The following is a 72089-nucleotide window of genomic DNA, read 5'->3' on the forward strand; positions in this document are numbered from 1 at the left end:
GCCAGTTTGGTGAATATTAGCTAATATAACATCATGATAATTGACAAAAACCTAGTGATACTTGATATTAACACTGTGCTTTTTGGCCTTGCTGAAGCATCTTAGGACACGGTTTACTGTGACTTTTGAGAAGCGTGATAGAAGTTGTGAACAATTAATTACAACCTCTATTATCTTATGCAACACAGAGAAATCAAACATTGAACATTCTCCCACTGCCGGCATCTATTATTGAAGATAGGCAACTGGGGGAGGGGAGGGGGAGAAAGACTAATGTACAGGGATATTACAAATGATTGAAGCGATTTCATAAATTCACTGTAGCTCCATTCATTGACATATGGTCACGACACACTACAGATACGTAGAAAAACTCATAAAGTTTTGATCGGCTGAAGCCGCACTTCAGGTTTCTGCCGCCAGAGCGCTCGAGAGCGCAGTGAGACAAAATAGCGACATGAGCCGAGAAAGCGTATGTCGTGCTTGAAATGCACTCACATCAGTCAGTCATAACAGTGCAACGACACTTCAGGACGAAGTTCAACAAAGATCCACCAACTGCTAACTCCATTCGGCGATGGTATGCGCAGTTTAAAGCTCCTGGATGCCTCTGTAAGGGGAAATCAACGGGTCGGCCTGCAGTGAGCGAAGAAACGGTTGAACGCGTGCGGGCAAGTTTCACGCGTAGCCCGCGGAAGTCGACGAATAAAGCGAGCAGGGAGCTAAACGTACCACAGCCGACGGTTTGGAAATTTTACGGAAAAGGCTAAAGCAGAAGCCTTACCGTTTAGAATTGCTACAAGCCCTGACACCCGATGACAAAGTCAAACGCTTTGAATTTTCGGCGCGGTTGCAACAGCTCATGGAAGAGGATGCGTTCAGTGCGAAACTTGTTTTCAGTGATGAAGCAACATTTTTTCTTAATGGTGAAGTGAACAGACACAATGTGCGAATCTGGGCGGTAGAGAATCCTCACGCATTTGCGCAGAAAATTCGCAATTCACCAAAAGTTAACGTGTTTTGTGCAATCTCACGGTTTAAAGTTTACGGCCCCTTTTTCTTCTGCGAAAAAAACGTTACAGGACACGTGTATCTGGACATGCTGGAAATTGGCTCATGCCACAACTGGAGACCGACAGCGCCGACTTCATCTTTCAACAGGATGGTGCTCCACCCCACTTCCGTCACGATGTTCGGCATTTCTTAAACAGGAGACTGGAAAACCGATGGATCGGTCGTGGTGGAGATCATGATCAGCAATTCATGTCATGGCCTCCACGCTCTCCCGACTTAACCCCATGCGATTTCTTTCTGTGGGGTTATGTGAAAGATTCAGTGTTTAAACCTCCTCTACCAAGAAACGATGCTTTCGAACTCATTGATGGGGACACGCTGCGCCGAGTGTGGGAGGAACTTGATTATCGGCTTGATGCCGAATCACTAAAGGGGCACATATCGAGCATTTGTGAATGCCTAAAAAAACTTTTTGAGTTTTTGTATGTGTGTGCAAAGCATTGTGAAAATATCTCAAATAATAAAGTTATTGTAGAGCTGTGAAATCGCTTCAATCATTTGTAATAACCCTGTACATTTGATTTAGTTCCACGTTTCTGAAGTTTTTCCAAAATATTTAAACTAATCTATGTTCTACAACTACGTGTTACTAATTTATTAATTACACTGTATAAGTAACCGCCAGTTTCAGTTCTTATGGAGAGTGTGTCTTATGCTCATTCTATTATTCCATAGCAAATGGCATACTGCCTCAAAAGAAATTGACAGATGTGAGTGGGCAGCCAGTCCATTAAACCATTTTTTGTAGCCAGTAATAAAAACAAACATGGTCCAGTCCAGTCCCACTAATGTGATCACTGCCTATTTTCAACGTCATCGTGCAATAACCTCTCAAAGTGGGCATGGGCCAACAATAGCAGTAGAGGGCATAAAAAGTGTGTCGGATGCAGGAAAGAGCGCACTCATCGTCATAATGAAGAAATGGAGCGATTTATCTGAAATCCAAAATGCCATGATCATTGGCTTTCAGACCAATGGTGGAAGCACTGCTGAAATGGCTAAGTCTGTAAACTGTTTATGTGCCCCATCATGGTTAAAGTATACTGTGCATGGAAAAATAGCGCTATCCAAAACTGGCGCCAAAGCGACTGTGATGTACCAAGGGCTATAGATGACAGGGGTGCACGATAGTTTCGATGGTGTATACAGGTGATTAGAGGTGCAATTCTTCGGCAACTGACTGCCTAGAGAACCAAGGGGCTGCCGAAAGTGTCTTCTCGACAACCGTTCAGGGAACATTGCGTTTATGACCCACACCAACAGACGCCTGGTTCATGCACCCATGCTGACTGTTGTTCACCGGTGATGGTGGCTGGAATTTGCACGCCGTTATGCAGCTGGACGTGTGGCAACGGGCGGACTTTTCAGATGAATCAAGTTTTATGCTCCATCGGACTGATAGCTTTAGGCGTGTACGGTGTGAAAAGTCTGAAAGTAAACACTCTGCAATAATGGTCGGAAGAGCCCAGGCTGGAGGAGGGAGCATTCTGTTCTCGTGAATGTTTTCATGGCATTTCCTTGGTGATACTGCTGTTCTGGAAGGCACAATGTATCAACAAAGGTATTTACCCATCGTCGGGGACCACGTCCACCCACTCATGCAGTTTGTATTTCCTTGGCACGGTAGCATCTACCAGCGGGACAATGCAATGTGAATGTTTTCATGGCATTTCCTTGGTGATAATGCTGTTCTGGAAGGCACAATGTATCAACAAAGGTATGTATCCATCGTCGGGGACCACGTCCACCCACACATGCAGTTTGTATTTCCTTGGCACGGTAGCATCTACCAGCGGGACAATGCAATGTGCCACATAGCTAGCAGTGTACGTGCATGATTCGAAAAACACCAGGATGAGTTTACTGTACTCCTGGGGTGGCCACTAAACTCTCCCGATTAAAACCCAGTCGAGAATCTGTGGGACCATTTCGACTGGGCTATTCGCACCACGAATCGTCAACAGAAATACCTAGCACAGTTCTGGAGTTGCTTTGGTTCCACATCCCTGTCGGTGCTTCTAAGAACCTCAGTCTCTTTCTGTACCTGACTGTACATCTCGTGCTCCAAAAGGTGGTTATTCAAACTTTTGACAGGTGATCACATTAACGCGACTGGACAGTGTAGCTGACGATATTTTTGGCGTCATTTCACACAATTCTGGCGGGCTTACATATTTTAGATGCGGAAATACAGCAAATGTAAGTTTTTAGCAAATAAATCCCATATTTTTTAGCGCATTCAAGATGGATGTTTACTGTAGCGGGCCCTTTTATTTTAATGGCGACTGAAATACCTGGCTTCGATTGGGGGAGTGGGGAGGCAAGTGTTGCATTATGCTGTACATGTGAGTTTGAGTAATTTTACGTAAATACTGCGACTTGGTGCCATTTTTATCCTTCGTTTCAATATAACACAGATTAAATACAGAGGTACGAAGATGTCTTTCAGACATAAAGTAACTTCACGCCATTTCTTCGCCATAGGTATATATCTCTAGGAAACAATGTAACTTGACACGATTTCTACGTCATATATAAATATGCAAATGTAAACAGTGTAACTTACGGCCATTTTTACACCAGAGATAAGGCGTGAACAAAAATGATATAAACTGACTATTTTTGCATATCCTTTTAATATTACACCAAAGGTACTTATGTGTATGCGAATATCCATCTGAAACAATGCATCCTGGCACCTTTTAGGTAAAATTTAAATGCTATGTCAGAGGTATGTTAATATCTTTGAGTTTCGTGTTAATAGTGTATATCTTTGACTTTCAAGGTGAGGTTACGTAATTTTTTACCTCACATCTAGAGCCACTTTTACACCTCATTTTAATATTTCACTGTGGTTGGTTAGAAAGGGGAGGAGGGGATTTAAAATTTCTCCTCAACACAAATGGACGATTTCCACCATCCTGGAATTTTGATTGATTGGAGATAGGAGAGAGCGGAGTGGCGTCATTTTTATGCCTCATTTTCATACTTTGCCGTGACTGGTTTGAAAGAGGAGGGGGAGGAAGGCTTTAAATTTCCCACTAGCACAATTACAATATTTCCATCATCTTGGATTTTTGAATTTTCCACCAATTCCATCTTTGATTTTTTAAAGTTTTTTGACATTTTTTAAACTTCCCACCTTCCACCAACTATGATTTTTAAATTTCCTGCTAATTTTTGAATGTCCCACCATCCGCTATCTTGGATTTTCGAATATCCTGTAACTGCAGCACTATGATGTGGTGCCAACTAATGGCAGAAATTGGAACTGTAGGCTGGATAGTTGGAATCTGCACTACTGAGGATAGTATAGCAAAGGCTGGCATGGTTTTCATGATAGACGGTTGGACATTCCAAGAGGTGTTGGTACGTAATAGTGCGTAGCAGCGCAAGCGTGGGTCCTAATTTATGTAACAATTCTTGATTAGGGGTCGCCATTTACGTAAGTAGCTGCATTAAAAATAACCATGAGTTACCATAGCATAGTAAAGCAGTCTCATGGCAAATTCAATTAATTAATCACCATATGGACAATGTAGTATGTATTGGTTGACGACTAAATATGTTGGAACAGTGAGTCCGTTCCTTTGCTTACAAGTTTTGCACATGTTAAGAATTCGGTGCTCAGCACAAGCCTCCGCCTGCCTGTAGCTTTGCAACAAAGTCTAAGTCTGTCATAGTGATATGAGATATCAAGCCATTGTCAAGGGCCTAATACAGTCTAAGCCCATAGTGTAGGTGGTCACCTAGAAGGTAACCAGTGCATATGTTGTGGGGACGTAAACTGAATACAGTTCTCACTTTTTGTCAGTTTGCCAGCAGCTTTATATCTCTAACGAGACCTTGTCATCACGTTTTTTGACGTGACATGATGGAGCAGGGGGTGTTTCTAGCCTGTTGTGTTGCTCCCACTGCCTGCTGTACGTATGTCACGATACTGTTGGGTTTCTAAACAACAGGTCAGCATCTCACTGTTCTTAAATCCTTTCAAATCTGAATTTTTTTACTCATAAAAAATATTGGACATCAGTTTTACATTCAGGAGAGTCTCCTGACAACATTTAGCCTAAGGGAAATTTTCATGTGAGCTCTGCTAGCCTAGATATTTAATACACAAAATTGCGTGCATCAGATCTCTAACATCGTATCAATTACTTAAGGAAGTTAGCAATAAGGATCAAGTTCACCAATATTTCTGACACTTTAAACAGAAGAAATTCTAAAAATCATTACAAATTAAGGCCATTAATTAAATAAGTTTGATGAACATATTGAACTTAAGGTGTAGCATGAAACTCCAATAAACAATTTCTGTCCATTTGTAGACACAAATATAGTTTTCCTTTTCTGCATTTAATCCTAGAATACCCTGTACATTTTGGAAATTTGCAGCGACTTGGACGTCATGCACAGATAAATGGTCAATGGAATCAAACTGTATTTCTTCAACTGGGCATAGTTCTCTTTTTCTAGCTATGACTTTCAAGTATGGACCAGATCATTCATCAGAAGGATGCCGCCTCTTTCTTTCAGAAACTTTTTTCTGGTACAGCATCAACTCATCTGCTCCCCCAGTATAAAAGGGAAGAAGATTCAGTGGCTTTTCTTTAGGGATAGACAAGTTTTCTGAATATCATCTATATTCCAACCAACATTGCACCATGGCAAAGTCAACAGAATCAAAAATTATCCTGCAAAGGCCATTTCCGAGATCTGATTTAACTCTCCAGTATCTCATAAGCTGATCAAACAGAGCCACATTACCGTATGCATGGTTTTATCTTTTAACTACTCCAGGTCTTTAACTTTCACATATTTATGGCCTTTTTTATTCCAAAGCTCAACTTCATTTGCTGGGCCTTCAACAACAAAATTTGATAACTGGTCTATTGTGTACCCACTTATACATAGTAATGGCATCACAACTAGTGATTTCGTGTCAGAAACCTCTGGTTTGTTTCATTGTTGTTTTATCATCTGAAGATGGCAAAATATTTCCTGATCTGTTTTGCCAGGTTGTACTTGATGCAGTGATACCTCCAGATTTCAGATGTTGCAGCAGATGATAAGAAGACAAGAAGTTGTCAAATACCATTATGGCCTTTATCTTTGGAGAGTGGAGCAGAAAATTCTAAGAATCTGCAGGATCTAATCCATAACCTTTATAGCATGCAGCGTTTAATTCAGTTGTAGCACCTTTATGCAAAAGAAGATCATGCACTGTTCCACTCTTTCTTCACAGCATGGAGACCTTGATTTCCCATGGACTTGGTTTGCCCTTGATGTACTACTTTGTGGATAAATTTCCAGTGAAAGGAGTAATTCCTTTGTCCACACAAACGTTTTCTTCTGTACGCAGTTCACAGGAGTATTTTCGAATGGCTTTGTAAATTGGCTGACTTTATAAAATCTGTCCTTATTTTCAGATAGTTTATCCAGATGGTACACCAAGTGTAAGCTTGTTCGTAACAAAAAAATCTCTCAATGCGTTATATTTTCCCAAAATACGTATACCTTCAAGGTAGTATCCAAATATATGTTTGTGTTGGGAAAGTTTGATGTGCCAGTCAATATATGCAGACCAAACAGCACCTCCTGTTCTTCAGGAGTTATCTGTTTGAATGAGGATTTTCCTTGTTGTAAGGCATAAATATTAGTATAAGCTGACATGCTACTGAACAAATCATCAGGCACATATCATTTCAAGTATTATATTGGTAAACACATGTCACATTTTTCAAAGTTTGGAGCTTTGTAAATTTCTGCAATGATACTTACAGGCTTGTGTTTCCATTTTATGGTTTCTTTAGGTGTCATCATCATGTTGTCACACAGATTGTCTCTTTTTTGGTTGTTTCCATAGCATAAAATTTTCATTTCAGCATTTACCACTTCTTCTTCATCTTCAGATATGGTGTCTGTAAAATATCAGTCTTACCCACTTTATCTGCTCCTGTTCATTTTGCTTTTTGTGGAACTTGTCTTGGGATAAGTGCTACTTCGGCGCCCTCCTGATCTCCAATCAAACCAATGTTACCATTTTCAGTTATGGCTAGTATCAAGTCCCAATCTTTCACCACAGAAAGATATTTCTTATCCATATTTATAACTCAAACAGCACAATGTAAAAAATAAAATCATTTCTATAAGCCAATTATTCTCCTGCTTGCTGCTGATCCCGAAATTAAATAAAAAAAAGAACATATAGCTAACACAGTCATACAAACATAGCTGATTCACATTATAGAATACGATTTCTATTTTGCACCATTAGGGATGGGTTGTACACAAACCTGTGCAGTATACTTACGCGATAAATAACACAAATACGAACTGAATGCAACTGCTGAAAATCGCACTGAACGGCGTATAAGTATTTATAAAAGAAGGAAGCCGTATAAAACATTCATAACCGCAATAAAATCAAGCAGTAATGGCTTCCAACGGAGACACAGCATCAAAGAGTACAGTTCACTACGTAGTTCATAGACTACTCACAAGAGTACATCAGTTGCTTGAACATAGCTTAGATAAATGTATACAAATGTGTGCAGTAGGTTGGATACATATGACGTTTCTTGTAAGAGAAATATTAGTGAACGAGCTTTATGTACACAATTGTGATCACCAGGTCCGAAAGGGTTAAGACATCTGAAAAAAGTGAGAATAATTTGGGCCCACGTCCGACATTAATCGGAAAATTTTTTGTGTCGTTTTCCATGTGGATGTGCAGTAGTTCCATCAGGTACGTTCTCAGACAGAGCGCAAGAACAGGATTTAGGAAACTGCTTGTTCACCGCGACTGTGTTGATCGAATAACTTGACACTTGTCTCTGCGTAAGGGCATAGTTCCAGGTCGAGCAACAGTTACATACAAATACACCACTGCAAATATTTCTCAAATAATGCGTGTAGTTCGATTCAGTTACACATCATACCTATATGCTGCAATACATGGTTAGTTCCAGCCACAACCATTTTAATTAGCAATTAGTTAGCACCACATTAGTAAGGAAGAGTTATCATTTCGATTTCTAACACGAAATATCACCTCTACTGAAATTCTGTGGTTTACTCATTTCATCTATAACAGTAGAAACGTGAGCCATAACGCTTGTCGGTAGATTACCGTCCGTAATTTTGTACGGTAACTTTGTCCTTTTCCTCAGTTTGTATCACTGTTACAGGTTTTCTCAAGGACGTGTCCACGTCCATCTCAAATGCCAATAGCTGGAGAGGTATTAAGTTCACAATCAACAGATGACGAATTAGTTGCGTCAAAGTGGGCGGACATTGTCAAACAAGATAAGGTAATCTGTACATGTACGTTTGATTAGTTATCTTGCCCAAATTTAAGTTGTAGCATATTTTGGTTCTTTTACTGAATTAATTCTAATTGAAACCGTTGTTCGAACAGGACGGCAACCATGGAAGTTCGTTTGAATCGCTGCTATCCTATTCAAAAGGACAATGGCTAGATTCGTCATGTGATAGTGAAAGCTTCAAGTCTGCGCTCTCGGTTAAGTCTGCAACGTCTACAAACGAAAGCGAAATTAATCGTCAATCTGACTTACCATCAGTCCACAGCGAGCCGTTTCAGCAAATTAGGCACGCTGAAGTGGTGATTCAAAGCGTGTCTTTACAGTCACTACAAAGCCAGAGTCGGCAAAGTACACCTGCCCTCTCTGTAACATCGCTGGTCTCTACAGGTGAACAGGAACACCATCCCACCCCAGAAGTTCAGAATAGACAAGATAGGTTCACTCAGACTCAACCAGAAAACTATTTGCCACATGAGCCAAATTTTCACATGAAACATATGTTCCTCCCAGTATATATAGCATCGTCAAACCGACAGCCCTATTTCGTATATACTCCAGTTCTAACTTCTCAAACTGAGGGACATCAGATGATTATTCCAACAGTCACACAATTGCCAAGTACCTCTGAGCAGTCACAGCCATAACGAATACCGAGAAAAACTTCATAAGCGAGGCAGTAAGATGAAGACAACTGTTCATCACTCGACAACTGGACACTGTCAACAACCACTACAAATGTCATAAATTAAATGTACCTTTCCTACGCTCACCATGTGGCTTCGTCTAGAGGAGTACTTCGAGTACTAGTTGCAGGCTCGAAGGTATTTGGCGGTAGAGTTTTTTAAACTAAATATTTCATGCTAGACAGTGATTCACAAGTTTGTGTACAATCAAGAAGTTTCAATGCAAACAACATTTTAAGTTCCATTAAGGGTTGTAAAATACATATGTCAATCAAGAAGGATCTGTCGCATTGTTAAAAATATTTTCTTGTATTTGTTTCATTTTATATCAACTTTATTTTGTTGTTGTATTTTCAAATGGCGTATAGAACATGCTTTCATCACCGTAAATTCCAAATATTGTTTAACTTATAAACGTGGGCCTTATGATCCTAATAGATTCCCACATCCAAAGTTACGTGTCATTATTTGAAGTACTGTTTCCTGACGACATTAACAAGGGGACCGCGCCTACTTGCTATAACCGAATCCGTCCACATTTACGGTAAACACAGGGCTTGGCCAGAAATGAAAGTGACAGAATTGGGAACTCGACAAGGCTGCTGTTCATTTAAGAGGTTTTGATGAAGTTCTGACAACATTCCTATATTTAGTTGCGAAATCAGGCACCGGTTTTTGAACACTCAAATGTAAAATTTTCTATCGCCTTTGATTTCCATGCCTTTTATGAAACATTAATAAATCCAATATATTGAGCTATATGTCATTCTTTTTGCCGTGTAAGAAGCGCATAAAGCTAAAAATAAAAAAAAGGTTCTGTTTAGGAACTCGTACCCATAATACTCTCAGACATACAAAAGAAAAGTTCGGAGTAGGGATTAAAATCCATGGAGAAGAAATAGAAACTTTGAGGTTTGCCGATGACCTTGTAATTCTGTCAGAGACAGCAAAGGACTTGGAAGAGCAGTTGAAAGGAATGGACAGTGTCTTGAAAGGTGGGTATAAGATGAACATCAATAAAAGCAGAACGAGGATAATGCAATGTTGTCGAATTAAGTCGGGTGATTCTGAGGGAATTAGATTAGAAAATGAGACACTTAAAGTAGTAAAGGGGTTTTGCTATTTGGGGAGCAAAATAACTGATGATGGTCGAAGTAGAGAGGATATAAAATGTAGACTGGCAATGGCAAGGAAAGCGTTTCTGAAGAAGAGAAATTTGTTAACATCGAGTATTGATTTAAGTGTCAGGAAGTCGTTTCTGAAAGTATTTGTATGGAGTGTAGCCATGTATGGAAGTGAAACGTGGACGATAAATAGTTTAGACAAGAGGAGAATAGAAGCTTTCGAAATGTGGTGCTACAGAATAATGCTGAAGATTAGATGGGTAGATCACATAACTAATGAGGAGGTATTGAATAGAATTGGGGAGAAGGGGAGCTTGTGGCACAACTTGACTAGAAGAAGGGATCGATTGATAGGACGTGTCCTGAGGCATCAAGGGATCACCAGTTTGGAGGCAGCGTGAAGGGTAAAAATCGTAAAGGGAGACCAAGAGATGAATACACTAAGCAGATTCAGAAAGATGTAGGCTGCAGTAGGTACTGGGAGATGAGGAAGCTTGCACAGGATAGAGTAGCATGGAGAGCTGCATCAAACCAGTCTCAGGATTGAAGACCACAACAACAACAACTTTTTCCGTTGTGTCAACCGCTGTCTGGAAATTACGCTAACATAAATGGATCATGCCTCACCCGACGCGAGCCAAAAATGCTGTTTTCCTAGTGCCTGGCCATCTAGAGTTCTCACTTCCGTCACTTTCATTTCTGGCAAGGTCCTGCATATACCATATATTTGAAAGAAATCGGTTATGACGAATTGATGCGGTCCCCTTGTAGATCCTTCGCGAAGTGGCTGTTGTGAACGGCAGGAGATGAGCCTTGCCGCTGCATTAGTTCTGTACTTACACAAAGGCAGAGGTGACACACTCGTTAACGCTGGTAGAGATAGGATCAAATGAATGTCATCCAGCAAATAACGATTTTCTCCCTTACAGGCGGCACCAGTAAAAATGGTCTGCCTATCGGTGATCAGCAGTGCACCCAAGAATAACAATAAAAACTGGCTTCAAGCAATTTTTCCAAGTCTCACTGGAGAATCTTCTAGTTACCGTCGAAGAGACCCAACCAAAATTTCTACAAACCATTTCTATTATTGTAATATGCTTCATAGTGCAAGTTTTGTGCCTCTCCTCCTCGCCATGTTTGCATCTATGTGTTCATGGTTGTTCGAGGGGAGTTCAATAAGTAACGCAACGCATTTTTTTTCTCTGAGCCAAATTCGTTGAAGAAATGCAGAATTTCTGTGGGACATCATGGCATATTCTCGCTTCAGCCCCTGTAGTTTCATGAAGTTCCGGCAGGTGGCGGAGCTATACGTACCCTTCAAAATGGCGTATGTAACGGACGTGCGTTTCAAGCAGACAGCTGTCGTTGTGTTTCTTTTGGGGGAAAACCAGAGCATCACAAATATTCATTGGCCTTTGCAGAACGTCTACGGAGACCTGGCAGTGAACAACAGAAAGGTGAGTGGTTGGGCGATACGCCTGTCACTATCACAAGAAGTTGACGCAAACCTGTCCTATACCTCGCGCGCCAACCGGCAGCACATAGCTGTGACTCCTGCAATGTTGAAACATGCGGATACTTTCATTCGAGGTGATCAGCGGATCACAGTCAAAGACCTCGCTGCACAACTCGACGTCTCTGTAGTTAGGTTGGTAGTGCTGACACACTCGTCCACCAGTTGGGGTACCCCAAGGTGTACACCCGCTGGGTGCTTAGCCGCCTTACAGAAGACGATGGACCATCGGTACAGAATTGTTTGCACGATAAAAGCCCGACCCCGATAATTTTTTGCTGAACATCGTAAAGGGCAGCGAAACACGGCGTATTCAGTTGAAACTGGAAACAAAAGGGCAAGCCATGGAAGCGAAGAAGAAGTTCAAAGTCGGACTCTCAGCCGGTGATGCATATTGTGCTAAACTCAGGAAATTGAAAAACTACTGCAGCTTGTTCGTCACCACAAAAATCTAAACGAACTTTTCCGTCTCCATTACAATGCAAGACCTCGCACAAGTCTGTACACCCGAGAGGAGCTCACAAAACTCCTTGCTACATCCATATGTTACTCGCAATGAAGGATGAACTTCGGTGGAAGCCGTAAGTGGATGATGGGGAGATTGCTGATGCAGCAAGACGTTGGTTCCGACGTCGACCAGTAGAGTGGTACCTTGTGGGCATACAGGCCCCCCAGTAACGTGGTGTAAGACCTTCGAATTGAACGGAGCTTAAGTTGAAAAACAGGCTTTTGTAGACAAAAGAGTGGGGAACAGTATGGTGCATTGGAAACCGGAATAAAAACAAACTGTTTTGAGAACTCACTTATTGAAAACTCCTCGTTTATTTACGTGTTAGTGAGCAGCCGCTTCCGCTTAGCGCGTCGTCTATCTGCAAGTGTGTCCCACTTCAAGCTTTCTATGAGATCTGTAACGCTCTCGCGACTGCTAAATGTACCAGTCACGAATCTTGCCGCTCTTTGTTGGACCTTCTCAAGCTCTTGAATCAGACCCAACTGATAAGGGTCCCATACAGACAAACAATACTCTAAGACTGGACAAACTAAAGTAATGTAAGCAATATCCTTTGTTGAAGGACTGCATCGCTTCAGGATTCTACAATAAATCGCAATCTAGATGGCTCTGAGCACTATGGGACTCAACTGCTGAGGTCATTAGTCCCCTAGAACTTAGAACTAGTTAAACCTAACTAACCTAAGGACATCACAAACATCCATGCCCGAGGCAGGATTCGAACCTGCGACCGTAGCGGTCTTGCGGTTCCAGACTGCAGCGCCTTTAACCGCACGGCCACTTCGGCCGGCAAATCGCAATCTAGAGTTCGCCTTACCCGTTACTTGTGTAATCTGATCGTTCCATTTGAGACCATTTCGAATAGTCACCCAGATACTTGACGGATGTTAGCGCTTCCAAAGACAGGGCATTTATTTTGTACTCTTACATTAATGAGGATTTTCACTTTGTTAAAAAATGGTTCAAATGGCTCTGAGCACTATGGAACTTAACAGCTATGGTCATCAGTCCTCTAGAACTTAGAACTACTTAAACCTTACTAACCTATGGACATCACACAACACCCAGTCATCACGAGGCAGAGAAAATCCCTGACTCCGCCGGGAATCGAACCCGGGAACTCTGGCGCGGGAAGCGAGAACGCTACCGCACGACCACGAGCTGCGGACTCAATTTGTTATACGCAGTAAGTTACACTTACTAATATTGAGAGATAACTGCCAGTCACTACACTCCGCATTCATTTTCTGCAAATTCTCGGTGATTTGTTCACAAATTTCGTATGATACTTCTTTCCTGTAGACTACAGCATCATCGGCAAACAGTCTACACGTCAGTACTTTGACACATTTTAGGAAATGATTGATTACGATTCTACTTAACACTGCGTCCGCCACCAGTTACAACGGTCACTTTGTGAGTTTTTACGAAAGGAATAAAAGATAAGATTTTGAACAAATCTTTTTATTAGTCCCAAAAATATTTGCCTCTGAAATTTATACAGTTCTGCAACCGTGCGAAACAATTCGGTACACATTTATTCCACTCTGATATCGCTTACTCAAAAGCGTAACTCATGAAGTGTTAGATAGCGTCTTCTGTTGGTGAGAAGCGTTGTTCACGAAATTTTTGCTTGACACAAAGGAACAGAATGAAGTCTCTGACCGATAAATGATGGATATACGGGCATGAGACATTTATTCGATGCTTTTATCCGGCATGTAAATAAATGTTTGATGTCTTTGTATGTAGTTACCACTGTATGATATAGAATTATGCGATGTTTCCAGTTGTTTTACTTGATGTCATTGTTTGACTTCCGGCAGACAAATTGTTGTTATGACTGGTCACGACATGACCAGCATAACCAAAGAAACTAACTATCATTTTTTTGTGCGGTACGTGATTTCCAAATGAAGCACTTTCGAAGATTTCCATTTACCTTTAACACTCAAGTAGTTGATTGCTATTTGGTTTCCGGTTCGTAGGCGTATATACAAGCTTCATCTGCTGTTACGATATTAAGTATGTATTTCACATTTCCTCAGTGGAATTTTTTGAGCATATTTTACACCAACTGACACGATATGTTTTTCTCTACCTTCCTTCAAACTGTGCGGAATCCATAGGGTCAGGTTTCATTCACAGCTAAATGATCCTGCAAAATCTAAAGTACTGCGGTTATACATATGCCTAAGGAACACTGTACCTCGCTGCAATTCATATATCGATATTGTTCAGCCACTGTGCTCGTAGGAAAGTTATTTCTTGAAACAAAAACTCGTTTTGATCCAGCTTCCCTAAATTCATCCGTAACGGAAGTACCAAAACGATTGTAAAAGTGTCTCATCTGAAAGTGATTGATTACTGAAAGATTAAAGAAGCGGTTTGAGTCATTATTGTTGACCTAGGACTTTACGAAATCGTTAAAAAAGAAATTCATCCAACTGAAATCTTGACATGAAATTTCCATTTTTTTCACACCGCCATCTCTAATCACTCACTGTAAACAAACTGTGATACCGTACTGTCGTCCTGCCTTGAACTGGTGACTTCCACTGGCAGTACTACGCGGCAACCTTGCCTGGCGCAGTCCCTTCCTCCTGGTAGAGCTGTGAGCCTCACAGATCATTCTGTCACAAAAACGTCCAGTTCTTATACACGGCACCAGCACGCTTGTTGTGCATGTGCGCCACTGCCAGTGTCACTGCCAGCGTAGAAATCTGCCATTCCCAGTTTGCGCCGTACCCCTCAATCCGCTATTTCAGCAACAGCAAGCTAACCTGCCTCACGACACTGTTCCGGCCTTGGTGGATTTTTGCGGCTCTTTTGGTAGCCCTACGTAAGCGTCGAAGTTCCGAGTGGCGAATACGTGACGCCGCGTGAATAAAATCGCTGTGTTACTTCAGTCTATCTGCATGTTACATAACTTTATACGGATTCATTATGGTGTATATTCTGTCATCTATGGAGCTGAGAAATAGTGGCGGACACAGGAAAACCTCAATGAGGGGGCGCTAAAGATATCTTCAGCTACCCTTATTTTTACCGTAACAAAAAATAATCAGGTCGCATGCAAAGTTTAAGGAAGTTTTATTTAAACTTATTATACACATATATAAGACAATACCATCTTATGATATAAAAAAGTTAGAATTGTGGTACTCTTCCTTAAATTATGAATTATATGCGCCTATTATTCCTGTCAAATTGGGTAATTACATCGTCAATAGGAGAATCAATGTCAGGGTGAGTGTTCAACAGAGCTAAGCCAGTAAGTTGATCCTCCTTCATTGTCGACCTCAGCCACGCCTTTGTACTCCGCAACATTGAAAAACTGCTTTCTACTGCAGCAATAGTTGCAGGTAGACAAGCAAATATTTAGTGCAGCGTGTGCAAAGTAGGGTAGTCAGACCTAGGACAAACAGACAACGCTTTCATAACAGAATCTCGATCATTAAGGGCGTTTATGCTCGTCTGCTTGTGTTGAAGAATCTCTCCCATTAGTCTCTTTTTAATCACAAAGAGTGATTCTTCTTCAAAGAACGGTAGTTCAATTAAGCACTGATTCAATTTATGTGCCAGATCATTACCGTCAGGTCTCAGTAGTTGTGAGGGCAAAAGTATGTCGAATTTTAAATGATAGTGTTACATAGGAAAGTACAACTACTCGATAACTCGATTCAGTCGAGTCGACTAACGAAAGAAACAAACGAATAGCGTGCAGGCTGACTGCCGGTGACGGCGCCGGAGCCAGTGCGAGCCACCCCACAAGGGGAAATCGCCTTCTTTCTTCCATAGCCCAAGCAGAGCATTATCTTGGCAGAAGTACGATGAAGATAAATGCCGATAGGACCTGGTATTTCATTACCTCCAGCATATCAGTAAAAATATTTGCAGATATGTTTCATAGAAACCCACATTGTATATTTCTGTTTATTTCTACATCTCGTTTCTTTTCCAAGATTAAGTTAATTTGTTGATGTACCAAAAATGATATCTCACTTGCAATCCTTTTCCACTCTCTATCTCTAGCGCTTTTGTTGCTCCTTTTGGTACCATTGTGATCGTAACTAAGTGCATATTTCACCAACCGACAAATAAATTGATTATCGAATTCTGTGTTATCTCTCGTTTTCGTGGATACAGAGACCACCACAACAGAAACTTTCGTGAATTGTCATTACTACTGACATGGCTCGTGGTGGAAGTGGACAACGCCGCTTCCATCAGGCAGTGATGTGGCATTACACGCAGACACACTCAGTTATATCGCAACAGTCCTGTAGGTGCTGTTCCATTTTTTTGTTCCAACTGAAATGGCTATCTAGAAAAAGGCATGTGCCACCCCATTCGCCACGTCACTCCAGTGGCCCCCCTGCCTGCGTTTCCTAATGATGGACACATCATCAGCGGCTAGAAAGACTCAGACAGCAGTTTCAAACTTAAACAAAGTTGACAAGCTTACCGGTTTATACGAAACCATGCAATAGTCGGGTCGTGACGTCATCACACCGACCCATCGGCGGCGAAGCTGCAAGGTAGGAACATGATGCTGCGGGGCGGAGAGGGGGGGGGGGGAGGAGGGTTGCACGTCAGCAACGCCTACGGAAGTGGCGCCGTCAGAGCGGGACAGTCGTGTTACGAATGCAGCTGAATATGTCGTCTTCATCAGACCAAGTTAGTAATGTACTGAATCTTTTGCCATTCGTACGTGTTCAGCAGTGAATAAAATACTGGATGCATCCAATATGGTCGAAGAAATAGAAAAAATATGGCACATTCGACGCAGTGAAAGAACTGAAGATGTATCCCGACTCTCAATAAAATTCTTTTGGGCTGTTGACCGCATATAAAATGGTCCAACGTTTCGGCTACTGTTGCAAATGACCTTCCTCAAGGATTTGTGCTGAGCTGACTGCTGAATGAGAGACACTTTACATCTTTTATAGGAAGCTGTTTACGTAATTTGATAGGGTAGTTGTGGATAGGAGTAGGGCTATCACGCGTTCTTCACTGGTTTTTACATTATTCCTTTTCATTGTTAGATAAATACGGACTTGACTGTTGTTTACAATATTTCTTCCCGTTGGTGTACACAGACGAATTAGAAAGGGATGGTAGCTGTGACGTAGCGCTGTTTACTTGTCGTCAGGTGTGGGCAGCGGCGTGTCGCGCTCTGTCTACGCACGACACCGCGGTCTCCCACGCACCTTTCTGAATTGTTCTGGGTTCGCTGTCCTCCCATAAAGTTGTTACTATTGGCAGCCAAGACGCCAGAAGCATATACCAGTCCTCTCTATTCATGTTGGCCAGTCTCTTGGCAGTTTCTATAGCCTCTCTAATCTAATTTCAAGTACCCTATCGAATAAGATAACAGCTTCTTTCGCGACTATATAAGGTCCACAGTGTCTCTCATTCAGCAGTCAGCTGAGCACAAAGCTCCGGGAAATGTCATTTGCAACAGTGGCCGAAACGCAGGACAATTTTATCTATTGACAATGCGGTCAACAGCGCAGAAGAATTTTATTGACAGTGGCAACGACCGCGTAAGCATACGCTTACCTGTATCCCGACTGTTTCCACAATTTGTACAGAATGTCTATAAAAAGCGCTTCTAGTTTGTTAAACAGAATGATGGAAAGCATTAAGAGAAAAGCAACGAAACTGAAATTTTTTTGATTACATCTCCTACTTCTGATATGGCAGCCACTTGAATGTAAGCCTAAGTATTGTAGATTTTTTGAGAACTGTCCAAAATATTAGGACTTTTTCCAAAATCTGATGCTCCATCAGTATTTCACAGCTATAAATCCCTAATTCCGGGACTCCATTCATTGCCGAAGCCAAGCACAACGAATTGCTTGTCTGCAAGATGAAACCACAGCATTTCAGGGATCTCAGCGCATTAGTCCAAGGATTGTACAGACGCTCATTCAAAATACATAAGCATGTCTGGCTACATATTTCATCTGACAAATGTGCTACATTAAGGGTAAGAAATAGTCATAACATACAGCAACCGTGGTTTTGTCAGAGCATTGCAAAGAAGCCGAGAGGTACTGGGAAAAGAAATCTGCCGCTAGATAGGCCTAACATTTCAGTTTTCCATATCTTGTATGATAAGCTTTCGTCAGTAAAAAGTGTCAGAAGAAAATGTTACTTGACATGTGGCAGTATATCTCAATTTAAAAATGGCGATTACTGTGAGCAAGTGCATAATGAATAGTGAATTTACACTTCCATCTGGAAAAACCCACTGATTGAGGACAGAAAATATAAAGTTAACTGTACATGTTTGGTATAAGTGCAACAGGCGAGTTGTTAAATTTTATCTTTTGCTGCTGCTTTTATTTCACTAAACATTATGTGTTTTCAGCTGTTTTTGTGTACTTTCTAGAAATAAACTTTTTATTTCTGTAATAACACAAAAACCAGAGTTCCATCTGCACAGCATTCGAACTGCATAGATTTAAAGTTGTCTGGCCACCACAATAAAAAATAGTGCTATTTATTCAAAGATAACTCCAGTAATTATGTAATAACTGTTCCAAAAAATGCAAAATGGCAGTTTACCCCATATACAGTGCCTGCATCAAAAAAGCCCAAGTAGGTAAGCATAAAATACGTAAGCACGAAACATCCGAAACACATTATTCTTTAGTTGTATGAATAATAAAATTCCATTTCACATTCGCTGCTGGTTGGGACACACGCCATTTGTCCGACAATATGTGAACAAAAATAGTTATTGAACGTTTCGTGAATGAAACTGTTAGTGTGTACAATAACAACTGATATTTAAAGTATACTGCTAACTGTGCCACTGGATCTGCAACTGTCTACTCTAGTTTTAAATCAGACTGTCTCTTTGTGCAATGTTAACTTAAAATGACATTGAAACTTTATTTCATAAACCACATACGAATGAGAAATACGACTCACAAATTTGCATAATGAGCTGCCCTAATGTAGATCATGGTGTGTCGTAGCTCTTGGCAGCCAAACGTCAAATTACACGAATGATCCAAAACATTATGACTATCTGCTTAATTACTTGTTTCTCCGTCTTCTGAACGAACTGTATCAGTGATTCTGCGTAACAGGGATCCGACAGTTGGTTGGTACTTTTGTGTAGATATGTGGCATTAGATGTCTACGTACAGGTCATGTAAATCGCGTGAATAACGCGCCGCTGATTTGCGTACGTGGTGTTGGCGCCCGACAGTGACCCAGATAGATTCCATATGATTTACGTCAGCCGAATTTGGTCAACGAGACATCAACGTCAGTTTACTACAATGCTCCTCAAACACTGTAGCGCGGTTCTGGCTCCGAGACATGGACGACTATACTGCTGAAAGATGACATTGCTGTCGGGGAAGACATCAAGCATGAAGAGATGCAGGTGGTTAGGCGGTTCGCAGCTGTCAGCGGGTCTTCGATTACTACCATAGGCCCCACGCAAGCGCAAGAGAATGTCTCTCAAAGCATAATACTGAACGTTTGAGCCTCGATGACGGCGTTTGTAGAGGTGACCAGCGACCCAACGTAGCAAAAATGTGATTTGCCCGAAAAGCCGACACGTTTCCAGTGATCGACGGTCGTGTCCTGATAGTTCCCTGCCCACTACCATCATAATTGTCGATGTCGTCAGGTCAACATGTGAACACGTAGGGGTAGTCAGCAGTAGAGCTCCATGTTCAACAATTTATGACGAACGATGTGCTCAGAAACACTTGTGCGTGCACCAGCATTATGCTCTTTCGGCAGAGATGCCACAGGTCACCATCTGTCCCACTTTACAGAGCAGACAAGCCTCCTAAACCCACTTCCTGTAAAGACCCGAGGCCATCGAACCATTTAACGCCTAGTGGTAGGTTTGCTGTCCTTCTGCATCTTTCCGCAGATGCTCACGACAATAGCACGTGAACATTCGACCAGCTTCGCCGTTTTCGTGGTACACTTTCACAGGCTTTGCGTAATAATAATCTACCCGTTGACAAAGTCGCTTATCTCATAGGATTTCCCCATTTGCAGACAATATCTTCGCTAGGGTGATCCCCCAACCGTCGTTGCTGCGCTTACATACTTGTCACTGAGCGTCACGTGGCCGCAACGTCACCAGCGGCATCCAATATCGCGGTGGGCAGTCGTAAGAATGTTTTGGCTCATCAAGGTATATCACTTGTTTAGTCGAACTTCTCTTTCCACCACTAAAATCAATTTATGTGATAGCTATATTTCGTATCCAGCAATCTATTACCTGAAGTACAAGGAACATAAGTTGGGCAGTGACTACATTCCTGCAAATTTCACAAAATATGCCCAGTGCTTTATTTGTTTGCGAAGTATCATAATAAGCATGGACAATAACGAAAATAAAACGAATTCAATCTGTGATATCAGATTATAGGATTTGAACAAATCAACTTTTTTGACCCAATAGCTTCCTCAAAATCGAATAAGGTAGGCTGCATAGTGGAGAACACAAGCGAACCCCAAAACAACTGTTTTTAAATTTTTACACGAAAAATAAAAGCTTTACCGAGAAACTGACTAAATCATCTCGGATTTTGACACTTCAGGTTAATGAAACCAGCAACACGTCACTTCAATATGTCCCCCTAGTGTCGTTTCACTGCGCCACTGATACAACCCACGAAGCGATGCGTCTCCTCCACGCTTCACTTGTTCACATGGAAGTGGCTTGCAACAGTGCCATTTCGCCGCCAGACGTCTGCGCCACGCCATTTCTGTGTGAATCGAGTCTAAGATCGAGGAGTCACATAATTCCACGGTTATAGAGCACGATTTTGCTGCCTTACAGGCAGTGATCCGATGGCGCCGCATGCTGACCGCTACGTTGGCGGAGGTCTAATGACGTCACGAACCGGCCACTGCGTGGATGCGTATAAAACGTTCAGCTTGCTGCACTTGGTTAAGTTTGAAACTGCCATCTGTCTCTTTATACCCTCCAATGATGTCTCCAGCATTCATAGAAGAAACGTAAGGCCCAGAAATATGCCTTGGTCCAAGATGGCTTAAAGCTCAGAAAACAAAATTCGCCAAGGATGCAATAATAATAATTTCTGTGCTGTATGATTTACTTTAATGAGAATCATTAGCGCTTAAAAAGGTTATTGTAGTCAGTAAGTTAGTTATAGGTCCGTCACCAACAGCATTGGGGGACTATTCTGGATTGGATTGATTTGGGGGAAGAGACCGAAGAGCGAGGTCTTCCGTCTCATCGGATTAGGGAAGGATGGGGAAGGAAGTCGCCAGTGCCCTCTCAAAGTAACCACCTCAGTATTTGCCTGAAGTGATTTAGGGAAATAACGGAAAACCTAAATCAGGATAGCAGGGCCTGGGATTGAACCGTCGTCTTCCTCAATGCGCGTCCAGTGTACTAACCACTGCGCCACCTCGCTCGGTGGACTATTCTGGCATTCATGCCATCAGGTTAACGACATAGAGTCTATTCAGTATAATATCTCTGAACACAGACTGTGGAGTTGGAGAGGGTGTTGTTGACTTTGGGGAATCTCGTGGTCAGTCACTCCTCATGAACTTCGGAACCTCTGCTCACACATCGTCCTTGGGACCCAAATCAGGTGCATTTGCAGACTAGTTGCGGAACTCTGTCTACAACATTTGAGAAACAAGGCGTTGATCAACCTGTGTTAGCATCCTGAAGAATATACACCGAGGTGAGATAAGACATAGTATATCAATATGCACATATACAGATGGCGGTAGTATCGTTTACACGATGTGTAAAAGGGCAGTGCATTGGTGGGGCTGTCATTTACGCTCAGAAGATTTATGTAAAGAGGTTTCCATGGCCATACTACAGGAATTAAAACACTTTGAATGCGGAATGGTAGTTGGAGCTACACACATAGGACATTCCATTTCAGAAATCGTTAGGGAATTCAGTATTCCGAGACCCATAGTATCTACACTGCGATGACAATATCCAATTTCAGGCATCCCCTAGAGGCCTGGAAGACAGTGACTTGGACAGATGAGCTCCGACTGCAGTTCGACAAGCGCTGACGTTGGGGTTCGAGTATGGCGCAGAGTGTGGTGCTGTTACCTTCAGCTGAAGCATGGCTGTTAGGTGGTGCATGTGGCATCTCTTGTGGGGATGATTTTGTGCAACTATGAAAGTCAAGGAGTGCATTGAAACTGAATGGAGAAGTTGCTATAACAATAATTTTACGAGTGTAATCAATTGAACAATGACTCTGATAGGATGCAATGTGACTTTTACTACTAACAGCAGCAAAGAGCATATGTTATATGAACTGAAGAATACTAGTTAATCATGAGTCCTTACTAGAGAATCTATGGTAGTGAATTTGGTGACTTTTTGCTGTGGTTTAAAATTACACAATACTTCAGTATCAGTCGATGTTTCGGAATCTACGTAAAGCATGTCCAATGCTTAGGTTTGTGATGTGGGATGCAATTCAAAAAACTGATATCAAGAAAAGGAGAATTCAGGAGTTCAGCTATGATGCAATGCATGGTATCAAGACAGTTGTGACATGTAGGCTGACAGCTCGGTGCAGTCTTCGCTTCACAACAGACAGACAACCTTCATACTAGCCCTCAACACACAGAACAGCTGGAATGAAAGCGAAAATCACCACACTAGGCGAGTGGGGAACGTCCTCAACTATTGACAATCTCTGTTAAGAGCTTCATGACCCATAGGTAGCACAGAGCAATCTGTGCCCTTAGAGTAGCAAACAGTGAGTAGCAAATCATAGTTATAAGTATTGGTAACTTTTGCATCCATGAATGTCGAAAGAGAAAAGGTTGTCGCACTCAGGAGCAGTGAAGTGCATTACTCTTCTGATGGGAGGTATGTCGATGATAACCTTTGTCAGAGTTCAGCATCGATGCAAGATGATATGACTCAGGCACGTTTCAATGACCATGACAGTGGGTCAGAAGTGAGAGTATGACGACACTTTATTCGCAGACACTGTTGCTCTTGACAGTGAGGGTGAAATGACAATCGGATGCACGGTAGTAAATGTTACTGATCATAAGGTTTGTTATTGAGTTAAGTCCAAAAATTTATTTTCAAGAATAACAGGCTCTTCAGTTTTGGGGACCATCCGAGAGAAAAGCCGTAGAATCTGAAGAAGGGTAGAACAGTGGAGCGGTATTTATTCAAAAGTCCACTGACGGAAAGCTTCCGAAAAAACAACAGAAACTTGATATCATAAAAGATGAATTCGCTTACAAACCTCTGTTTTGGTTAAGGTATTTGAAAATAGGCCTGAATTAGTAACTGATGCTTTGTGAGAAGTATCTGAGAATAAGTGAACAGCTGAAGCACATGAATCGTTTGTTTAGAATCTAATGTTGTGCAATAATAGAGTGATCAATTTCACAATTATCATTAGTTAATGACAACTATGAAATTGCCTATAAGCAATAAAATTTAAAGACACAAATGGTTCATTTCACTTATGTAAAAGGGTGTAAGTAGTCAAAAGGACATATGCTACGAATACAGGGTAACTACATTCAGAACGGAAAGAAACTGCGAAAAAGAAAACAGTAGATCTGGGGCAGACTTTGAGTTAGTGACTCAGTGTGCCACTCAAGCTGAATCTGAAATAAAGCAAAGGCTTGGTGCTTGGTATGAACAGGAAAAAACAAAAGATCAAAATAAAAATAATGTGATGTCTAATGACCGGTATTTGCTAGTGTGTAAGTTTCATAGTTTCTTGACCAAAGGGAGCATAGACCTGGTAGCACTCAAACAACAATTTGAAGAAATATTTCCTGAGCATTTTGAGGATAAAACATGAACTGTTTGTGGAATACGTAGATTAGAAGAAGAAGCTCTATCCTGACGAATGAGAACAATATTACTATTAAGTACATGTGGCGAGTTTATAAGCACGTTTATGAAACAGTACCAGTTGAGTATCACGCAAAATTACTTCAGGAGAGACGTATTTGAAGTTCGAAACATCAATAGCAGTTCTTTCAGACATATTTAGAAAAGATTATCTGTTTGAATGATCCGCTACATGAACGCAACCTAATTTCAGTTGTAATGATTAAACTACCAGTATTGGCACAAGAATAGTTCATCAGAATTCCAAAAACATACTTTAACGCAGATGCACAGCCTTAGGATCAGTACAATAGCTTACATAGACCTTATCACTCACACAATAAAATCACTGATATACGATGCAAGTACAGCTGTGGGTAATGGCTAGTTCTATAAGTAAAACTTTAACATAATAATTAAAACATGGATTTTGTGCAGGGACACTTGTGAGAAAAAATAAAGAAAAATTTCGTAAAACATGAAAACAATGAAATTTGTCTGCTCAACAGATGTGTCATTTAACATTCTACCTAGTTGTGGTATCGCATCTTACAGCCAATATACCACTTTCAAATTATGAGTGTTTGTAACACTGGCTGAATTAACTTTTAGTTAAGTGAATTAGAAATAAGATAATGTCCTAGAACCCTGTTACACCATTAAATAGGAACAATTATAAAGAAAGCTATTCTCATTCACCTGCTTTTTAAATGTAGAGAGTATGATGATCTGACACATTCACGTAATTTAAAATATATAAAAAACGTAGGACCTCAACAAATAAAATATGTTAAATTCATGATTTTCAAGGATGATAGTTAGTGTCCTAAACTATCATCCAATAACTTATTTGTTAAGATCGCATGGAGCACTCAGAAGTAATGAATTATTCATGGTATTTGTAAGAATATTCTTTGCTGTGACTACCTGACTTCTGGAATTATTGTGATTTCATGTTATTATTGTCTTAATAAAAGCATCTCAGTGTCATTGGTATGCTGATATGATTGGTTTTGCACTATGATGAAAGTGTAAACTATTACGGAATTTTGAAATATTTCAAAGTAGCCATATTCTGTCCCATTGCAAACGCCACCATCTTTGGATTCAGCTGCTTCATCCGCATGCTGCTACCAAAGCTAACCATCTACTTATCAGTGAATTTGACCCTCGTTACATCCAGTTTCTATTTTCCTAACTCATTAGCTAAGGCAACCGCTCTGGCCTTGGGTGGTGGATTGCAGCTACCAGGATCAGCTCAGCTGTATGCCCTCATCTAGGCCAATACTCAGAACTTCAACGATTTCAATAACTTTAGGCAGCAAATCTTGCCAGCATGTGCATTTCTTCACAATATGTACCAAGTTCAGAAAATATCGTGGCTGATTCCTTGCCTAGGTTACCAAAAGATTTCAGTGACATTTCTGTAAGTGCCACAAAATCACTATAGATGATTATTTTCTATATGAAAGGCATTAAGTTTGAATAAGACATCATAAAGCTAAGTCAAAACATGTACAGTATACAGAAGAAAATGCAGATGAAATGTTAAAGAATGGTTCAGCAAAGGTGGCTGTACGAAAATCAGGTGGAACTGAGAAAAAATATGTAGTACACACTGGTATCTTGTACTGGAGGACTGATCCCGAATGAATGGAAGGTCTGCTGACCGGAGCATAAGGTAGACTAATTAATTTTAAATACACATCCCAACTATGAACGTTTTGGGGTAAAGTGTACTGAGAAGCTACAGGAAACATTCATATTTATCAATATAGAGCAGATAGAAAGTTTTTGGAAGCTTGTGAAAAGTGTTATAAAACTGAGGTCTCAAATGCATACCCAAAATTAGAAATCTATCCAATAATTCCTCAGAAAGTTTTGTGCAAAGTTACAGTCAACTTATATGGCGCACTGCCGAAATCACAATGGGGTTTATGAATCTATTTGCAGTTTTAATTGTTTGTTCAAAATTTGTAGAACTGCAGACCTTGAGAAAATCTCAGTGGTATGATAGCTAATAAGATGGAAAATAACTATGTAATTTGTGTAGGCAAACCAGCAGATATCATAAGTGATAATGGACCACAATTCCCTCAAAATCTGAAAGAAATGTTGGAGGATTTGCAAATAATAACCATTTATGTTTCCCAGTATCATCCCTCTTCCAGCCCTTGCAAAGAACAGTGATAGAACTGAATATGCTATACAGTAGTTGTTGCTCTAAAACGTGTTTCAGTTGGGCTGGATACATCAGAGATCTTAAAGAGCTGAAGAATGAGTTATCCCATTAAACTACAGGGATTTCAGCCACTGAAGTGTTAATAGATGAGAAACCAACTAACTTAATTACAGGAATATTATTTTTTATTCCAACTTAGGATCTCACAGTCGACGAGAAAAATGTGTTTGACACTGCAAAGACTGAAGAATAAAGCAGATAAAATAAAAATAGGAGATCGAAAAGAGAAAAGACCGGCAAATTTCAAGAGAGTTTACTCGGTACTACTTAAAACTAGATGCAAACGTTCAGAGAACGTTACAGAGATCAAAAAATCAGTAAGATATGTGCAGGACCCTATAAAGTAATTTGTGTTCTTCATCCTAATGGACAAGATATTGCAACCAATACGTTAAATCAAAGCAAAGGGCTGTAAAATACTTTAGACTTAAATGGATATCATAGTAATCAACAATAAGGCGTCCAGAGCTTTACCATTGAGCAAACTAGGTGCTTGATGAGTATAAGAGCCCTAGTCACCTGTCAAATCAATTCTCTTTTCGTTTTAAGAATGAAAAGGTATTCTCAGTTTCTCTGCTTATAAAAACCAAGGTGGAGACAATACACAAGGAATTAGTTTAAATAGCACATATGACATAAGTAATCAGATTCGGCAATACACAACTTAACAGGTGCAGAGAAACATGAAAGCGGTAATAGGTGCAGAGAAACATGAAAGAGGTTAGAATATGTACAAAAATAAGGTTCGTATGGTTAAATAGGACGTACCATAAACAGTAACACATTATTTTTGCCATACTGTCAATAAGACACTAACTGAGAAATGTTTATATTATTACAGTTTGTACAAGTGACATACAAAACAGTTTTATGAGCAGACAAATATATTAGAGATAACATAATAGGCGTGATGATTAAATGCTATGAGTTAAAGGAATAACAAAAGGTCAGTGAATAGTATTATGAGTTGATCAAGATCGATGCTTGTCTTCGATTGTTACTGGCTGAGTGAAGGATGGCCTTATAATATAGCGTTCTTTTATAGGCCATGGTTGGTAGAAACATTCGAAACAGATAGATGCTCAGTTGTCGTAACAGACAATGTTGGGTGCTGGCAGTTGCAGAGTGCGGCCGCATGTCTGTGAAATCACGATTAGTAATTGCGTAAAAGTTTATTAATACCTCTGAGATTTTTTAGAAATGCCAAGAATAATTACAATGAATGTTGGTATGGTTACATGATTGTAAACTGTGATCAACATTACTATTCATCAGTGTTAAATACGAATTTACACGAGTGAAATGTTGGGTAATAGTTCGTATGTATATTCACTGCTGTTTCAAGACTTAAAGCACTAAATAAGTAAAATAGCTTCCCTTGCATCAAACTTAAAGCTCTTTACTGGAACGCAGATCCATATCTCCGTACAGTCAGAGCAGTTGCAGCCCCACTTAACAGTTGCTGCCCCACTTCATAAACGGAGTCACGATCAAATGTCATCTTCTGCAGCGACAAAGACATTCAACTTAAGAATACGTCAGGTGGGATAGTGAACTCTGCAACGTCTGCCTGATAGTGTATACATACAAATACACCCTTCACATGTGCAGACAGGCTGTGAGCCCTAGCCATCAGGTCATGGCTATTAGAGCTGAGCTGATGTAGAGTGTCTTGCTGTTCGTGATATTCCTGTTGTATAATAATGATCTTGCAGACAATATTTAAAACTTCCTGAGACTTTTTGCGGATGATGCATTTATTTATAATGATTAGTGTCTGAAAGAAGTCACAAAAAAATCGGTCAGATCTTTATAAAATTTCGAAGTGATACAATGACTGACAACTTCCGTTAAACGTTAAGAGATATATAACTGCGCACATCACAAAATGAAAAACCATAGTATTCTATGACTACAAATCAGTGAGAGACAATTTGAATGTGTCAACTCATATAGATACCTGGGTGTAATAGTTTCTAGGGATATGAAATGGAACAGTCGCAAAGGCTGGATTGTAGGTAAAGCAGTTCATAGTTAGGAAACTTGGGAAATGCACTCAGTGTACAAGGGTCATCCATTGCTTAAAGACACTAGTGCAATCCATCTTAAAACGTTCACGAAGTGTGAGAAACCTGTATCAAATAGAACATACTGGGAATACTGTAATTATACAGAAAAGGGCAGCACAAGTGCTCACGTATTTCTTTGGGCAATGTCAGAGCGTGAAGGAGATACTTAAGAAACTGAACTGGCGGACGCTTGAAAATAGATGCAAACTATCCCGTGAAAGCCTACTTACGAAGTTCCAAGAATCAGCTTTAAGGAAGGAATTCAAGAACACTGAACCAGTGCAACGCTGTACACACCACTCTCGTGGGGATCTCGAAGACAAGATCACAGCTCATTATAGCGCGCACAGAGGAGTTTTAACAATCGTTCTTCCCGCTATCCACGTGTAAGCGGAATGGAAAGAAACCCCAGTAACTTGCACAATGGGAATTACTCTATGCCATGTACTTCACAATGGATTTTGAACAGCTTTGATCTATGTAGAAATGTGACGATTCATAACTGAACACCAACTGGCAACATCGGATCCCAGCAGTTACAATGTATCACGGACTGACTAACAGCTTCGACTTTCCACTGGGTTCCGTCTATTCTTTCCAAATGACCACTGGCTAGATCAGTCTGTAAGTCAGTTTGCCGCACGTGGTCAGATGATTCGGCATTCCGCGAAACATAGGTAGTGATAGTTTACAATGTTCTAGTATCTTTGCCACAAAGTAAACTAATTCAACTGTTATACGAACCTGACTTGAAGAGAACTGCAGGTAAGCACCAGTCCTTGAAGAAATAGAAGCTAGATTTAAAACATTCGTGACAGAGGGTAGCTAACAGTAGTACATTAGGTGGTGAAGCGAGCTCCAAAAATCAGTGCACATTTACTTTCACAGAAAAGAATATACATCGATCTTCGATAACCACTATGAAGGATTATTTTGCAGTACTCAGACGTCATAACTGCAACGGCTATAGGCACATTGAAAAGGTTAGTAAAAAAACAAACCACCTTGTTCCCATTTTGGCGAATCAGAGCATCTGAAAGAAGGGACTGCAAAATGACAAGCGAGCAGCAAAATCTATTCCACGTGCAAACAGAAACAAACCACACAACTTACGGGGTAAAGAGTGTGTGACGTACCAAATGTTCTTGGAGCGGTAAATTCAAAGAACAGAATAAGGATTCTGAACCATTAAGTAACATGATCATGGCATCAAAGGAGCTAGATAATAATAACAACCCCCACTTTCAGGTCAATACTTGAATAAAACGAAATTCTGCCTAGGAAGAAAATCATAACGCCGGATTCCCTCGATCAAACGGACTATCAACGTTCTATTATCCTTGTAAGAAACGAAACATACCTTCGACAAGAAAACAGAATGCAGGCTGAACCAAAAATTTCTGGTCCAATCTGAAGAGCAGATTCAGAAGAGGTAAGTCTCTACAGACACACAACGCGAAAATGAGACTGACCGTGTAGACAAGGACGATAATAAAATAGTAATAAAATGGGTAACAGAAAGCAGGAGTTGAGTGTCTGGAAGTGACAACGGAGAAAGGAAAGGAAGGAACAGAAAGATGTCCATATCTAGGTAAGGAAAACTTGAAGAAAGACTTACACTCAAATTGAGAACAGTTAAAAGGGTAACGAATACAAAGTGTATCGCTTCAGTCTGGAACCGCGGGACCGCTACGGTCGCAGGTTCGAATCCTGCCGCGGACGTGGATGTGTGTGATAGGTTACTTACGTTTAAGCAGTTCTAAGTTCTAGGGGACTGATGACCTCAGATGTTAAGTCCCGTAGTGCTCAGAGCCTTTTGAACCATTTTTTGAACCAAAGTGTATCAGCACTCAAGACGTTATGGAAACGAAATGTTATGACAGGTAACAGATGCGGGTCAGGAGAATATGCGGCAGTATGTTCCGTTGTCGCCTACAAAAAAAATTGTCCTTGTCCGTTCCGCTTCCGGTGATGTCTTTTGCAACATATGGCCATCCTGTTATCGATCAGTGTTCCTATATAGCAGAAACTGTAGCAGAAGCAGTCGCATTAGCGTATGTAATGGGTGCATCAAATGTCTTTTAGCCTCACGTTTCACTACCCATTGAATGAAAGGAAGTCGTCGAATGAAGATTCCGCTGTACTCGTACTGACATATTTTTTATGCAAATTAAATGCCAAATCTGCTCTACTCTGTAATTAACAATACGATATCCACATGTTTTCACAGCTACTCTCAACAGTCAGCTTGTCACCTTATGGCCTACACCCTATTCCTACAGTGGGAAACGTATGGATTGTCTATGAAATATTATGCTCTCTCAGTATCCCACAAATCGGTCACTTGGAACCATTAGCTCTCACTCAAACCTTGTAAGATACGCCACGCGAATTTATGTTTTTCAGAATTAAAAAAAAAAAATGCGCATTTGTTGTTGTCGTTCACCCATTAACAGTTTATGGCAATTCAGGAACTATCTGAGACAATAATTCCACAACACAACAGTAAACCATCTTTCAGACCTCAATGTAAACGCGCCCAATCGTCTAAATGTCTGAGCTCCGAATCCTTCTAAACTTGACAGAGCAATTCCCTAACTGAAAAACTGTGCACGGATGCTGCCACTTCTGATAGGCAGAGATATTCATAGCTAAACAGATTGTAGTTCTAAACTTCGTTATCCCGTGTATTTTAATTTGCATCAATCACAACACTAGTATCTTTTAAATAATTCATTGAATAAACAATTTTAGAAAAGCCACAAATTGCAAAATAAACCTATCTTTACACAGTTGAATTTTCGGAATGTTTTTCTCACTGCCCCATTAGTACAGACACGAATTATGCCTTACAAATTTTACTGGTGAATATGATTCGCTATCCAGGAACAAATTCGGATGCACTCACATACTCACTTAATAGAAGTGTAGATATTCACATATCACATCACATCACAACTATCCCTTCATCCACTCTAACAAACAAACTAAATTAGCAGTAATTAACTGAGAGCATAACATCCGCAGATAAAAATCATTTACGAAAATGAAGGATCCACTGCCTGCATGATTGTGACACCTCTCGGCTAGAGAGCTACCAGCACTTAGCTGGATCATAAGAGCGCACATCTGTCATGAATGAGCTGTGATTTATCGCCTGTATAAAGTATTTTGTTATGCTATGCCCTTCCTACAACTGCAAAAAAAAGTTTCAACGAGTTTTTAAAAGTTATATCACATATCGACTTATTATCTCGAAACTCTACTAACTTTCCAAAACAAAACATTCCTAATATAACTGAATTACATAATGCTTATTTTTGAAATGGCATTTGTAATACTAACATAGTCTATCGTATTTTTCCAAAAAATTCTTTACAAAATTTGAGAAGTATGCACATTTTCTTTCATTGAAAACTATTTAAAACATTTCATTTAAGCACTGTATTTACAATTTTTGAAGTTCCGACTCTTTATATTTCCTTATACGCTCTGTCCTGTCTCTCCTGAATTTTAATCACTTCACTTCAAATTTTTCTACCCATTTTGCTTTATTACACACTTGCATAATAATCATAAATACACTCCTATCTTATAGTAGCCCTTTTCTTTATGCACTTTTACCCTACAAATCATTTTTCTCTAGAACCCATACGACATCTTAGTTTTGTGTCATGCATAACATTTCACCTTCACTTCAAAAATAGTCCAAGCCTCAGTTACAGGTCACTTTTTCGTGCAAGCATACTTTCGTCTATAGTCACTCATTTACACAGTATCTTCCTGGATAATAAGTATTACAGCATATTCTTTGTTTAAAATTTCTCTTTTTCTTTACACTATTAATTGCATTTACACATTCTATCAAAGGAAGCAAATTAACATGGAATTTTCTCTAACTGATGCTCTCAAACAGTGTAAAACTGAAGTTACTTTAAAGCACTCTTCTTCTCAAAGTGAGAAACGTCAGTAACTTTAGCAAAAATTTAGGTTGCTAATACAAAAATCTTTTACACCTATTTGATTAATTCAGATTTTTTAGTTTGTGCTAGTTTTCAAAAATTTTCAAATACTTAAATGTGTTGTTGTTGTTGTTGTGGTCTTCAGTCCTGAGACTGGTTTATTGCATCTCTCCATGCTACTCTATCCTGTGCAAGCTTCTTCATCTCCCAGTACTTACTGCAACCTAATCCTTCTAAATCTGCTTAGTGTATTCATCTCTTGGCCCCCTCTACGACTTTTACCCTCCACGCTGCCCTCCAATGCTAAATTTGTGATCCCCTGACGCCTCAGAACATCTCCTACCAACCGGTCCCTCCTTCTTGTCAAGTTGTGCCACAAACTCCTCTTCTCCCCAATTCTATTCAATACCTCCTCATTAGTTATGTGATCTACCCATCTAATCTTCAGCATTCTTCTGTAGCACCACATTTCGAAAGCTTCTATTCTCATCTTAACTAAACTATTTATCGTCCATGTTTCACTTCCATACATGGCTACACTTCATACAAATACTTTCAGAAACGACTTCCTGACACTTAAATCAATACTCGATGTTAACAAATTTCTCTTCTTCGGAAACGCTTTCCTTGCCATTGCTAATCTACATTTTATATCCTCTCTACTTCGACCATCATCAGTTATTTTGCTCCCCAAATAACAAAACTCCTTTACTACATTAAGTGTCTCATTTCCTAATCTAATCCCCTCAGCATGAGCCGACTTAATTCGAGTACATTCCATTATCTTCGTTTTGCTTTTGTTGATGTTCATCTTATATCCTCCTTGCCATACACTGTCCATTCCGTTCAACTGCTCTTCCAAGTTCTTTGCTGTCTCTGACAGGATTACAGTGTCATCGGCGAACCTCAAAGTTTTTATTTCTTCTCCATGGATTTTAATAACTACACCAAATTTTTCTTTTGTTTCCATTACTGCTTGCTCAATATACAGATAGAATAACATCGGGGATAGGCTACAACCCTGTCTCACTCCCTTCCCAACCACTGCTTCCCCTTCATGTCCCTCGACTCGTATAACTGCCATCTGGTTTCTGTACAAATTGTAAATAGCCTTTCGCTCCCTGTATTTTATCCCTGCCACCTTTAGAATTTGAAAGAGAGTATTCCAGTCAACATTGTCAGAAGCTTTCTCTAAGTCTACAAATGTTTCCTTAATCTTTCTTCTAAGATAAGTCGTAAGGTCAGTATTGCCTCACGTGTTCCAACATTTCTACGGAATCCAAACTGATCTTCCCCGTGGTCGGCTTCTACCAGCTTTTCCATTCGTCTGTAAAGAATTCGTGTTAGTATTTTGCAGCTGTGACTTATTAAACTGATTGTTCGGTAATTTTCACATCTGTCGACACCTGCTTTGTTTGGGATTGGAATTATTATATTCTTCTTGAAGTCTGAGGGTATTTCGCCTGTCTCATACATCTTGCTCACCAGATGGTAGAGCTTTGTCAGGACTGGCTCTCCCAGGGCCGTCAGTAGTTCTAATGGAATGTTGTCTACTCCCGGGGCCTTGTTTCGACTCAGGTCTTTCAGTGCTCTGTCAAACTCTTCACGCAGTATAGTATCTCCCATTTCATCTTCATCTACATCCTCTTCCATTTCTATAATATTGTCCTCAAGTACATCGCCCTTGTATAGACCCTCTATATGCTCCTTCCACCTTTCTGCCTTCCCATCTTTGCTTAGAACTGGGTTTCCATTAAAGCTCTTGATATTCATAAAAGTGGTTCTCTTTTCTCCAAAGGTCTCTTTAATTTTCCTGTAGGCAGTATCTATCTTACCCCTAGTGAGATAAGCCTCTACATCCTTACATTTGTCCGCTAGCCATTCCTGCTTAGCCACATTGCACTTCCTGTCGATCTCATTTTTCAGACGTTTGTATTCCTTGTTGTCTGTTTCATTTACTGCATTTTTATATTTTCTCCTTCCATCAATAAAAATCAATATTTCTTCTGTTACCCAAGGATTTCTACGAGCCCTCGTCTTTTTACGACTTGATCCTCTGCTGCCTTCACTACTTCATCCCTCAAAGCTACCCATTCTTCTTCTACTGTATTTCTTTCCCCCACTCCTGACAGTTGTTCCCTTATGCTCTCTCTGAAACTCTGTACAACCTCTGTTTTAGTCAGTTTATCCAGGTCCCATCTCCTTACATTCCCACCTTTTTGCAGTTTCTTCAGTTTTAATCTACTGTTCATAACCAATAGGTTGTGGTCAGAATCCACATCTGCCCCTGGAAATGTCTTACAATTTAAAACCTGGTTCCTAAATCTCTGTCTTACCATTATATAATCTATCTGATACGTTTTTGTACCTCCAGGATTCTTTCATGTACACATCCTTCTTTCACGATTCCTGAACCAAGTGTTAGCTATGATTAAGTTATGCTCTGTGCAAAATTCTACCAGGCGGCTTCCTCTTTCATTTCTTAACCCCAATCCATATTCACCTACTATGTTTCCTTCTCTCCCTTTTCCTACTCTTGAATTCCAGTCACCCATGACTATTAAATTTTCATCTCCCTTCACTACCTGAATAATTTCTTTTATCTCGTCATACATTTCATCAATTTCTTCATCCTCTACAGAACTAGTTGGCATATAAACTTCTACTACTGTAGTAGGCATGAGCTTCGTGTCTATCTTAGCCATAATAATGCGTTCACTATGCTGTTTGTAGTAGCTTACCCACACTCCTGTTTTTTTATTCATTATTAAACCTACTCCTGCATTACCTCTATTTGATTTTGTATTTATAACCCTATATTCACCTGACCAAAAGTCTTGTTCCTCCTGCCACCAAACTTCACTAATTCCCACTATATCTAACTTTAACCTATCCATTTCCCTTTTTAAATTTTCTAACCTACCTGCCCGATTAAGGGATCTGGCATTCCACGCTCCGATCCGTAGAACACCAGTTTTCTTTCTCCTGATAACGACGTCCTCCTGAGTAGTCCCCGCCCGGAGATCCGAATGGGGGACTATTTTACCTCTGGAATATTTTACCCAAGAGGACGCTATCATCATTTAACCATACAGTAAAGCTGCACGCCCTCAGGAAAAATGACGACAATAGTTTCCCCTTGCTTTCAGCCGTTCACAGTACCAGCACAGCAAGGCCGTTTTGGTTAGTGTTACAAGGTCAGATCAGTCAACCATCCAGACTGTTGCCCCTGCAGCTACTGAAAAGGCTGCTGCCCCTCTTCAGGAACCACCCATTTGTCTGGACTCTCAATAGGTACCCCTCCGTTGCGGTTGCATCTACGGTACAGCCATCTGTATCGCTGAGGCACACAAGCCTCCCCACCAGCGGCAAGGTCCATGGGTCATGGGGGGGACTTAAATGTAGCACAAATTATTCTTATACAACATATACAAAATAACATAGTTACCTTTTCTTACAGGTTTCTTCTTCAAACTGTGCATATACAGTAAGATGTATTGTAAGCAAGCTACAGTTCCTCTCAAAACCTTCATAATAGAGCTTTGACCCAATACAAAACTAGATTACACCGAAAATCATAAAATTATTTGATAAAACTCCTTTGACAGCTGTCTATCATCATATTCTCTCATATTTTTAAGTTAGCCCTGTCAACATTAGGATACCTGTTCCGCTTTGCCACTAAAACCTTTATATCAGTATCTGTTTCTGTAATATAAATCTTCTCTCACTATGAAACAAATCCCTTTCTTCCTGAATCATTATATTTTTTTCTCAAAATTCTTTTTACTATCTCAAATGTGGTCACCTTCTACTCCTCCATAACACCTTACGTCCATTCATAATGTAATTATTAAATCAAATTAAATTAAAAACATTTCCACATACTGATTAGCCACTAGTTTCGAAATACTTACCCCAAAGCATTTGGCAATCTTTGTGTCACAACCCCAGAATCAGCTACCTACGTTTTATAGCTACAACACACTCTTCTGTGATCAGCTACCTTAATTCATCATTTTTTCATGAACTATATCCCTTATTTGTACATTTCAAAATCCATTACTACTTCCTGCATCTCTGTGTTTACATATTGGTTTCAACACCTCGATTTCTGTACAACGAAGTATCCTGATACTTCTTTCAACTCCCACTAGTGAAGAAGGTTAAAGGTGATCGATATAGTTCAGAATGTCAAAATAGGAAGACTTACAATATGAAAGGAAAATTAAGTAATATTGTCAATAACTCGACTGTGAGGGGATCGTCAGTCACCTAGCATTGTAGAGAGTAGAGTGACATCTGAGATTTTCATCATGTTTGTTGTTCTCTTCCAACTTCTCAATTTTCTTACAGCATCTTGTAGGAATATTGTCCCTCAATTTGCCTACAGCATCCTACAGGAATATTCTCCCTTTCTTCATTAGTCATTTTCATTTTCCTGTAAAATGGTCCAGTAACTATTCTCCTATTTCTTTACAGCATCACAGAATCCTCATTAAAATGCCTCATCTCTTTGTATTTACTGAAAAAGTCAACGCCCATCAACACGTCAGTACTGTAATTATAAGAAAGCTGTGACACAACTGGATACTATTTATTTTAATATACAGCATTACTTCATGTGTAACAGGTTTATTTATGTTCCCTGTAGCTACAGCAATTATTTGAATACCCATAACAGGCATTGTTACTAAGGCTTCCTTATCAAGTAAAGAATATAACCATTTGTGACTAACAGTACAAAGATCACTGCTCTGTCAGCTAAACATGGCACCTCTTCACCCTGTACTATCAAACCAATTCCTGGGTGTTCTGTCTTTTCCCTATTATAATTGACTTTATATTCTTCCAGTAAACAGTGTAAAATTTTCGCTCTTTCAAAACCTTCTCTGTGCCTACAGATTATACACACACACATTTGTAGGATTGTTGCGCTCACTAATCACGTTCTAGGCACTAGTATACTTGACCACTAATGACAAAACACTTCAACAAATCTAACTTCTCTCATCAAATACACTCTCCTCACTATCCTTCTCCACACTTCCAGTAACTGAATGACCCACATTACGGTTCTACTCTGTCTGCACATCCCCTTTTACAAATAAATCCTCCTTAACTGCCTCCAACACTTCATACTTATGTCATTCATCTAGATCCTGCAGTCCTTCGTTCCTTGTGCTCTACCATTCTCCCTGAAGGAAATATTTGATCACGTGAACATCAACAACTGAGAAATATATTTATAGAATAAAATCAGCTTCAGTTACTAGTAGCTTAAGCTTCATCTTCAAGAGACAGTCACTTCCGCCGCCACCGGCAGCTGCTTTTAAGCCGTCTGCATTAGTTACTTCTGTGTTGTGCTATCTAGGCGGGCGTAGTGGTTGGTGGTGCCAGAAGATGAAGCTTTAAGCTTCGAAACTGGTCGTGGAGTAAATTAAGAAAATTACTAGGAAATGCAGCGAATTTTTAACTACTTGATATGAATCCTGATCTGTTTCATAGTACACGCTTTCCTATTTATAAGGCTCCTCGCCATTTTCTCTAAAACCATCTAACAGTTTATCTGTACTGCACTGTCTGCTACTCCCACTTCTGTTCAAAACCTCTACTGAGCCACTGTTAAACATGCATATGCTAAATTTTTTCAATCTCATTTGAATTAGTGTATAGCTCCTGCCATTGCTTCTAAATTCTGAAACTTTATTGGTATTATATGGATGGGTTCATGTTACTGATACTCATTCTGCAAATGTCATCTGCAGCTATGTGAGTGGCTGTTAGTAAACAAATACAAAAACGTGAACTTATGTATGTCAGCATTATACAATTGAGTTTGCGATGGATACCAAAACTGTTTCCACAATACATGTAATAATGTTCTACAATCTTTTATAAATATTATAATTCTGTTTTTTTTAGAATCAAAGAACCCACAAATGATGGTGATATCTGTAGCTGAAACTAGCTATGAAATAAATAAATAAGTGTTTTGCATCAAGGTGGACCCGCAATCCCATATTGTTGCTGCTGTTAAGACTGTAGGGTAGGCAACTTTCAGATCTGGTAGTATGAACCACAGATAGAAAAAATGTCTAGTAAAAGTGGGCTCTAAAACCCGTACCTTGAGAGCTATGAGTGCTTGTTCAATAGAGGAGAATTGTTTCACAGTATCGAAGATGAACAAGTGCTCATAGCTTCCCAAGTATGCATTTTAGAGCCATGTTTGCTAGACGCTTTTTCCTTGTCTTGGTCCATGCTATCACCGCTGAAAATTGGCTACCCAACAATCTTAGCAACAACAGTACCAGTATGTGTATTCCACTGTGAGAGGTATCAGAACAGTTTTCGTTTGCAGCTTTCGACTCGTTCGTCTATAGTCCAGTGGCCCTTACCCAGAGTTGATATATGTATCATTTTCCATCATCCTAGAAAGTCTGTAACACCATCCTGGAATCATATACATTTACAGGCACCAGCGCCTGTAACTTTAACGCTCTGCAGCGTCTTTGAACGACATTGATAGACGTGGGTCCCTATGTGAATATTGATCTACTAAGTTTCGTCTACATCCTCTAGAAGTGTATAACATGAATTTTAAAACGCCCTGTTTACCACTGACTCATGTTAAAATTAATATAAGAGTATATCACACACTTCAATGTTCGAACTAAAGTTGGATTCCTCTGTTTCAGTTTTGTGTAATGAGAAGTTTCGTATCTTTCTTATATATATAAGTTGATATTTGTTTTCTTTGATCTTAATATATCTTACCGCTCACCACTGTATGAACGTTTTCATAACTTTTACATTAATTAATCTCTTCGCCACGTAAAAATTTATATTTTTAATACATAATTTTTGAAAAGAAACTGTTGTCAACTCCAAATAAGTAATGTTAACAAAACCTATTTTAAAAAAACAAATAAAGAGAAATCAATTCACAACAGACGCCATAAAGACCCACAAGCTCTCCTTCTCCTTCACAGAAAGGAGTGAAAAGTTAGCAAAAAAAGTTATATGCACAATATGAGGTAGCACATCCCTTTTCGTCTTCGTAAATAGTGTCCATTCACCTTCTGGTGATATCTTTTGCACCACACGCCCATCCTGTTAGCGTTCAGTGTTCCTCGACTGGAAAAGTTGTAGCAAAAGCAATTACACTAACAAATCTAAAGGATGCATTAAAACAATGTCTTCTGGTCTCAGGTGCAGGTACAGGTGCAGGTGCATATGGGTGTGCGCGTGCCCTCCTATCAACCAATCCCTTCTTCTGGTCAAGTTGTGCCACAAATTCCTCTTCTCCCCAATTCTATCCAGTACATCCTCATTAATTATGTGATCTACCCATCTAATCTTCAGCATTCTTCTGTCGCACCACATTTCAAAAGCATCTGTTTTCTTCATGACAAAACTGTTTATCATACATGGCTACACTCCATACAAATACTTTCAGAAAAAGCTTCCTGACACTGAAGTCTATAGTCGCTGTTAACAATTTCTCTTCTTCAGAAGTGCGTTCCTTGCCATCTTCAGTCTACATTTTATATCCTGTCTACTTCGACATCATCAGTTATTTTGTTACCAGAATAGCAAAACTCATCCACTACCGTAAGTAGCTCATTTCCTTACCTAATTCTCTCAGCATTACCTGATTGAATTTAACTACATGCCATTATCCTTTTTTTCTTTTGTTAACGTTAATTTTATGTCCTCCTTTCAAGACACTGTCTGTTCCACCCAGCTGGTCTTCTAAGTCCTCTGCTGTCATTGACAGAATTACAATGTCGTCATTAAACCTAGTGTTTTTTATTTCTTCTGTCTGGATATTAATACCTACCCCAAATTTTTGTTTTGTTTCCTTTACTCCTTGCTCAATATGCAGATTGCATGAGATCGGAGATAGGCTACAGCCCTGTCTCACTCCATTCCCAACCACTGCTTTCCTTCCATGCCCTACGACAGTAGTGGAACAGCAAGGACGTCATCCGATGTTGCAATGTTACCAAACTTATTCAAGATGGCGGATCCAAAATGGAGCAAAAGATATGGCAACACCGCAGTGACATCGTGGAAGGAAGCTCATTATTTTGGCGGGAAAATAGGTCAATTGGGCTTCCTCAACTAACCTAACCCTTCCATTCCCCCCTCCCCCCCCAAAAATGGAGGGAAGTTCAAATTTTTATGTTGAAAAAAGAGTACTTGGGTTACCTCCACTAAGCTAAGAAACTGGCGGGAAAAAAGGTCACTTGGGCTACCTCCATAACCTAAGTCATCCGATCGCCACCTCTTCCTTGGAATTGTTGGGAAAAGGACTGAGCCTCTGCTGGGCTGCTGAATAGGTTGACATAAGTCTTTATTTTGCATGTAGTCTTTATTTAAACAATTTGAGGCAGTAGCTCCATCCATTATGTTCACCATGAGGTCTGGAGTCCAACTAACTTAGTACCCAGTACTGTCACCAAAGGACGCTGTCATCCTACGATGATCTGGGGGGAAATGGAAAAGAACTCAGACTGTCTGGGCTGCTGGATAGGAAGGACTGCACTTTATCTACTTTGCAACAATTTATTTAGGGGTGGATTTCATATAGATTATTAATTACACTGATACAAAACACAAAAAAAAATAAAGGAAAACAAAAAACACAAAAAAAATAAAGTTGTTATATCAACTTAAGTATGTTGTTAAATTAACCTAATTATGTCATGTATTGGAAAATTCGACTCGTTCCACATCATTATGAAATATCGTATTCATGATCCATGGAACTAGTATTAATCTAATCTAATCTAATCTAATCTTGCTCTGACGTGTTTGGGGTCACAGTACATAGCCTACAGACTTGCAAACTACTCATGTTGTTGTTGTGGTCTTCAGTCCTGAGACTGGTTTGAATGAGCTCTCCATGCCACTCTATCCTGTGCAAGCTTCTTCATCTCCCAGTACCTACTGCAACCTACATCCTTCTGAATCTATTTAGTGTATTGATCTCTTGGTCTCCCTCTACGATTTTTACCCTCCACGCTGCCCTCCAATGCTAAATTTGTGATCCCTTGATGCCTCAAAACATGTCCTACCAACCGATCCCTTCTTCTAGTCAAGTTGTGCCACAAACTTCTCTTCTCCCCAATCCTATTCAATACCTCCTCATTAGTTACGTGATCTACCCACCTTATCTTCAGCATTCTTCTGTAGCACCACATTCCGAAAGCTTCTATTCTCTTCTTGTCCAAACTGGTTATCGTCCATGTTTCACTTCCATACATGGCTACACTCCATACAAATACTTTCAGAAACGACTTCCTGACACTTAAATCTATACTCGATGTTAACAAATTTCTCTTCTTCAGAAACGATTTCCTTGCCATTGCCAGTCTACATTTATATCCTCTCTACTTCGACCATCATCAGTTATTTTGCTCCCTAAATAGCAAAACTCCTTTACTACTTTAAGTGTCTCATTTCCTAATTTAATCCCCTCAGCATCACCCGATTTAATTTGACTACATTCCATTATCCTCGTTTTGCTTTTGTTGATGTTCATCTTATATCCTCCTTTCAAGACACTGTCCATTCCGTTCAACTGCTCTTCCAAGTCCTTTGCTGTTTCTGACAGAATTACAATGTCATCGGCGAACCTCAAAGTTTTTACTTCTTCTCCATGAATTCGAATACCTACTCCGAATTTTTCTTTTGTTTCCTTTACTGCTTGCTCAATATACAGATTGAATAACAACTGGGAGAGGCTACAACCCTGTCTTACTCCCTTCCCAACAACTGCTTCCCTTTCATGTCCCTCGACCATCTGGTTCCTGTACAAATTGTAAATAGCCTTTCGCTCCCGGTATTTTACCCCTGCCACCTTCAGAATTTGAAAGAGAGTATTCCAGTTAACGTTGTCAAAAGTTTTCTCTAAGTCTACAAATGCTAGAAACGTAGGTTTGCCTTTTCTTAATCTTTTTAACTAAGATAAGCCGTAAGGTTAGTATTGCCTCACGTGTTCCAACATTTCTACGGAATCCAAACTGATCTTCCCCGAGGTCCGCTTCTACCAGTTTTTCCATTCGTCTGTAAAGAATTCGCGTTAGTATTTTGCAGCTGTGACTTATTAAACTGATAGTTCGGTAATTTTCACATCTGTCAACACCTGCTTTCTTTGAGATTGGAATTATTATATTCTTCTTGAAGTCTGTGGGTATTTCGCCTATCTCATACATCTTGCTCACCAGATGGTAGAGCTTTGTCATGACTGGCTCTCCCAAGGCCGTCAGTAGTTCTAATGGAATGTTGTCTACTCCCGGGGCCTTGTTTCGACTCAGGTCTTTCAGTGCTCTGTCAAACTCTTCACGCAGTATCTTATCTCCCATTTCATCTTCATCTACATCCTCTTCCATTTCCTTAATATTGTCCTCAAGTACATCGCCCTTGTATAAACCCTCTATATACTCCTTCCACCTTTCTGCCTTCCCCTCTTTGCTTAGAACTGGGTTGCCATCTGAGCTCTTGATATTCATACAAGTGGTTCTCTTCTCTCCAAAGGTCTCTTTAATTTTCCTGTAGGCAGTATCTATCTTACCCCTAGTGAGACAAGCCTCTGCATCCTTACATTTGTCCTCTAGCCATCCCTGCTTAGCCATTTTGCACTTCCTGTCGATCTCATTTTTGAGACGTTTGTATTCCTTTTTGCCTGCTTCATTTACTGCATTTTATTATTTTCTCCTTTCATCAATTAAATTCAATATTTCTTCTGTTACCGAAGGATTTCTATTAGCCCTCGTCTTTTTGCCTACTTGATCCTCTGCTGCCTTCACTACTTCATCCCTCAGAGCTACCCATTCTTCTTCTACTGTATTTCTTTCCCCCATTCCTGTCAATTGTTCCCTTATGCTCTCCCTGAAACTCTCTACAACGTCCGGTTCTTTCAGTTTATCCAGGTCCCATCTCCTTAAATTCCCACCTTTTTGCAGTTTCTTCAGTTTCAATCTACAGTTCATAACCAATAGATTGTGGTCAGAATCCACATCTGCCCCTGGAAATGTCTTACAATTTAAAACCTGGTTCCTAAATCTCTGTCTTACCATTATATAATCTATCTGATACCTTTTAGTATCTCCAGGATTCTTCCAGGTATACAACCTTCTTTTATGATTCTTGAACCAAGTGTTAGCTATGATTAAGTTATGCCCTGTGCAAAATTCTACAAGGCGGCTTCCTCTTTCATTTCTTCCCCCCAATCCATATTCACCTACTATGTTTCCTTCTCTCCCTTTTCCTACTGACGAATTCCAGTCACCCATGACTATTAAATTTTCGTCTCCCTTCACTACCTGAATAATTTCTTTTATCTCGTCATAAATTTCATCAATTTCTTCATCATCTGCAGAGCTAGTTGGCATATAAACTTGTACTACTGTAGTAGGCATGGGCTTTGTGTCTATCTTGGCCACAATAATGGGTTCACTATACTGTTTGTAGTAGCTAACCCGCACTCCTCTTTTTTTATTCATTATTAAACCTACTCCTGCATTACCCCTATTTGATTTTGTATTTATAACCCTGTATTCACCTGATCAAAAGTCTTGTTCCTCCTGCCACCAAACTTCACTAATTCCCACTATATCAAACTTTAACCTATCCATTTCCCTTTTTAAATTTTCTAACCTACCTGCCCGATTAAGGGATCTGACATTCCACGCTCCGATCCGTAGAATGCCAGTTTTCTTTCTCCTGATAACGACGTCCTCCTGAGTAGTCCCCGCCCGGAGATCCGAATGGGGGACTATTTTACCTACGGAATATTTTACCCAAGAGGACGCCATCATCATTTAATCATACAGTAAAGCTGCATGTCCTCGGGAAAAATTACGGCTGTAGTTTCCCCTTGCTTTCAGCCGTTCGCAGTACCAGCACAGCAAGGCCGTTTTGGTTAATGTTACAAGGCCAGATCAGTCAATCATCCAGACTGTTGCCCCTGCAACTACTGAAAAGGCTGCTGCCCCTCTTCAGGAACCACATTTTTGTCTGGCCTCTCAACAGATACCCCTCAGTTGTGGTTGCACCTAAGGTACGGCCATCTGTATCGCTGAGGCACACAAGCCTCCCCACCAACGGCAAGGTCCATGGTCCATGGGGGGGAAAACTACTCATAAATCACCGAAATAATGCAGTACACTATCGTGGAGACACAAAAACCACTTTTACACTCTCAAAATAAAGCACGTAAACTGCTCTGCAGATACTCTCACTAATTCTAAACTTTCGGAATAATGCAGTACTCTGATGCACAGACATGCAAACAATTCGTAAATTATCGAAATAATGCAGTACACTGATGTACAGACATGCAAACAACTCGTAAATTGTAAAAAAATAATAAATGTAAAAGGCTTTGCTAACAAGCTCACAACACTTAAACAGCCAAAAATAATGCAGCGCACAAACACTCAGAGCACATAAAAAAATGGTTTCGAACCATTGTCAACTCCAGTGTATCAGCTACTCTTCCGTACAAAGGTCCCAATGTGCACACGCACTGACCATATGCCATCCACAGCCAGAGAGACGAACACAAGGGGAAGAGCCATTGCTTTCAGGCCACTGTCGCCTACAGCCAGCAGGTGAAAATCGCATCTGTTTTTGGGTATGCACCTAGAATTCTTCGAGTGTTATACTGACATCTCAGGTCTATGTAAATAACAGCTAAGTCTCCCCTCTGAATGCGCTATAGAAATCTGTTGCAATGCTTCCCAGAATAGCACAGGTTGTATTCTCCCTAGCAATCCTAACAGGACATGCGAGATGCTTCCAGCCGTGCTTGTTATTACCCAGCCACCTCGTGTACCTGCCATTCCAGCACAGGCCTGATTGCAAATGGAGAAATGTCTCCATAAGTGTTGGCAGCTGTACTACATTTACAAGCAATTTTAGAACACAGAATGAGAGGTGATGTCATAATCGCATGGGTAGAATTGACATAAAATTGATGGAATTGCGAAAAATGACAAAAAACACGTATAAAATGAGGGAATATACACCGAAATGTGAGGAAATTGAGGAAGTACTTGTGTGTCTTCTGACTGGGCAGAACAATTTGTACATAGGAACAAGTCTGTGCCAGCAAGAGGGACCCAAGAAAATGTCGACATGAAAGTGAAGGGGGCAGCTGCAGATTAAATTGGTAGTGGTGCTGCAGGGCAGGTTGTTCAAAGACAGTGCGAGGGGATCTCTCAGTTTCTAACTTTGTCCGAAGACTGCAAGAATGCACTGAGTCTCTCATCTGCATACAGACAGATAGCAGATTATGCACTATGCTTGAGGTGTTAGAAATATGAAGATAACTGTCTGGTGTACTTTTATGATGTATACGTTCGAGAATTAACAGTGAATGCACGTACTGCACAGTCATCTATCAACATTCGTGATGGTACTCACAAAGTAGAGGAGGGGCGGTTTAGCTATGATACTGAAATTGGGAAGCATGGTGTCGCATCATTAGTCGGCGTTGAAATTATTGTAAAATTGCTAAAATTGTTCGCACTATCAACTGTGATGCTTATTATTACAGTGCATCAATGGTGTCTTTTCCATCCACTGGTACGCTGTTGATTGCCACATAATGACTGACTGACATCACTTGTTCGAGATGGAGAAAGAGTCTTGGTGGAGGGGCAACACCTTCTGGGGGGCAGCTAGCACCGAAACAGTGATCATGTACATGACTGCAGCATGAGGAATCAATGGAAATGGAACACAGAGTCATCAGCTATCCCCTCAGTGTGACAGATGAGTTTATATGTAGAGGTCGCCAGTCACCTTTGGACAGCAGTTTGAAAACGCTCCACAACACCGCAAAACTTTTCCAGTTTCCTTATGTTGTGACTGTCTTTTATTTAAATCATCCAATTTGTGTGTATTATGGTAGCAGCAGCAACAACATGATTTACACAGTGTGACGTTAAGTATTCTGTGACAGGCAATGCATCAGAAAAGTGTTAATGTCAGTTTAGAACCTGACACAGACCGCGAAGTGTTGGTGGAAAAACAAACTGTATGGCAATGCACAAAGTGTGTTACAGTAGAAAAAATTAGCAATGTTTCAAAGAACGACACAGAGTCACAGGGAGTGTCTCTGGTGACTTACGCTACAGTCTGTCAGAAATGGTCATCCTCCTACGCTACAGGTGACGAAACTTTAAACTGTTCTGTGCAGTGGCTCAATCCCTGTATATTTCATAGGATCGCTACATTTGCTCAGTGCTGGTACACATACGGTATTTGTTTTCAGTAAATGGGAGGAGAGAAATGCGGTAAAAATCTTATCGAGTTCTCTATCGCATTAAGTTAGTGGAGCTTTCATAGTTTGTAGTTTTTCTCTGTTGGAATAATGATGATAGAATGTTGACGTGATAGACGTGAATATGCCCTGAGGGATGCAAATCTGTTTCGGACTGCAGACATGTGTGTAGTTTGGAGAAGCACCACAATGCAGTAACAAAATCCACGCTCTTCTCACGGTTCCCTAATGTTTTTTATGCGACCTCGTGTTGCACAAGCGGGCTTTGTTTGGCGCTGACCTTATACATCGTACAAAGTTAGCAGAGCTATGACAACATGTTCCAATTTCCATCAAATGGTCAAAACACAGCCCTGTCACAGTAACTCAGCTTATCCTGTTTCTACACGGGTTGCAAAATGTGGTAGATACAGATATCTCCTTGTACTGAGTTCCAGCTTAAATTGAGACGATCACATGTGAAAAGCTGCAGGGATGGTAGCGCAGAGTCTGAGTGGCAGTTGCAAGATCCATAGAGACTATCTAAAATTTTACTGTAGCAGATAGGTTCGAGAAAGGTGACTCGTTTCGAGATGTGAGAGAACTAGAATTAGGATTCGCTAGTGGCTGTAATCATTAAAGGACTTCTCCAGAGGACCTGATGCAGGTATGTGCTCGAATGGAAAGACTTGATTCCAAATCAAAGACAGAATTTCTACCGGATACAGTAACACTAGTGATCTGAAAAGTCTGTGTACATTCCTTACGATCTGAATCAGCACACCATCTTTGTGATCCTTCTCAATCAACCTTCACCTATAACCCAGTGGATGTATCTCAGAACCTCTGACATGGTATCGAGACAGAATGCATTACAAATGCTGGAGATATATCTAGTGGCAGCATGAGCGAGTAACAAATACCAGTTTCATACCATGTTTCTTAGCCGAATCACTTCCTCAATTCGATGATCTTATCACGAGGTTGCATCGTCGGCAACGTGTAACAGCGCTGTTGGTCTGGTAATACACACTCTGGCGATCACCGTCTGTATTCAGTGTCGAGGTATTTGTCTGAAAAAAAAAAAACAATTCATTCGGAGGTAATACCATACCAAGCTTTATAAATCCAGTATAGCTTTTATCATGCATACTTGTGTGCACCTGTAGAACCAAGACCGATTGTGATAGTAATATGGTCGTTGAGATCGTATTTTTTAAACATCTAGCAGTCTGTAAGACGATTACACCTCTCTTTCTAAGACACAGTGGTACAACCCGCTGGAAAAACTTATGAGACATGGCCACCCATCGCGCATTTTCTGTCAGTAATATTTAGTATCGCCGGCAACCAGTTATTGGCGAAGTTTTATACTTATAAGAAGGAGATGCATGATAGGTTCGCCTTGAGCATCAGGCTTATAAAGAATATATGTGTGTTCCAACATGTGCAAAGGAAATGACTATGTCCAGTCGTAATGAAGGTATGGATTTGACGTGGAATACTGTGATGACAAAGGGAAAAGTATGTCAAGCCAAAAGAACGATACAGATATTTCTGTATCTGTGGCCACAGCCGTCAGCACGATGTCTTTCCAATACTTCACTTATTGTTGAAAGTCGTCCAATTCAGACCGCGATTGTAATATTTAATTGTAAGTATAGTGATCAAATATGTATGTGACCGGTTTCCTAGGACGATCCTCTCTAGGGGTGCGTGGTGTGTGGCGGCGGCGATGGCCTGTGGGGGGAGTGATTCAAGTTTCCCAGTAACGGGGGAGCTGTCCGAATGGAGAGGCCTGTTGGAATACATGAATGTAGCTGACTTAACCGTGTCGCGCTCTAGACGACCGAAAAACAAACTAATACTTTGTATGTGTTGGACAGCTTTCGTGATCGCGTGGAAGTTTGAGAAGATTCGATATGGACGTGTGTTTGCGCTGGACCATTATTCCCTCCCATGTAAATTGTCCAGTTACTGCTTCTGCATGTATCGCGCCTTTGTTTAGCTGAGAGAAAGTCGATTTTGAAGCGTGCATCTAGTAGGTGAAAGAGACTTTTGCTGGTTCTCTAGACATCAGAAACACCTTAGTTGACTTTGTAAATTATAGGGATGATTTAGACCTGTTACATCACTGACATCAGTATTCGTAAGTGGAAATATCAGTTTCCTCTATTTTTTTTCGAGTTTTCACATAAAGGTCTTCGCAGACGGGATAAGTTTCTAATTACCCGGTGGTTTAGAGCATGCTCCACCTTGCTAAAATTGTGGATTTCTAGAGAAATAATTTCCAGCCTTTGTTGTTGTTGTCTTCAGTCCTGAGACTGGTTTGATGCAGCTCTTCATGCTACTCTATCCTGTGCAAGCTTCTTCATCTCCCGGTACCTACTGCAACCTACATCCTTCTGAATCTATTTAGTGTATTCATCTCTTGGTCTCCCTCTACGATTTTTACCCTCCACGCTGTCCTCCAATACTAAATTGGTGATCCCTTGATGCCTCAGAAAATGTCCAACCAACCGATCCCTTCTTCTAGTCAAGTTGTGCCGCAAACTTCTCTTCTCTCCAATTCTATCAAATACCTCCTCATTAGTTATGTGATTTACCCATCTAATCATCAGCATTCTTCTGTAGCACCACATTTCGAAAGCTTCTATTCTCTTCTTGTCCAAACTATTTATCGTCCATGTTTCACTTCCATACACGCCTACACTCCATACAAATACTTTCAGAAACGAGTTCCTGACACTTAAATCTATACTCGATGTTAACAAATTTCTCTTCTTCAGAAATGCTTTCCTTCCCATTGCCAGTCTACATTTTATATCCTCTTTACTTCGACCATCATCAGTTATTTTGCTCCCCAAATAGCAAAACTCCTTTACTACTTTAAGCCTCTCATTCCCTAATCTAATTCCCTCAGCATGACCCGACTTAATTCGACTACATTCCATTATCCTCGTTTTGCTTTTGTTGATGTTCATCCTATATCCTCCTTTCAAGACACTGTCCATTCCGTTCAACTGCTCTTCCAGGTCCTTTGCTGTCTATATCTTCGGAATTATACTGTGCAAGCGATATTGCTATGTGCTTGATATCTAGAAGTATCGCGTAAATGGTATGATATTCTGGGAAACCATGTGAAATGACGTATGTTCTTTTAATCCAAGAGTCTGGAGAAGGTTGTAGAAATCAAGCAAACAAGCACGTCGGGGCCAGAAAGAGTAATGCCTTTTTGCCAAAAGGAACTGACCCTGACTTGGACAACAGTTTGGAGAGTGACTTTGGTCTACTGAGGGCGGTCTGGTCACACGTTGGGAGCAGATGACTTGTGACCATTAGGTGTGGTGGATGACAGCCCGATCTCACTGGAAATATCTAGTGCTGCGAGGAGTATATACGATGCATTTGCTTATACTGTCTGTCTTCTCGCTATATCTACGAGTATCTGGCGCTCGATAGCTATATGCATGACGCAGAAGGGGCGATTATGCACGGTGCGGGATACAAATTGTGTGTTTACTCCATTGATACGGTACTTGGAGATCGGTTTCACACTGAAATATTCAAACTTGTGTCCTCAGTGGCAGAGCAGTGTAACTGAGCAAGAGTCTATCCGTATTTGACGATCTGTACCCACTTTTGCAGGGTGTAATTGTCAGTGCAATATGTCGATCTGTACAAAATAGTTCTGCCGCTGAATGTCTCGTCTGCAGAAATATAAAGCCAGACAGTGCTTCCACACCGGCAGCATCAGTAATTTGGCGGGTAAATTCAGTAAGAGCAAATAAGAAAGCTCCATTCATTCGCAAGACATCCTTTGTGCTGGGGCATAGGAGCCTCTACATAGTGGTGAGAACATTTGCGTTTTCGAGATGTTTGTTGAAAGCAGGACAGGGTGCCACGTTAGGGACATCAGGAGGAATGCATTTGGCGTTATTCTCGGCTATTTTCATAAACGGGTCCTGTTACGACAAGAATTTCCATGCAGACAAGTTGAGACATCACGAAAGCTCCAACAAAAGCAGCCGCTAAATATTTCTGCGACACTTTACGATATGTGATGGACGGATTCTGTTGTTAGGAGCATCAGGAAGAATGCATTCGGTGTTATTTTGGACTATTTTCGTTAACAGTTTCTGAAAGCATTGCAGAAGATTTATATGGGGCGTACACAGGGGAACTTGGCTGTTATTTACATAGACATGAGACATCAGTACAACACTGACAGCCTTTTACCTGTGCTTGCATGGGTGAGTCGCTATGCAGCATCTCTCACTTGGCAGTTAGGCCTGCGCTGGACCAGCAGGTATGCATGTTGGCTGAGTAAACACATACGTGGCCAGATGTGTCTCACATGTCCCATTAGGGAGAATACGCCCTGAGCTATTGTGGGAAGCATTGTAACAGATTCCTATAGCGCTTGCAGAGGGAAGACATAGCTCTTGTTTACATATACCTGTGATGTCAGTATAAAACTGACAACCTTTCATCTACATCTATGGTGGTAAGTCGCTCGGCAATTAGGTCCTCTCTCAACCACAGGTAGAGAGGCATTGCACCAGCAATGGAAAAAAGATGCGCGTTCAGAGGGTGACTTGCCTCTTATTTACATAGACATGTAATGTCAGTACAACTCTTGAAGATTTCTAACTGTATACCCTAAATAGACATGACTTTCACCTGCTGGATTTAGGCAACAGTGGCCTGAGAGCAATTCCTCGCGCCCCTGCATTCGTCTCTCTGGCAGTGGCTGGCATCCAGAGTCGGTGTCGTCAACACATGCGCGTGTTGGGATCTTTGTAGAGAAGAGTTCGCTGATACGTCGCGGTTGATGATATTTCGAAAGAGTTTTTTTATGTGCACTGAGTGTTTGTGCACTGCATTATTTTTGGCTGTGTAAGCACTGCGAGCGTGTTTGCAGAGCCTTTTTCATGCATTATTTTGACAATTTACCAGTTGTTTTCTTGTCTGTACATCAGTGTAATGCATTATTTGGACAGTTTAGAATTAGTGAGAGTGTCTGCAGAGCGTTTTACATGCGTTATTTTGATAATGTACGCATTGTTTTCATGTATTCACATCAGTGTACTGTATTATTTCGGTGATTCACGAGCAGTTTTGCAGGTATGTCGGATATGTAGTGTGACCCAAGCACGTCAGAGTGAGTGTTTTGTGTCAGTGTAATAAATACACTGTGTGAAACCCACCCCTAATTAAATTGATCAAAAATAAATGAGTGGCTGTACTGTGTACTAGGTCAGTTGGACTCCGGACCTCATGGTGAATGCAATGGATGGAGCTACTGCCACAAATTGTTTAAATAAAAACTGCATGCGAAATAAAAACTTATGATCATCCTATCCAGCAGCCCAACGCAGGCTGAGTCCTTTTCCCGCCATTCCAAGGAAGAGGTGGCGGTCGGATGACTTAGGTTAGTGGAGGTAGCCCAAGTGACCTTTTTCCCCGCCATTTTCTTAGCTTAGTGGAGGTAGCCCAAGTACTCTTTTTTCAACATAAAAATTTGAACTTCCCTCCAATTTTGGGGGGGGAGGGGGGAATGGAAGGGTTAGGTTAGTTTAGGAAGCCCAGTTGACCTATCTTCCCGCCAAAATAATGAACTTCCTTCCACGATGTCACTGCAGTGTTGCCATATCTATTACTTCATTTTGGATCCGCCATCTTGAATAAGTAGACCAAGTATCCTTTTTCCCTACCAAGATTTGAATAGTTAAGGTAGCCCAATTGACCTGTCTTCCCACCAAAATTTGAACTTCCCACTACGACGTCATAGTCTTGTTGCCATATCTATTGCTGCCCTCTTAGGTCCACCATCTTGAATAAATTTGGCAACAGTGCAACGTGGGGTGGCGTCTTGTTGTTCCATTACTTATGACTCATATAACTGCCATGTGGTTTCTCTACAAATTACACTAAATAGCCAAAGAAACTGGTATACCTGCTAATATCAAGTAGAGCACCCACTAGCACACAGAAGTGCCGCAACACGACATGGCATGTACTCGACTAAAGTCTGAAGTAGTGCTGGAGGGAACTGATCCCATTAATCCTGTAGGACGTCCATAAATCTGTAAGAGTACGAGTTTGTGGAAATCTCTTCTGAACAGTATGTTGCAAGACATCCCAGATATGCTCTATAATGTCCGTATCTGAGTAGTTTGGTGGCCAACGGAAGTGTCTAAACTCAGAAGAGTATTCCTGGAGCCACACTATAGCAATTCTGGACGTTTGGGGTGTCGCATTGTCCTGCTGGAATTTCCAAAGCTCGTCGGAATGTTCAATAGACATCAATCAATGAAGGTGAACATGCAGGATGCTTATGTACGTGTCACATGTCACAGTCGTATCTAGTCGTATCGGGGGTCCCATATCACTCTCTCTGCACACGGTCGACACCATTAGAGAGCCTTCATCAGCTAGAACAGTCCCCTGCTGACATGCAGGGACCCAGAATTCATGAGGTTGTCTCCATATCCATACACGTCCATCCGCTCGATACAATCTGAAACGAGATTCGTCCGACCAGGCAAAGTGTTTCCAGTCATCAACCCAGTCCAATGTCGGTGTTGACAGGCGCAAGCGAGGCGTAAAGCTTTGTGTCATGCAGTTATCGAGGGTTCCCGAGTGGGTCTTCGGCTCCGAAAGCCTAAATCGACGATGTTTCCTTGAGTGGACCGCATACTGACACTAGATGATGGCCCAGCACTGAAATCTGCAGGAATTTGGGGTAGGGTTGCACTTCTATCAGGTTGGACGATTCTCTTCAGTCGTCGTTAGCCCGGTTCTTGCAGGATCTTTTTCCGGCCGCAGAGATGTTAGAGATGTGGTGTTTTACCGATTTCCTGATATTAAAGGTACACTCGTGAAATGGTATTACGGGAAAAACCCCACTTCATCGCTACCTCGGAAATGCCGTGTCCCATCGCTCGTGCGCCGACTACTCCATAACACGACGGACGTTCAAATACACTTAAATCTTGATAACCTTCCATTGTAGCAGCAGTGACCCATCTAACAACTGCACCAGACAGTTGTTATCTCATTTAGGCGCTGCCGACCCTAGCGCTGTATTCTGCCTGTTTACATATCTCTGTATTTCAATAAGTGTGTCTATACCAGTTTCTTTCGCTCCCTGTATTTTACCCATGCCAACTGCAGAATTTGAAAGAGAGTACTACAATCAACAGTGTCAAACGCTTTCTCTAAGTCTACAAATGCTATAAATGTAGCTTTCTCTTTTCTAAAACTCTTTTCTATGATACGTCGTAGGTTCAGTATTGCCGCGCGTGTTCCCACATTTCTATGCAATCCAACAAAGAAGGATGAAGAGAACTCGTTGGTCTTCGAAATAAAAAGTATCTTTGGACCTGTCCAGGAAGGAAGCTGGTAGAGGCGTAGAGGAAAGGAAGAATTTTATGAGCTTATGAGGCAACCGAACATCGTTCAAAAACTGAAAGCGCAGAGAATAAGCTTGGCAGGCCACGTTGCTAGAAGACGAGACACCTCTCGGGCAAAAGCCGTACTTATGGGAAGACCTGATGGTACCTGTCCAATCAGAAGACCCAGGAAGTAATTGGAGGATGAGCTACAGAAAGATCTTTGCCAACTGGGAGTCCATGACAACTGGAGCCTAAGTGCACAAGGTCGCCATTTATGGAGGAGCATTGTGAGGTCGGCGCATGACCTACAGGGTCCTCGATCGCCGATTTCATGGCTGATTGATTCTTTTCTATATGTAAATGTATGTGCAAGAGTTAATAAAGATGTGGTACTAGAATATTTACTTCTGTTATTCTCTAATGCACCAAAAATCTTAAGACATTTCCTATGTACCATGATCCATGGGCAGTTCAGATGTGGAAAGTGGGCAATTGGATGACCTTGAAAAGTAGTTGAAACTAGGTAGTTGAAACTATAGTTACCGTCGTTTTGTACCTATACGAGAAGATTCAATATGACAAGTGTATGTTCTGGGAGTACTGAGAGCATTCGAACTCCGGGGCGGGAGGTCGTCCACGGCCGGCTTACATCTTTCTGGCTGAGACGCGCTTCCGCGGCTGTGGACACGGGCCGCGTTTATGGCGGCAGTTTCCTTTGTAGGCGCTGCACTGTGGCACGGTGAGTACGTGGTATGTATTTGACAAGCCGTAGACCACTTTTGCGGGATTTAACTGTCACTGCAATATGGGGATCTGCACAAAATAGTTTTAGCACTGAAAGTCTCGTTTGCAGAAACGATGGCGGGCAGTGCTCCCACACCAGCAGCAGTAGCAGTTTGGCAGGTAAATTCAGTATGCTCCATTCATTCACAAGACATCCTTTTTGCTGGGACATAGGAGCTTCTACAGACTGGTTTGAACAAGATGGGGCAAGGTATGTGCGGAAAGTTTTAGGGTAACGTGATGTCTTCTTTGTTCATGTGTTCAAAGACAAGTTTAAGCAGACTAGCCAGCTCTGGCAAGGTGCTGTCCCTCATCCGCCATTGTGGCACTAGGACATTCCAGACCACCAGCCGCAGGACACCAAAAATTCCAGCCAATTTTCTTTTCTGTAGGACAGTGCTTCGAATTCTGTTTGCGTAATTGTTCTGATTTTCTAACTGTGCTCTGACAGTGCTCTCTTTCCAAACAACAAGATTGCTTTTATGATTAATGGTGTTTTCGCAAGCATGGACAAACATGATGAAAGCTTTTAGCTTTGAGAACGAGGGTGAACAATTACTATTTCTGAGATGTATGTCGAACAATAGTTTAAGGATCTCTCAATAAAAAAGGAAGGATCCTTTTAGCAGAACAATAGGTTGATGACCTGTCAATCAATGGAGAACAACAGATTTGCCCCTGAGTGCATACCTGCCCCTAATGTAGGTAACCCACACTAACAAACTGCACTGGGCCTGGCCTTTCCCTACTGCTTTCTATTACAGTTCTCACGTCGTCTAAAATAATCTTTAAGCGACCATAATCTATAATCGATTGAGAAGCTTTCAGAAAGTCCCACCTGAGAATTATGTTGTGACTGCATTCTTGTAAGACGATGAATCCAAAGGGCTGCGTATGGCCATTTATATAGATACAAATATTGCACCTTTCTGTAGGTTGTACATACTTCCCATTAGCCACCTTCAGCAGACAGTTTTTATTATTGACGAGTATGGTCTTCTGCAACTGGCGGCAATCTCCAGAATGACTGAATACGATGCTCCAGAGTTCAGAGGAGCTCAGGCTGGTCAGCCATCTATGAAGACATCAATGTAGGTTGCCACCATTTATGTAATGATCGATGGCGGAGGATTTTTCTCTTTGGAGACCTCACCTCCAAGAAATATCGCACCCTATAGTCCTCCAGGCTTCAACGGCTAGGTGATTGGCTGGAGCTTCTCAACAGCAATGGATACGTTGATCGACATGTGGGGGAGCGTCCCCTCCACTGGCTAGTTTGCGGCGATTGTGATCTACGGCGTCCTGTAAATACACCCTCTTTTCAACCTTCGTTATGCTGGGGCTGGCCTTGGTCTAGTCCTACTGCATTCTCTTTGCAAGGGCATAATTAAGTACCTGCTACCATTCTCAGCAGTAGGGCAACACTTGTCCCGGTTGCCCACAATCGAAACATACTGGCACATTGTCCTGGGCTCTCCAGACATCAGTATTACTTGGGCCATAAACAGGATCCTCACTCTGCGTTGTGGGAGCACACACTCGTCCTGGTCTCGACTGTTTCGCTGCTTTTGACGGAGTTAAACGATGGGAGATTGGAGCTAACGTCTGTGAAACTTCCTCCCTTATGATCTCCTGCAGTGTCTCGGTTTTTGGTTCAACGGGTACTCCCAGTGCTCATTGAACTTCCTCTCTCACTATCTGATGAGGTCAAATAACACTGTAGTTGTCCGTAACAAGCTTGCGTCTGCTTATAGAAGTATTTCCGAGATACCCAGCGCCTACACCAGAATAATGTGAAGTAGCTAGCAAGAATCAGATGTTCTTGGACGCAGCTAGGTGAATAACTAACACTAGTTTTAACTCAACGAAGATTTATTGAGAACTGAAGTCACATACACACACAAGAGCACGGAGCGTACTGCCTCTGTCTGGAAAATTACACACTACGTATATACACCTACAGAAGCCTCCAGAACATTGCTGCTTGACACATCTAGAAGATACTAGAACTAGTTATAGGAATTAAAATTCGCTCACTGGTTGGGTTTCGAACATATAACCCTCTGCATAGGAGTCCAGTACCGTACCACATTAATACTGAGTTCCTCTTTTTTTTTTCTGCAGCGTTATACTGCAATCAGGTGCTTTTCTTTCAATAACGTGTATTCTTATTTTCGGAGTATGAATATCAAGGGCTAGTACTTCAGTAAGAGAACAAAGTTCTTAATAGGGTCAGACGTGGAACTTTATAGGGCTACCTACAAGCCACCATTCGTTTCGCAAAATATTAAGAATACTCGTACTCCATAATCGTCAGGTCTACCACCCCACCTCCTCCACCAACATACAATTATATGGATGCATTTGAGTGGAAAGATTGGTTGTCATGCTCCACAGAAGCCCCGCACTTCCGATTTTGATTTTTAAGAGTACATTTACGGTGGAAAGTAACCCACCTTCGAGTACTCGAAACATTGTTCCGCCCATGGGTTCACGTCGAGCAGACAAGTCAGAGGTTATTGTCTCCGCAGCGAGCGTACCGTGAATCGGAGGTCTGAAAGTTATCCGATGTTCAAAGTTATTTTCATCCAAACGGTACATTTCCCGCCATGAGATCGTTATCAAAACTTTATCTGTCCTCTCTTTCACCCCTAGAAGCCCGTAATAGGAATTGTGAGACACCCTGTGCAGTCAGTAATATGACAGACGGGACATACCTGAGGTTGTTCACTATATGACCTAAAAACTGTGAGATTACCTTAATATTCACCACTCACATTCCAGTAGTTATCTTATATGAGAGTGCACGAGATCACTTATTTATGGTGAGCCTAAGAACTAAGCCATTCAACTGTGACGTGCTTATTACCTTCAACATGCATTTAAATGGCCAACTCAGTTCCGTCGTATTTTTTTATTCTATGCACTTCTAGATGTACCAGTCTTACAGAAGATGGCCGTGCGGTTCTAGACGCTACAGTCTGGAGCCGAGCGACCGCTAAGGTCGCAGGTTCGAATCCTGCCTCGGGCATGGATATGTGTGATGTCCTTAGGTTAGTTAGGTATAATTAGTTCTAAGTTCTAGGCGACTGATGACCTCAGAAGTTAAGTCGCATAGTGATCAGAACCATTTGAACCTTACAGAAGAAACAAATCGCTATTTGTATGAAGCAGTTCAGGAAAAAAACAGAAAAACAAACGGTTTAACAGCTGCATGAGGATGGAAGACTCGCTTCCCCATAATATTGGTTATTGTTGAAATAAAAAAAAGAGAAGTTATTTTCTCCGAAAGATGATACCTTCACTGCTACAGAAACATTACTCTCTCTCTTGCCCGCATCTCGTGGTCGTGCGGTAGCGTTATCGCTTCCCACGCCCGGGTTCCCGGGTTCGATTCCCGGCGGGGTCAGGGATTTTCTCTGCCTCGTGATGGCTGGGTGTTGTGTGCTGTCCTTAGGTTAGTTAGGTTTAGGTAGTTCTAAGTTCTAGGGGACCGATGACCATAGATGTTAAGTCCCATAGTGCTCAGAGCCATTTGACCATTTGAACCAACTCTCTCTCTCTCTCTCTCTCTCTCACACACCTACACCCCCCCCCCCCACACACACACATATATATATATATATATATATATATATATATATATATATATATATATATATATATATATATATGAAGTAGTTGCAAAGAACCATATAGAAAACCAGCCATCTTCAAGTGAGGATTTCGTCAAGAAATTCAAATACACGGCGAAAATGTGATCAGTCGCTAATATTACACAGCTATCCACATTTCACGATGTTATACGACGATCTTTCGTACACATTCTACCCACAAACATCTGGGGTCATCGTACACGTCACGCAATACGAAGGGATCTACAGTGTATTTTACAGTTCTTATTACTAACTTCTACAGGTTGTAGAAAAGACTCAGTAGATAAAGTTTTAATATGGAACACATCCCCCCACCCCCACTCGCAATCATGAACCATGGACCTTGCCGTTGGTGGGGAGGCTTGCAAGCCTCAGCGATACAGAGAGCTGCATCGCAGGTCCGACCACAACGGAGCGGTATCTGTTGAGAGCCCAGACAAACGTGTGGTTCCTGAAGAGGGGCAGCAGCCTTTTCAGAAGTAGCAGGGGTAACAGTCTGAATGATTGACTGATCTGGTCTTGTAGCATTAACCAAAACAGCATTACTGTGCTGGTAGTGCGAACAGATGAAAGCAAGGGGAAACTACAGCTGTAATTTTTCACGAGGGCATACAGCTTTACTGAATGGTTAAATGATGATCGCGTCCTCTTAGGTAAAACATTCCGGAGGTAGAATAGTCCCCCATTTGGATCTCCGGGCGGGGACTATTGAGGAGGACGTCGTTATCAGGAGAACGAAGCTCGAGTTCTACGTATCTGAGCGTGGAATGTGAGTTCCCTTAATCGTGCAGATAGGTTAGAAAACTTAAAAAGGGAAATGGATAGGTTAAAGTTGGATATAGTGGAATTAGTGAAGTTTGGTGGCAGGAGGAACAGGACTTGTGGCCTGATGAATATAGGTTTATAACTATAAAATCCAATATGAGGAGCGCAGGAGTATTTTTAATAACGAATAAAAATATGAATGCGGATAAGCTACTGCGAACAACATAGTGAACACATTATTGTAGGCAAGATAGACACGAAGTCCATTCCTACCAGAGTAGTACAAATTTATTTGTCAATTAGTTCCGCAGATGATGAAGAAATCGAAAAACATTTGGAGAAAAGAGAACCACCTGTGTGAATATCAAGAGCTCAGAGAGGAAATCAGTCCTAAGCAAAGAAAGGAAAGTAGAAAGGTGGAAGGAGTATATAGAGGGTCTATATAAGGACTATGTACTTGAGGGCAGTGTTATCGAAATGGAAGAGGACGTAGATGAAGATGAGATGGGAGATATGAAACTGCTTGAAGAATTTGACAGAGCACTGAAAGGCCTAAGTCGAAACTAAGCCCCGGGACTAGACATTCCGTTAGAACAACTGATAGCCTTGGGAGAGCTGGTCATGAAAAACACTTCCATCTAGTGAGAAAAATGTATGAGGCAGGCAAAATATCATCAGACTTCAAGAAGAGTATAATAATTCCAATTCCGAAGAAAGCAGGTGCTGACAGAATTCTCATTTTAATAAGTCATGGTTTGAAAATACTGACACGAATTCTACACAGACGAATGGAAAAACTGTTTTAAGTGTCTCATTTCCTAATCTAATTCCCTCAGCATACATTGGTTTATTTCCTGTTTTAAATTATTTTGCCTGTTGGAACATGTACCAAGGTATTTAAAATTTTCCACTTCAGCAAATATTCATATCCCTACCTGTATTGGGATGTCATTAGGGGCTTCTCTTGATACCTCCATTACCTTGGTCTTTTCCGCAAGGTCCTCTACAATTTCTGCCATCTCTTCCTGATTCTGTTAGAACTCTAATGTCGTCTGCATAACCCAATAAATCTGTTCTACCATTTAGCGTCATCACTTTGTTTTTCTTTTCATTTCCCAGATTGCTTTCTCTAGGACTAGATTAAACAACAGTGGTGAAACAACATCACCTTGTCTCACACCCGCTCTGATATGGAATTCCTAGGACTGCTCCCTCTGATATTTGACTTTGGCTATTGTCTCTGCTGTGCACACCTTGACCATATTTATGAACCTCATTGGTATACCAAGCTCTCTCAGGATGTTGTACATAATTAATCTGTGGATACTGTCATAAGCCCTTGAGAAGTCCATGAACGTCACCAGAAACTGATGGTGGAATTCCTAGCACTTTTCCCAGATTTTCCTCATGGTGAAAATTTTATCGATGGTCGATCGTCCTTCCTGGAAGCCTGCCTAGTACTCTCCTACAATATGTTTTGCAAATGGCATAAGTTTTTCAAGTATTACTAAAGATAGAACTTTATAAGGTACACTTAGGAGAGAAATGCCTCTGTAGTTGTTACAATTCCAATTACTGTTCTTTTTATGCAGTGGGATAATGACGGCTGATTTCCACTCTTCTGAGATATCCTCTTTTTGCCATATTTCTTTTATGAGATTGTATAGCTCTTCCTGAATTGTTTCTCCTCTTGTGTGTTTATCCGCTCCTGGTGCCTTATTATTCCTTAGTTTCCTCATTGCTCTTTCTACATCTTGTTGAGACACTTGAGTGTTTGAGACTTCTCCTTCACCCTCTGTATTATTCTCATGTGGAAAGGCTATCTCTGTATCTTCAGCATTTAATAGCTCTTCAAAACATTGTCTCCACCTATTCAGAATTTTTTCTTGTCTTTTAGCATATTTCCATCATTATCATTAATAACCAAAGCTTCGTTTCTGTGACCAATCTTCACAAATTTCAACATGTGAAACATTTCCCTTCTGTCTGATATTGTATTTCGCTTTCCGATTTCATCAGTCATATTCTTAATGAACTTTCTTTTTTATGTTTTCAGAATCCTATTAGTTTCTCTTCTCAAGGTGTTGAATGCTTCCTGTTGTCCCGTGCACTGTCTGTCCAGCATGTGCACCGCCTTTGCTTTATCCCTGGTGTTCACATGTCTCATTGAACCATTTCTTCTTCATTGTTAGCTTTTTCTCTCCTAGAATTTCTTCAGCACCGTCAATCAGATGAGAAGCAGAAAACAACTCTTTCCTTATTTTTGTTAGGTGCAGTTTTAATGATGTCCAAATTAATTTTTAACTTTAACTTAAATCCAAATATGGATCATCTATTTCTTTCTACAGCCAATAATCTGACAAATACAGAGAATGTATATTTTCGAACTCCAGTATATATGTAACTTCTTTCCTGTAAACTACCTCTTTTATGGCTTTAACAATCGGTTCATTTCCTTCAGGCAGTTCTTATAGATGACAGCATTCGGGGATTTTAATTTTTCCCATATTTCGTGTATGACACTGTTATTATAACACTCCACATCCTCCTGGTTGTAAGCTGCAAGCTGTTCTTCTGCATATTCTTGAGGAACTTCGGTACAGAACTTTAAGTTAACAACTATTGCAGACAAATTTCAATTAAAGGTTGTTATTCCTTTGGTTTTAAGCTGTGCGAACGGTTTTCTGGTGGCAAATGTATGACATAGAGCCAACCACATTTCAATATAATGTACTCATCCTTTTTAAGTAGCTCCAAGGAGGGAAGGAGTTTGATAAACAGATTTTTCGTGTGTCCTTTAACATAGTAAACATGTTGCAGTCAGTCCGTCGTTTTCGGCCAGTACTCCAACATACGGCCACTTACCACTGCTCTTTGCAGTGAACGCTATTATCTTGTATTTCACAGTCATAGCTCTCCATTCAATGTCTTTAAAACCATATGTAAACCTGGCCTGCACTACCGCAATAACCTCTTTCTTTTCAATTTGCGGCTTATATTCTTCATTTATGGCAGTTGTCTTCTGTGAATACTCAGTTTTCTTTTCCTTACATCGAAATCTTCCATTTCCAGTTTCCTTTCTCGTGTACGTAACACATTAACTGTACTTAAAGGTGCAATTTCCTTAACGGGAAATGGTTTAAGTCTGTGTGATACATTTCCTATTTTTCTTAAGACTTGTGGAACAAAGTTGCTCGTGTCAAGCAAACCCCAAGTCTGCAATATCTATATCGGACGGTATTGTGTAAAACAGTGTTCTAGACTGAGAAAAATAAGTTTCTCCTGCTTTAACCTAACACCTCTGCATAATACTTATATCGTCTTTATTCGAGTCACAGTTAAGAATATCCACGTAGTTTATGGGTAGATAATTAAAACTGTATGCAGACAGAACATAGCTGATAAGCTTTTCTCTGTCTGGAGTGTCTAGAAGACTTGTACACCTTTCAGTTTTCGGCTATTCGTATCACCCCAGTACACAAACTGCAGAATGTTATTCAACACAACATAACAGTTACGGTATCCAGTGCGTTATCCGTTAATTGACGCCACAGAATGGCGCAGAGTAAAGTGGAGCACATTGTAAATACTGCTTATTAGTAAACACTGGTGCACAGGATCAAATAAACGATCCATTCTGTAGTTGTATATTGTTGCCTCCAACCCGATAATGCCATGCTGTTTAGCCAAGGAAGACCTAAAAGTTTCTCGCAGTCGCATTCCTGGACACTTTATAAAATCTATAATGTGGTTATCAATATCTTTGTTTATTCCTGGACTTGTGATCTGACATATAAATTTGTTATTTATCTTTACTCTTGAGTTGGATCTTAACCACGTTAGACGGTCTATTCCAACTGTCTTATCGTTGTCCACAATCACATTGCTGTTTCCCTGGTGATCTCCTTCCATGCATAAATCCTAGGTTGATATTAAGTAGTCGCACATCTCCATTTTGTTAAAAATTCCAGCTCTAAGTCTTGAGTTATGTCCAAATCCAAAAGGTAACAGTCATCTAGACGTAACTATTGTAATATTCCAGGCAGCTCCTCCATTAGAACATCCACTTTAACCTCAAATAATTCAACTTTATATGTTATAACCACAAGTTTTTTATATTTCTTCGAAATAGTTTCCAGTGCTTCCTTGCCGATTTTTTCCCGTTTTCCTCTTGTTGTGACACTGTCGTTCCCGTGTAGGAGAAAAGGCAGCTTCGCCTTGACACCATGGCTTGCAGTGATGAAATTGGAGAATTTACTACGTAGATAATAGGTAAATGAGCCACACATTTCCTTCTTTAATATTATAGAGCGTGCTCTTTTCTAACTGTTCTTGACAGTCCACTTGATCACAGATTTTAGTCACCACAATGATACCGCAAAACGGTCCTGTAGTAGGTGTAAGCACTTTTACATTCTTCTCGCTAAGTATTTTACCATTTTCCGTGTAATTTATGCTTCCAATGTCAGTAGCCAGATTATCAGGTTCTGCTGTAATAAGCACAAAGCGAAGCGTTCGTCCGTTGGTCTTGTCTTTCTCCCTAATAGCTGAGGGATGTTTAGCACTTTGGAGGAGTCCATGTTGATACTTTCAACTACCGCGGAAGACTGTTCAGTTGCAGCTGTCAAGCCTTCTTTTATACTTTAAAGATCCAAGGTGATTGAACTTCCGGTCACGTGATCTTCCGGTTACAAAAAGGGATGGGACTGCTGCAGTGGCATCGAACCTTATACACAATGCTTAACTGTTCCTGTTTCATGAGATACGATATGAACTTAACAGGGTCGAAACTGACTGTACAGGCAATGTAGGCATAGAATGAACACTTAAAACATATGTCTCTGCAGTTCCCTTGGATTTGAAGATTTATAAATTGCTGGGTGGTTCATAGACAAGCCAGTTTGTAGAACAGTGGCAGAGTACAAGAGATTTACTGCAAGTATGTCTCTGAAACTGCTTATGGGATACTTTGAAGACATGCAGTGAATTGTTCTGAATGATGAATAGGAACTTATTCTGGTACGGAGTGCAGTCGATAACAACTAATGCATTCAAGGAGCTCAAGAAAAGAATGAGATCGCCATCAACAAAATAATATGGAAAATGCCACACATCACTACATTGGATGAGTACCATTTGAAGCATTTAAAAGTTCTGAATACCAGTGTATTTCTACCATTATCTTTCTGTTCATGGGAGGTTTTCGAGTACACAGTGCTACCGACTGCCAGCAGCCAAAGGTCTGTTATTATAACCTCTGCTTAATTGGAGACACCCAGGGTCCACATACTTGTGTTTTACACCAATAGAAGATGAAATATAACAAATGATTCCACCAAATTGGGAAAATGCATGTTAACTGGCGGCAGAGTCCACCTGATCTCCGAATTCTACCCATACGATAATTTACGCATGCAGCAGAGTGAAAATGCGTACAGTCTAGCATATTACATGTACACAGGGTCCCGTGCTTCATACCATGAAGAGAGAGAACGCCTACTCAGCTCATGGAAATTAAAGGAGCTGGCGCCAATCATCGTAAAGGACTGCTAAAAACAGAATGTGATAATTAAATCTGAACCTACAGAGATACGAACTGAATTTGAATCTTGGGCAGATTCCCCAGAACACACTGCAATGTATGCTCTAGTTCTACACAAATGTGTGTTTAAGTACTGCCTGCTCATCTGTGTTGCGCAACACACTGTACAAATGAACAGGTGCTGAACCATACCGGAAGCATTTCACAATGGCATCTCAAGGTGTGAACATAATTGCAGGCGCTCAGGGTTTCTATGATGATGAACATAGACACTTCATATTTAAAGATGGTGCACTCATATCATACATAGAACATGCCAGTATAATACAGATACTCTCAGTAAACATTGCATCTCTGAAGTCTTTCTATTGGAATCTGCAGTAGAGAGTTTTCATTCATAAACTGAGTGGACAGTCCATCCATTCTTTTGGATATATAAAGTTTTTACTGTCGTCTACAAAAATTAGTTCTTATGGAATAACATATCTCGAAGCTGATCAGCATATTCATATCAAAAATGCCAATTTCTGCAAGCGCGGATGCCATTGACAGCTGTTTAGAGGAGCATAGTTTTGTGAATGCTTCAAGTAATATAGAAAATATAGTGGGGACCTTGAGAATAGCCGAAGAAAGATTTGAATTCCCGTATTGCCGAATATGAGTCCTTAGTCTTATTTACTTCCTGGTATAGTCAGAAAATAGGATACACATGTAAAGGACGTATTTGTTATGACAAAATGTCTCAAAGTAGTATGCACGCCAGAGGAAGAAAGAGAGCTTGTTTTCATGCAGTACATCCTGGAAATAAGAGCTGAGACTAATGGCAGCAATAAGCACTTTCACACAAGCTGTAGTAAGATTTTCCCTTCCACTTTATATAAAATGTAAAGGACAATCAGCAATCTGTTTCGACTGTCTTAGTCTATGCTAACAGATCCCTGTTTCTTGTACAGGGACAGACCTTCATCCTGTATCTCTTGCAAAGCTGTGTAATTTTCTAGGCTGTAGTACGCATCACCACCAATAATGGTTAACAAGCAGACCCCTGTCAACTGGTTTGTGTAACTTTTTTATGTGCATGTTATGTGAAGTTCAGAAAGTAAATATCATTCTCAAATGCCATTCTGAATTTTGCCCAATTTTAAACTTAGGACAGGATTCTGCACATAACAGCTGTGTGGAGTGGCCACGCAGTTTGAGGTGCTATGTCACAGGTTGCACAGCCCCTCAGGCATGGGTGTTCTAAGCATAAGTTAGTTTAAATAGTGTGTAAGTCTAGGGACTGATGTCCCCAACTGTTAGGTCCCTTAGGAATTTACACACACTTATACATAACAACCATGCAAACTGTGCTAGTATTAGCAAGAAAATGCACCAACTTCAATTTTTGTAATTTTGCACCAATTAGTTTTTTTTTTAAATTTCCTACAGATTTTTATGTTTAATGCCATGTTATACATAGGGCAACTAGCTAAAGTCAGATGGGTGGAAGAGTATGTGGGAGTGACCGTTGGAAACAATACTCTTTTTCCCAGAATTGAAAAACCTCAAGGAGTTTGAGGGTGGGGGGGGGGGGGCGATGGGGGCATTGTCCTTTGTCCCAGAACTGGAGAACCCCTCATGGAGGGGGATAGTTTCCTTTGTTTCATAACAATGGAGAGGAAAGGATGACCTTGAGAACAATGTCGTTTGCACCAGAATAACATAGGTGGGAGGGAGATGAACTGGAGAACACTGGCCGTTGTTGCAACACAATATAGGGGTCGCTCGTAACGTAAACAAGGCGAATATGTGTGCCAAAGCACCTCAGATGTGAGATGCAACACATGGAAAGTGTAATAAGGAGCACTGGGTATTCCTCCAATTACATAAGAAGTATCACAGAATCAAACATTCGGCGAAGTGACATATCGGAAAAAGAAATATCGGATACGACCTTTCTAACGTAATTCCCACATTAAGGATACAATCAGCTGTATATTGCGCAAACACGGCGCAAAGATTATTTATAAACCGGCAGAGAAGATCAAAGAATGTCTCAGATCGGCAAAGGAGAATATAGCGCATACCATGTAAATGTGGACAAGCCTACGCTGGAACTACTGTGCGATCAATCAGCACCACGATCGCCGAACATAAGCATCACTGCAGGTTGTGGTAGGTAGAGAAATCGGCTGTGGCGGAGCATGCGCTGAGTGAGAGCGACCACGTAGCGAAAATCGCTGTAGAGAAGCACTCGTTTTTTCAGAGAGGCTGTATATATAAACACAACAGCTTCAGCAAGAAAGAAAAAGGCCTCAAGACGATAGGATGCTGGATTCTCATGCTGTAGAGAACCACTGCAGGCAGAATTGGGAGATCCGCAGCGGTAATGACTAAGGAAACGCCCTTGCACGTGGGCGTGCCTTGCACATATAATCTGCGACCGCGAGCTCGACTCCTGTCTACCATCAGCAATGGAGAGTGAAACTCTGGCAATGCCAGCCACTAGTGCTGGCGAAAAGTCAGAAAAATTATCAAACAATCGTCGGCCAAAGAACCCGAGACAGAAGCCAGCAGGCAATTTCTTATGAAGAATCTTACAAAATTCTTCTAACATAGGCACATGGTGTAAAGACCACAATGTTAAAAGTACATCAATTCGGGCTGATGCAGAAGAGTGCTAACGATCTTTCGTCCTGTGTACCATCCGTAAATGTAACAAGAAAGGAGACAATGGGCCTAGTACACGAAGTACCCTCCGTCTCAAATCCTACACTGGCTTGGAACTTCAGATTTAAATACTGAAAATCCAGCAAACGTTATCTCTCCAAACAAATATGACATGATTCATTGACATAACATAATTTTCTTGATCTGCAGCTATATATCTTTAAAAAATCTGTTTAGTGTCTTAGGAAACTATAATATAACATGTTGGAAGACATAAAACGCTCTCTCATAAAACGTTTTCTCATCAGTTCTACTCTACACCAAGTGCCATCATATAATGGCCAACTACGTAACAAAAAAGTTAATTTTTTTTTGTCTTCATGAAAGATGCGGATCAACAGCAATGTCCGATTCCACCTGTCCCCTCGACCCATGTCAACTTGTGAGACGTCATTAACTTGCGTTACTTGGCCAACGACAAATCCAGGCCTGTGCGCCCGTCTTTTGTGGCGTCAGCAGCTTAGTGTTCGTGATCAACGATAAATACTTATCAAAACCCCTTGGTCAAATCTTTTAGGGTGTAGCAGGGAAGCTTTTAGCAAAGATCTTTAATAAAAGTTGGAGCGAAGCTGTTGTTTACATGTCGCATCGCTTGCCTTAGTGCATTTAAGCAATAAAGTGATGTACATTTGATGCGCCACTACTATCACAGTGATCATTGTAAAGAATGAAGGATACGAAATTCTTCATAACACAAAGCACGCTGACTGCAAAAACTGTAATAAGCGGATGGATCTTCCAAAGTGCTGCACTATAGATGATGTTACGCTTACATATAAAAAGAAAGGATGTGGAAGGAGATGGAGATCTGAAAAGCCAAGTGTGTTCAAAGTGTACATAAATGAAATAAATGTGTTTATTTTTACTCTAAATAACCTACTTAGATGATTTATATCTTGGTTCAAATGTTTCTGGAATAATACGTAAAATGGTGGATTGAGGGATTCGAGTAGTATATTATAGGCAAAAAATAGTTTTCGCCTGTAGCTAAAAGTCTTAACCTAACCTTGAGAGGATCTTTAGCACAAATATCATTCATGACTTAAATAATGAAACAGTGTAGCTGTTACGTATTTTTTCACGAATTGTCGGTTCTTTGTGAGAATTTATTCGATGGTCAAGTACAAACATTTACAGAGGTATACTATATGATAACTCGAAAAATCGGGCAAAAGAAGTCTGTCCGATAGCAGTAAACAGTAAAAATACTACTGCAAGACAAGAGAATAGAACATGGCTCTGAGCACTATGGGACTTAACAGCTGTGGTCATCAGTCCCCTAGAACTTAGAACTACTTAAACCTAACTAACCTAAGGACATCACACACATCCATGCCCGAGGCAGGATTCGAACCTACGACCGTAGCAGTCGCGCGGTTCCGGACTGAGCGCCTAGAACCGCGAGACCACCGCGGCTGGCGAGAATAGAACAACACAGATAAAAACACCACATAAAATACCTACGCAGACATTTCCCCTTGATAATGAGATTAAATTCTCCAAAACCCTACGATTAAGAGTGAAAACATTTCATTACTTAAATCGTTAGTGACATACCTTTAGGCTATGCAGAAACATCGATTATACTGAAGAAAATTAAGAAATGGCATTTCTTAAATCAGTATCGTATATGCAAATATGAGGGGTCACTTTTGTGAGGGCAAAATGAAATGCTTGTTCACCCTTTCTCAAATAATTTTCGCTCTTCTTTATGGCCGGCTGCAGTGGCCGCGCGGTTCTGGCGCTGCAGTCCGGAACCGCGGGACTGCTACGGTCGCAGGTTCGAATCCTGCCTCGGGCATGGATGTGTGTGATGTCCTTAGGTTAGTTATGTTTAAGTAGTTCTAAGTTCTAGGGGACTTATGACCTAAGATGTTGAGTCCATAGTGCTCAGAGCCATTTAAGCCATTTTCTTCTTTATGTTCTCACACTGTAGCTCACAAAGCAAATTCCGATGAACACCGTGCTTTTCTTCTCGCTAAGCACCTGTTTCACCCACAGTCGTTTCCATTTCTCTGTCTTATCAAGCAATGCGCTCGCCACCAACATACGCTATTGTACATGCGATTAACTGTTCGGCTTCCATTCAGAAACAACTATAGTGAAATAGCTCCAGCGAAGTAGTCTGATCAAATAAATTCGACGAAATACTTGACAGAGATAATAACACCGGCCTCAGGCATAAGGTGTTTGTATCGGCCGGCAGTGACAGTACATTGCTAACGTCAGACAGACGTGCCCTCAGACCCATATTTATCATAGGCCACCCTTACGTTGCAAAGGGTATAACGACCTTTAATTAAATGTTATCTGTGCTCGCCTGGGTTTCTCGTGTAAACTATGATGTTCGTAAGCAGCAAGCATAGCTGAAACAAGTAGCGTATACTTTCTGGCTATTTATTTCTGAATTGGGCACATTTTCTGAGGGTAACGTTAAGTAGAAAGTTTAGAGTGTAATTTAAATTTCTGCGTGTGAAATTCAACGAAATCGAAGAAAAGCTCTATTAATTACCTCAACAAATACATCGCAACAACCGTGAGAAATTTCATTACGCAACAATTTAACCGCAAGTTTTAACTGCGACGCTGTGAGTACCCGAGTGAACTTAAAGCTAATTCATTTCATGTTGTTGCGTACGTATTTCATTTCATCTTTGTTGGTGCGTATCATTGGAATTAATCCATAGATAATGGCAGCGAAGTAAGGTTAGTAGTATCTCTGAACTCACTCTTCCCGTGTCAACAATGTAAATACATACATATTTGTACACTTTTTGTATATCTACCTTTGCTATTATGTATTAGTGTTTCAGGATAAAAGTATTTCATATTAAAACCAAAGTTTTTCCGAGTGAACTTCGACTATGGTAATTTTTGAAGAGAATCAAGTGACTAAACAGCAAAAGTTCAACGCTGTACCTGTACGTGTAGATACGTCGAGGGTTTCACTTGACGCTAACAGAAAGGCTTCATGGATCCCGAGGACAGGTTGGACGAGGATTTTATGTTTTACCTCTCGGTGTCTGAGCGAAACTGGAAGAATCTTAAGACTGAGGAAGAAAAGGAGCTGACCCAGGTATGACCTGTAAATATTATTAATGTTTGGAAAATAGGAGGTTCAGTAACTGTGACGTTTGTGTCTTCCTGAATTTAATATTTTTGTTTCAAGACAATTTAATTGTAATTCACGGAGTATATTTGTAGATGTTGACCTAGAAAATAATAATAATATGACTCCACTCATTTTCACAATATGGAAGATTTATGTACTGGGTACCCACTTACTTCAATTTGCGTTGTTACACAGTTTCAGTATATTATGAAAGTTTCACCATGTTTTCACAGACTACTTCCTTGTAAGTCTTCTAATGCATAACAACAGCTGATACTTCAGAAAGAAACAGCATCGCATACGTTCTGTTTCTGTCTTGATGTTAAAATGTAAGAGACCTGGGGACAGCACATGACGAAAATTCGAACATGCTGAAGGTGAATCATTGGTTAACGAGAGAGATGCGTAGAGAACACAATAATTACACAGCTATACAAATTTATATTTTGCAATTTTTTCGTCATCATTTCAGTGATTCTAATTTTTTTGTTATGCTATCTTAAGAAATGCCACGGATTTTCTTCTGTCACATAGGGTTTTTTCATAAAGCGATAATAAAGATCCAGAAAATCCAAACAAAACACATGCATTCAAAAGACCTTTCTTAAAATATTATGAAATAAGTCACTATTAACCTTATAATGAAGCATAATGTTTTTCAGAAATAACAGACAAGCACAAATATTAATGTCACTTTTCTCCCCTAAAATCAATGATGTCTCTTTTGTGTATCCTTTTGCAGTATCCAGCAATAGCCAGCTATCATGCTGACCTCCGTTCAATGCTGGTATCCCTGTCCCATATCTTTAATATCCCTATGGAACGTTTCCCCCTTTTCCTCCTTCACAGAACCTAGATTTTCTATAGATAGCTGACACAGGAGTCCAGAAAGTGCAGCTTCGAGCTCATTGAGGTATCCAATACCTTCAAGTTATCCAACACGTTTCTTACTATATTCTCATAATGAAGCTCGTTTTAGCTGCCAGAAAACTTTTTGAAAAGTTGTTTAAACGGCATTCGAGACGAACTTTAACTTTCACTCATATTGACGCCCGGAGTGGCCGCGCGGTTTGAGGTGTCCTTTCACGGACTGCGCGGCCCCTTCCACCGGAGGTTAGAGTCCTACGGGCATGGGTGTGTGTGTTGTTCTTAGCATAAGTTAGTTTAAGTAGTGTGTAACTCTAGAGACCGATGACCTCAGCAGTTTGGTCCCTTAGGAATTCACGCACATTTGAACATTTTTCACTCATTTTGTGTTTTAATGTTCCGTCTTTCATTAGTTTCCGAACATCAGCGCTGACGAAAACTTTCTTTTATCTCAGGTTCTGACAGCTGCGGTAAATTAGTTGCCACATTGTCCATCGTAATATTTTGGTATCATTTCAGTAAACTGATCCGTGATGCCAAGTTTGATGTGAAGCAGAGACAGAAGTTTTTCTTTGAGACAATTTAATTGAATAACAGGCTACTGT

The sequence above is a fragment of the Schistocerca serialis genome, chromosome 1 (assembly GCF_023864345.2).
Source record: "Schistocerca serialis cubense isolate TAMUIC-IGC-003099 chromosome 1, iqSchSeri2.2, whole genome shotgun sequence".
Lineage (NCBI taxonomy): Eukaryota > Metazoa > Arthropoda > Insecta > Orthoptera > Acrididae > Schistocerca > Schistocerca serialis.